This window comes from Neovison vison, chromosome 3, assembly GCF_020171115.1.
Source record: "Neovison vison isolate M4711 chromosome 3, ASM_NN_V1, whole genome shotgun sequence".
Classification (NCBI taxonomy): domain Eukaryota; kingdom Metazoa; phylum Chordata; class Mammalia; order Carnivora; family Mustelidae; genus Neogale; species Neogale vison.
This window is the reverse complement of record NC_058093.1, coordinates 153,271,620-153,343,708: the sequence shown is the minus strand read 5'-3', so window position 1 is coordinate 153,343,708 and position 72,089 is coordinate 153,271,620.

Here is a 72,089-nt window from a genome sequence, read left to right as displayed (position 1 = left end):
ATAAACATAAACTTGTAGAAAAATGAAATACACACATAGCAAAGATATACAGAGTGCAACTGAGTCCCCCATTTTAAATTATTATATTCAACAGACATAAATTTAGCCTACACATGGACCCAACACTTCCATTACTCATTGCCACCTGGTATCAAACAGTGCCTGAATGGATGTAGGTCCACAGACCCTACTCTGAGTAGCATTGCTCTAGGCCGAGATCAAACTATGATGCATTTGGAAAACAAATTGAGTCCATGAGCACAGGGGCTGTTACTGTTCTTGCTCAGGCTTAAAGCTTATGTATTTAGCACAGTCCCCTTTCAATTTCAAAATCAATAAAAGACTGTAATTTCAGACATACAGAATAAAGCCTGGAATGGGTGAGGGATTCCATCTCATATTATCAGTCAAATCATACTCTCATATTAATCCAGATTTGTATTTGCACATTTGGCCTCAGATCTGTTATAATCAGAATAGGATGTGAGTCCAAAAGCCCTCCTTCTAGCAGGCCAGGAGGCAACTGTGTACCACACAAAGTGATTCATGTGACAGTTCTAAGGTAGGAGAAGGAAAGCAATCTTTTTGGACTCCTAGGAAATAATAGCACACCCTGCTGAGCACTCCTTTATCTCCAAAACCTTAACATCTGACCTTCCAGCATTCACTTTCAGGTTTTCATTGTTCTGGCCCCCTGCCCTTAACTCCCACTCTAACTGCTCTGCAATCTTCCCAATACCCTGGGGCCTTTACCACACCTTCCTCTTCCCTGTGAAGGCTGCTTTAGATTGTGATTTTCATGCCTTTTTCCCCTTTTCTTGTTCTTCTTGTTTAGCCCAGACTAAGATGGAGATATTTTTCTATCAACCAGCCTTTCTCTTCAGAAGCTTCAATTTTTTTCTCCTTGGTGGCACTCTCCCACAAAATATGTATAAACGGCTACCATATTTAAAAGTCTCACATCAATCTTATAGTTGACTTTATTTTCCCACCTAAGTTTGTTCTTTATTTACTGTATAAAGCTCCTCCGGACAAAAAGCCTCCCTCTCTCTTCTCCGTCTCTCATTGTATGTCTTGACCCACCTCAATGTGACTTCTGTCTCTAACTTTAAACCAAAGCTGTAAGATCACCAGTGACTTCATCCGTGTTTTCATGGAACAAAGCCACATTACCTTTCTTGATGCCTATGTTTTGTCTATTTGTTGTGATGTCTGCACTTTTTTGTGTGATATCAGTGTCAAGGGATTGACTTTATACCTTCGCCAGGTAGAGCCTGACTCCATCCTAGAGCGTGTCACCTGTACACAAAAAAAAAATAAGCTTTTTTTTTTTTTTTTTTAAATCCTGGAAGCTTCTATTTAGATAATTTTCTTTTTTTAAAACATATTTTTTCTAATGTCATATTTCTAAAGATGACATATCCTACATGAAAGAATCCAGACACAAGTTTCAAAGTTGCGGTTTACCTCTCCCGCAGGTCTGGTGTCTGCTTGTTCCACTAAACTCTTTCTGTTTTTCTCCTCATTTTCCATATTTTGGATCCATGGGTCTTGTGATGCAGGCACATACCAGGAACCTTATTTCCTTTCCTCTGTTGGAATTTTTTTCCTCCGGAAAAAACATTACTCATTTTACTGGAGTACTTATTGCTGTCAGAAATTATATGTTTTTTAAAAACACATTTATTGTCTTGTATAACCAGGATATAAGCACTGAGGGCAGGGGTTTGTTTTCCTCATGACTGGGTTGTCTGAGCCCTGGCTAGGTTCTCTGAGGACAATTAATCCAGCCTTTTCCTTCAGTATGTGAGGAAGCTGAAGTCAAGGGAAGACAAATGATGTAAGCCAGGTTTTACTCTTGGTAGCAGAGCCAGAACCGACACCCGGACTTCTTCCTCCGACCAGTAGTTTTCCATATTCCCACTGAAATGTTCTTAATGGCAGAAGGGAGTCAGTGTATATTCCAGGGGATCAAGCATTAGAATCCAACGTGACTCATTTGAATTTGTTCTAAGAATTTAAGCATATTTTGTATTTTAGTTTATGATATTTCTGTGTTGCATTTAATGGATACATAAATCATGGAGTAATGATTTCTTTCTACTATGATGCATCATATACATTCTGAGAACTTCAGCATTAGACAAATTAGGGTTCAAATCCTGGTTCTACTACTCACTTACTGTGAACTGAAAAAAATCAAATAACCCTTTTATGAATCAGTTTTCCTGTGTTTAAAATGAAGACACTTGTGCTTTCTATTTAAAAAGTTTTTTTTTTTTTTAATTAAAAGAAGTAACACTTAAAATACTTATAGGAGAGCTACCTGACACATAGAAAATGGCCAATAACTATTAGGAATGTTATGATCTTCACTGTTTGGGACACATAATGTTGGTGACACCTAAATTTAAGGCTCGGTATGTGCTGCCTTGGTATTGATAACCAGGAGAACCTGAAATGGTGTAACCACAGTATCCCTTCTAACTCTGCTCCCATGGATAAAGTCCCCTAGCCAAATAAACTCCTTGTAAAGGGGGCCAGACACAGTTCCTGCTCACCCCTAAGGAGATGGTTTCAGTTCCGGGCCAGTTCGTAGAATTATTTTAACAAGGCAATCACACACTTCCACAAGAAGTAAGGGCCAGCACACTGTCTTGATGCTACCGACTCTGCTCCCCACAGCCCCTGGTGGTTCACTCTGTTGCCCAGTGCAAACTCTGTGTGGCCATGAGTGGCCGGCTGAGTCCTCCTCCCTGGATTTCACAGTCCATGTGACTACGATCCTTCTTCACAGCATGTTTGACTAAGAAACTGCTGGGTTTGTTTGTTTGTTTGTTTAAATTTATTTATTTGACAGAGAGAGATCACAAGTAGGCAGAGAAGCAGGCAGAGAGAGAGGAGGAGGCAGGCTCCCTGCTGAGCAGAGAGATGGATGTGGGGCTCGAACCCAGGACCCTGAGATCATGACCTGAGCTGAAGGCAGAGGCTTAACCCACTGAGCCACCCAGGCATCCCGAAACTGCTTATCTTATGTGTTCAGTGTCAGTCATACATATGGCCATCCTCATAACCACAGCATAAGAACCCTCCCCCACCGACTACATAGAAGATGATTAAAATAAGAATAACATACCTTAATTTTATTTTAAGAACAATGCAAGCTGGTCCTCAAATGCTGTGATGAAATATTCTTTCTTTCCAATCTCACTTCAACCTATATCCAAGACACAAAACATGTGTTCTGGTTGAGATATTCTGCTTTGCTTCATAGGAGACTTCATCATGAACGTTATGATACGCAAAACTAAAATTGAACCTTGTTTCTGCCCTGCTTCAAGCCCCTCTGCAGATTCTTATCAAGCAAAACTCTGCATATAAAGCAGGCTTTGACCCATTTTCCCAGCCACATCTCTCCTACACCTTGTGTTTAAATACTGTTAAGTTAAACCTGTATTTTTATTTCATGCTTCAGATATTTGGTGGTTTCATTTCATCTACTTAGAACAATGTTCTTGCTTTTCTTCAATTGGATAACTTCAATGGAACATTCCCCAGGAGTAAGAACACACATCTTCCCTTCTAAGAAACATTTCCTGAATTAAAAACTTGGACCTATTTCCCTCATTGCTAACCCATAAGCAACATCATGGATTGACATGTTCTTCCTCTTTATCTTCTGAGAGGGAGAAGCGATGTCTTAATTATCTCTGGACTCCTAGGGCCTAGAACTGTCCTGTGAATGACAAGCACTAAATAATTGTGGTAAAACTGACCAGATCCACCGCTTTTTTTTTTTTTTTTCTTGGTCATAGGAGCACATATCCTCATGCACACTCTCTAACAACCTACATATTCCAAATACTTCTGTATTTAACCCAAAATTAATCTCACATTGGACTTTTATTCAATCTGTGGCCATATTCTCTGTTCACAAAAATAATCAAATCTTTTTTTAAATATTTTAAAAAATTTTTAAATTTTTAAATTATTTTATGTTATAGTCTTTTTTTTTTTTAAGATTTTATTTATTTGACAGAGATCACAAGTAGGCAGAGAGGCAGGCAGAGAGAGAGAGGAAGGGAAGCAGGCGCCCCGCTAAGCAGAGAGCCCGATGTGGGGCTCGATCCCAGGACCCTGAGATCATGACCTAGCCCAAGGCAGAGGCTTTAACCATTGAGCCACCCAGGCACCCTGTTATAGTCTTTTTAAAAATAAAATGGCACAAGTACAAATACAAAGAGTATGATGCATATTATACTCTGTCATAGAATGAAGAGTTAATTTTAAGACTATTTGTATCAAGACAACTTGATATGTATCAAGGTTACTTTGAATTTAGAATTTTTCCAATAGCTTTAAAATTGGATTTCATATATGAATGTAATCTGTGTAGATGTGACATAAGGTATACTGAGAGCCACTTAAGTAATATTCTGATTGACTGACTTCATCCATTCTCACCGCCTCTCTATTGGTTTTCCCTGGCCTTGGTCAAACTATTTGGAAAGAAAATTAAACTCCTAGGAAAAAAAAAAAATGGAAAATTGATTTTTAGTTAAGTTTTATTTATTAAATGACACAAGATTGGAGAACTGAATATTGTTGATATTTTGTCTGAGAATATTACCCCCTATAATTATTTATGTATTATACACACAAATATATAATACATATAATATGTATATCAAAGATCCACTGTAAAAATCATGATTCTTTAAGATAAGTGATGGCTTGAAATAGCTACAAATACAAAATAAAATTGTTAATGCAAACATTTTTACTTTCTGGACCATCCCGATATCTTAGAAAAACAAAAGTTTTGGAGACAAATTGGTTTGCTGAAGAACAAGCACTGGGTGGTAAGAAATGCCCAGGCATTTCATTTTAGCAATATTTTCCTCTGTTTCATTTTCCTACATGACCATGGGAAGTCAGGCATGCCTGATGGGAGTCTTTTACAATCTTACAGAAAACTCCATCTCATTTCCTCAATCCATCACTTCTAAATGTCCTGCTTTTTCTGTATTCAGATCGTTTGTGTGCTTCATTAGAATTAGACATTCATTCTCCCTGTTTGAAGAAATATTTGTAAATGACTGCATTTAAAATAACATGATTTACTATACACAGAAGAAACTGTATTTGATGAAAAATAGAAGCAAAACTAAGGGATGGCCTACATGTCCATTTTTTTCTTGAAACTTCTGAATGTTGATGTATTCTTATGAGAATATGAGTCATTGTTCAAATTCTAGGATATCTAGTTATTTCCCGGAAGAGTTTCATTTCCCATATTCTTTCCAAATAGAAATATTCCTCTGCTCTAGAGAATTCAGTTGTATCAAGACTACTTGTTTCCCTTGAGAAGACATCTGGAGAGTGACTGTCTTTCACCTTTTGACTCCTTTGATAGAGACATGAGTCTAAACTCTATTTACACAAATTCATTTTGCATGATAGTTCCTTTCTTTCCTTTTTTTTTTTTTTCCAAGGTTTAATTTATTTGAGAGAAAGAAAGAGCGAGCATGAGAGGGGAGAGGGACAGAGGGAGAAGCAGCTGAGCAGGGAGCCTAGGACTCAATCCTAGGACTCCGGGTTCGTCACCTGAGCCAATGGCAGTTGCTTAACCAACAGAGTCATCCAGGCTTCCTGCATGACGGTTTCTGATTATCCTTCTTGGAGCATCAGGTTATCATACTTAAACAATAAAATAAATTAACAAACAATGCAAGGCTGGATAAATTAAGGTTCTGAAAGATAGTGTGGGCAGCAGAGTGGGGCTGTGGAAGTTCAGAGTAGGAAGAGTAGATGTTCACTGCTGATGAAGCAAGGCTGCACAGAAGAGGAGACTTTATATTGGCATGTATGAAAAAAGCAAACAAACAAAAACCAAAAGAGTAAGGAGAGGGTGACAAGACTCCAGAAGAAAATACAGAGTTAACAAAAAATGCCATGGAGGACAGAAAACTATAACTTGACAACAGGAAGTAGAAATTTGGTGCTCCAATGAATTTATTTTCATCTTTATTGAGGTATAAAATTGACATTCAGCAAATTGCACATGCTTGAAGTACAGAATTTGTTGAGCTTTGATATAAGCACACACCTACAAAACCATCAACACATGAAAATAATGAACATATCCATTGACTCCAAGGGTTTCCTTATGCTCCTCAGTCATCTATCCCTCCCTTAATCCCCAGGTAACCAGGGACATATTTTTCAGAACTATACATTACTTCCCATTTTCTAGAATTTTATACAAATAGAATCATACTTTTTATGGTCTTGTTTCTTGCATTCATCATAATGACTTTTACTTCCATCAGTGCTTTAGCATGCCTCCCATGACATGCTGGTAAATATTTAACAATCAGCTCTCTGGTGGCAGTGAACAGAGTGGGTTTGGGTGGGGCTGCTGATTTGTAGTATTTGCTGATCCATGTAATATCAATACTCCCACCATGATTGATTTCAAGCTACCAATGTGATGTCACTGAACTTCAAGTTGGCAAGAGATGCACACAATCAGATCTTGTGAACTAGTACTAGCCAAATCCAGCTTATCACTGCTTATATCAATGTTTCATTCCTAATTATTAATATTCCACTGTAGGGATATTTGTCAATCCATTCACCCATTGATGAATATTTGGGCTGCTTCCAGTTTAGGGATATTACAAATAGAGCCCCTATGAATATTTTTGAATTAGTCTTTTTTTGGACACAGACTTTCTTGTCTCCTAGGCAAATACCTTGAAATGAGATGGCTGGGTATATTGTAAACATACACCTTTTTTTTTTTTTTTAAGACTTTACTTATTTGACAGAGAGAGATCACAAGTAGGCAGAGAAGCAGGCAGAGAGAGGGGGGAAGCAGGCTCCCTGCTGAGCAGAGAGCCCGATGAGGGGCTTGATCCCAGCATCCTGGGATCATCACCTGAGCCGAAGGCAGAGGCTTTAACCCTCTGAGCCACTCAGGCACCCCTAAACATATACCTTTTTAAGAAACTGCAAAACTTTTCCAAAGTGGTTTGAACCACATTACATTCTCACCAAATAGTATAGGAATGTTCCATTCGATCCACATTTTCCCCAACACTTAGTATCACCAAAATTTTTCATTTTTACCATTGTTTTGAGATTGTGTATACCATATTGTCATTTTAATGAGCATATACCTAATGACTAATGATACTGAATGTCTTTTAACATACATATCCGTTACCCATGTATCCCTTTTGGAAAGTATTCAAATTTGGGGGGATTTTTAAGAATTTTTTATTGGGTTCATTTTTATTATTTTTGAATTATAAAATTTATTTACATATTCCATTAGAAATCCTTTGCCAGATATACATTTTGTAAATATTATCTTGATTTGTGGTTTTGCTTCTCATTTTCATAAGTGACTTTTGAAGAGAAAATCTTTTTTTTTCTTTTATTATTTTTTTCATCATAACAAGTGTACTTTTTATTTTTTTTTTTTTTTTTTTTTTTTTTTTTTAAAGATTTTATTTATTTATTTGACAGAGAGAGATCACAAGTAGGCAGAGAGGCAGGCAGAGAGAGAGAGAGATGGGGAAGCAGGCTCCCTGCTGAGCAGAGAGCCCGATGTGGGACTCGATCCCAGGACCCCGAGATCATGACCTGAGCCGAAGGCAGCGGCTTAACCCACTGAGCCACCCAGGCGCCCAACAAGTGTACTTTTTAATCTCCATCATTTATTTCACCCATCCTCCCACTTACCACCCCTCTGGCAACCACCAGTTAGCTCTCTATAGTTAAGAGTCTGGTTATCTCTCTTTCTTCTTCCTTTGTTTAATTTCTTATATTCCACATGAGTGAGATCATATGGTATTTGTCTTTCTCTAACTTATTTCACTGTATCCATGTTGTTGCAAATGGCAAGGTTTCATTCTTTTTCATGGCTGAATAATATCATGCTATACATAGATCTGTCTATATCTATGTCTATATCTATCTCGCATCTTCTTTATCCATTCATCTATTGATGGGCACTTGGGCTACATAGTTCCTTTGTAAATAATGCAATATTATCCTGATTTGCAGCTTAGTTCAGTTGTAAACGCTGCTGCAATAAATTCAGGAATGGATGTATCCCTTTGAATTAGGGTTTTTGTAATTTTGGGGTAAATACCCAGTAGTGCAATTCCTGGATCATAGGGTAGTTCTATTTTTAATTTTTTGAGGACCCTCCATACTGTTTTCCACAGTGCTGTACCAGTTTGCATTTCTACCAACAGCACATGAAGGTTCTTTTTGCTCCACATCCTTGCCAACATTTGTTGTTTCTGGTGTTTTGATTTTAGCCATTCTGACAGGTGTGAGGTAATATCTCATTGTTTTGATTTGTATTTCCCTGATCATGAGTGGTGTTGAGCACCTCTTCATGTGTCTGTTAGACATCTGAATGTTTTCTTTGGAAAATGTCTGTCCTTGTCTTTTGCCCATTTTTAAATTGGATTATTTGTTTTCTAGGTGTTGAGTTGTATTAGTATTTTTATATATTTTGGATACTAACTCTTTATCAGATAGGTCATTTTCAAGTATCTTCTTGCATTCAGTGGGTTGCCTTTTAGCTTTATTGTTCCTCTGCTATATAGAAGCATTTTATTTTGATGTAGTCCCAAAGTTTTTGTTTGCTTGTTTGTTTGTTTTTGTTTACCTTGCCTCAGGAAATATATTTAGAAAAATGCTCCTATGGCCAATGTCAGAGAAGTTACTGATTCTGATCTCTTCTAGGATTTTCATGATTTCTGTCTCAGATTTATGTGTTTAGCCCATTTGAGTTTATTTTTGTGTATGGTGAAAGAAAGTGGTACAGTTTCATTCTTTTGCATGGAGCTGTCCAGTTTTCCCACCATTCCTTGAAGAGACTGTCTTTTTTTCCACTGGATATTCATTCCTTCTTTGTTGAAGATTAACTGATCATATAATTGTGGGTTTATTTCTGGGTTTTCTATTCTATTCCAATACCTATGTATCTATTTGTATGCCAGTACCATACTGTTTTAATTACTACTGCTTTTTAAAACAAGTTGATTTATGTAATTGTGATACCTCCAGTTTTATACTTCTTTTTTCTTTTTAAAGATTCTTTTTTATTTATTTGAGAGACAGAGCATGCAAGAGCTAGAGAGAGGGGCGGAGGGAGAGGGAGAAGCAAGCTTCCTGTGAGCAGGGATCCCAGCCTGGGCTTGATCCCAGGACCCTGGAATCATGACCTAAGCCAAAGGCAGATGCTTAACCAACTAAGCCACCCAGGTGCTCCTTGTCTTTCTTTTTCAACAGTGCTTTAGCTATTCAAGGCCTTTTGTGGTTCCACACAAATTTTAGGACTGTTTTTTTCTGTGAAAAATGCTATTGATACTTTGATAGGGATTGCATTAAGTGTGTATATTTTAAAAAGTGTAGTACAGACACTTTAGCAATATTTTTCTTCCAATCCATGAGTATAGAATGTCTTTCCAATTCTTTTTGTCATCTTTAATTTCTTTCATCATCGTTTTGTAGTTTTCAGAGTACAAGTCTTTCACCTCTTTGGTTAAGTTTATTCCTAGATATTTTATTGTTTCTAGTACAACTATAAATGGGTTTTTCTTAATTTCAGTTTCAGCTGTTTTATTATTAGCATATAGGAATGCAACAGATTTTCATACATTGATTATGTATCTTGCAGTTTTACTGAATTCATTTATCAGCTCTAGTAGTCAATCCTTTTTAGTTTTTTTTTTTTTTTAAGATTTTATTTATTTATTTGGCAGATTGAGATCATAAGTAGGCAGAGATGCAGGCAGAGAGAGAGAGGAAGCAGGCTCCCCACTGAGCAGAGAGCCTGATGCGGGGCTCAATTCCAGGACCACGGGATCATGACCTGAGCTGAAGGCAGAGACTTTAACCCTCTGAGCCACCAAGGCACCCCAAATATTTTTAGTTTTGATGAAGTCCAGTTCCTTGACATTTTTTTAATAGTTTGTGCTTTTATGTTCTATTTAAGAAATCAGGTCAAAACACAAGGTCGCCAAAATATTCTCCTTTGATCTGCCTAGAAATTTTAGAATTTTAGCTCTCAAACCTTGGTCAATATCTTATTTTGAGTTAATTTTTGCATATGATAGGAGTTAATGGTTAAGTTTCACTTATTTGGACATGGCTAACAAAATGATTTAGCACCATTTGTTGAAAGATGATTATTTCCCCATTGCTTAATCAATTAAAAGATTATGGATAATCATATATGACTCTAATAAGTTAACACATGCTAACACTTCAAGGGCTTTGAATTTCAGCTTAAAGATTTTGAATTTGTGAGGTGTTCCAGAAAGAAGACAGAGAAAATTCTGTGTAAAGAAAAATGATCTTATAAAGAACAAGTTACATTAATGATTAAAAAATAAACCCAAGGCTCATAACAGAGTGATTTGTAATTTTCTGAGTGGTCTTCAGAGAATTTATTAGAAGTTAACAAATCTCCTCTCAGAAAAATGCCTGAAAGTATACTGACCCAAAATTCTACATATAATACCAATATTCCCTGAATTGCATCTGTGCTCTACCTAAAGGTTTATAGAACTAGTTAAGAAATACAGAAAAATATTAAAAAAAAAAACAAGAAAATCCAAATATGGAAAGAAGGACCAAGACATCTCCCAAGAAGTCAGTGTACTTAACTCATTTCACTACTGTATAAAGGACAAGGGACTCTAAGGAAAATCCATGGCTGGGAAAATGATAGTTTATTTCATCATCATCATCATCATCATCAACATCAACATCAACATCAACATATAAAGGGTGTAAGAAAGAATGGGTGCTGTATTCCAGACAAGCACAAAGAGAGCTCAAAATGTGACCTAGTATGTCTTAGTATGTCTTGCTAGACTTCCACACCCGAAAATTACACATACAACCTCCATCATTCTACACTTCCCCCAAATCCACAACCTGGTTGTTGAAAAGCATCCAAGGTAATTGGGTAGCAAAAGCTTCCTATGAAGTATTAAAGACCACATAAACTAGTATAAAAAGCCAAATAAAATAGTTAATATGATTAGCTTTTCAAAATGTTTTGTTGTTTAACTAACCAGACATCTGTCTGACTAGATAGTTTCATACCAACAGAAATGCAAAACAGTTTCATTTGCTAACCTAAAGCAAGTTAGCTTCAAAATTAAAAGAAAACAAACCAAAAAGCAATAAAGTGGTTATAATTTACTGCTGAAATCATTGCTAATCTGCTTATCTCCTTCCTGTAAAGAACCTGAGGGCATTTTCAAATAACCATTTTCAAATATCTGTACCTTTTTTCCTCATATACCATAGAAATACCCTGAAAATTCCAATATGATAACTAGAGTCATCATACTGAATCGTTTCTCTTAAAAAACACTTATTGTGCAAACCGACTTTTCAACAGCCATTATCAAACCAGGGACTGATTAAAATAATCTTTTGTATTTGGTTTTATCTATTTTTATTTATTTTCAAATTCCAGGACAATTAATATACAGTGTTAGTTTCAGATGTACAGGATAATGATTCAACAATTCTACATATTACTCTGTGCTCATGTCAGTAAGTGGACTCTTAATCCCCTCCCTTTACCTGTTTCACCCACCCCCTTTCCTCCCCCTTGTGGAAACCATTTTTTTTTTAAAATATTTTATTTATTTATTTGACAGAGAGAGATCACAAGTAGGCAGAGAGGCAAGCAGAGAGAGGGGGGGAAGCAGGCTCCCTGCTGAGCAGAGAGCCTGATGCGGGGCTCCATCCCAGGACCCCGGGATCATGACCTGAGCCAAAGGCAGAGGCTTAACCCACTGAGCCACCCAGGTGCCCCTGTGGAAACCATTTTAATGATTACTGTATAACATAACTACATTAATACTTAATAATGTGGCTATATGAGGAAATGTGAATTTATTTTTTATAAGGGTGTTTTCAGGGACACCTGGGTGGCTCAGTCAGTTAAATGTCTGCCTTCAGCTCAGGTCATGATCCCAGGGTCCTGTGACGGAGTCTGCATCAGGCTCCTTGCTCAGTGAGAAGCCTGCTTCTCCCTCTGCCTGCCACTCCCCTTGCTTGTTCTCTTTCTCTCTTTCTCTCTCTGACAAAAAAATAAATAAATATATATATTTTTTAAAAAGAGTGTTTTCAGATAAATGCATCACTTAATGTATTGGGAAAAGTCTCTTTGTTAGTCCCTATGTTTTGGTGCAAATTACAGTTACTGTATCTGAACAGGTGAAGGCAAACTGTTATAAACCTCTTGTACTGATCCTAATGGAATGACTGCCAAGCAGAGAATAAACTACAGGAAGCAACGTTAGCCTCTGAAATTACTAAAAGCAGGGTAAATCTATACGACACTGAGCTACAAAGGAAGAGGAACTGAAATAGTGGAGGAGATACATGGCAGTACACGGCAGGTGACATCAGATGTGATTTATTCTTTAGTGTATGCAAGCTACTTTCTGCACACTCCCCACATTCTCCAGGAAAGAGGAACGTGGCAAAGAGCTAGATTTTGCATCAGCATGTGAACACAGAGCAAAGAATTACAGTCTAGCTCCAAAGTAGGAATAACTACATAAGTGCTTCCAGTACTAGCTTTACACCTTGGATATGAACAGTCAAAGGATCCTAGCCAAGGGCCTGATGCCTGCTCTCTCTCCTCATTATACTCCTTGCACAAATATACTTTTCACCCATTGGATTATGCCTAAAATTATACTCCCAGAGTTTTATTTAGCCTCTCTCCCCCTGACGACCCTCTCTCCAGTTGTATCTCAGAGTGGATTGATGGGAAATCAGATCTGGAGATTATGAGGGGGGCGATGTTGGGGATGGCGGCAGCAAGAAGCAGTGGGGATCTGGTGAGGAAAGAGAATGCCAGCAGAGAATGAGGCCAGGAGAAAAGTGGGAGGCTCTAAACCAAAAAGCCAAAGGAGCCCTCCCTGAAAGCTTCCTCTTACCTATGTGTCTACACCTTCTGGAATAAAACCCACGACTGCATCCTCAATTCTGCTGTTTTCTTTGGTGTTTGTTTGCATATCTGTCTCATCTTGTAACCTGCAAGTTCTTCTAGAGCAAGAATTGTGGGACTCGGTGAGACCTTGGTTTAACAATAAGTAAATTAATTAAAAAAAAAAAAACCTCTAATTTTTTATTAGGATTTTATTGAGGGTTATTTTAGAATGCTCTTAGAAAACAGTCATAATTCTCCATGTTTAATGTTAGAGACTGTGTGTGTGTGTGGGGGGGTTGTCTCATGAATTTACTATCCCAAATCCATAGTGTTATCTCTTGGGTGTGTTTGTATGTGTGTTGCTGTGTGGGGTGTGGTTCCAGAGAAGAAAGGATAAGTGATGCTCAAAGAGATTTTTTTTTTACTCTGAAGAGTATCTAAAATATCCAAATTCCATTATTTCAGAGTATCACTTTCAGAGTATCACTTAGGGAAATGTTTTCCCTGAACATTTCTCATCTTGCCATGATGAAAACTGGTTCAGATTCAGAACACTTTCATCTGGAATCCATGTCTTTCTCTGTGGCTGTCTATGCAGCGCTCGGCTCAGAAGCAGACCTCTTCCGCTTTCTGTGAGACAGTCTGCTCTTCCTCATGGTGAATTATAGGCCACAAGTACCTCAGAGTTTCCAGGAGACTGGAACAAAAGCACACATTTGTTGTTTATCTGTACAACGCATCCAAGTGGTTTCTTCCCACTTTAATGGAAGGTATAATTTGGAGCTAAGAGTCTGTAATGTTCATGGCTTTTAAATAGATTATTTCTTTGTTTTGGTTATTTTGAGAGTACATATGTTTCAGCTCCTGGGTAAATTATAGGCTTTTAAGGCTGCACATAGCTATTTTGTTTTTAAGCAGACAGGATTTCCACCTTTATTCCTCCTGAGTTCACTCCCATATTTACAGATGAGAAACAGCAGAGGGTAGCATTTATTTACTTTCTGTGGAACATCAGCCACACATATGCCCAGAAGCCTGGTGGTGACTTACACAAGGCTGTCTTCTTGGATCTGCATGCCTCTGAGGCCCCTTTCCATAACATCGAAGCAAGTGGACGAGAAGCAAAGCCTGCAGAAGAAATGGCTGCGTGAGGTGAAGAGCTGCCCTGCCCTCTCAGTGGAGAAAAGTAAATGGATGAAAACCAAGGGAAACCAAACAGAAGGGCTGAGGAAGTTTCTACAGTGTCTTAGCCTAGTTTCCTCTGCTTCAAGATAATAAGAAATTAAGGAAGTGATAACGATATCTACTCCCCTATTCTTTAAATGGAACAAATTAGGGAAACTGCTCTTTGAAGCTGAAGAGTCATTTGCTGGAACAATCACAATGAATAAAGAGCAATTTTACCCATTTCTTTCCTATAATTCTAATTGATGACAGCAAATGAATGAGGTTAGTCAGAGGCCAGAAATCTCTGACGGTGGAGGTCAGAAAAGACTGGAGCTAGGTAACAAAGGAAGCACTAGAGGTTTTAAAGTTTTATGTTTACTCATGATTTTTCTGCATGTCATGCCCTCTCCCCCGGTGCTACGCAGCCGCAGCACACTGACCTGCTCACGGCCACCCTGACAGCTCCTCCAGTCTTGCCTCCAGGCCTCACACTGGCTGTTCCCTGGATCAAAAGTGCCCTTCCATCCCTTGCTGCTCCTTGAATCCCTGCTTGGTCTTCAAGGGCATGTTAAAACCCTGGTTTCTCAGCAAAGCCTCAGTTTAGTTCTACCACAAAGAAACTATAGCAGTGTGGAGAAGTCACTTTTCTGACATTCCATTTCCCACCTTCTAAAATGAGCCAATTGGAAGTGATCTTTAATGTCACTTCTGTTTCTGTTTCTGGTCCTTGAGTTGATTCCACAGGTACAACAATGTCTGTGTACCTAGGAAATCTCAACTTCTCCTTACATTTTAGGCACATTCCTTTAATTATGTTCATAAACTGCACTACCTTATATTGTGGTTAAATAGGAGTTTTGCAAGTGCCTAGTTCCCTAACTTTTCTTTCTACTGGATTATGAATTTATTATGATAATACCATTTATAAATTTACTTTTCTGTTCTCTGATGCTATGCACTTTTAAGTTTTCAAATGTATGTGGAATGAATGAATAACCTAGTAAAAGTTGAGATTAAAGATATTTTTTTAAAAGATTTTGTTTATTTTATTTGAGAAAGAGAGAGAGAGAGAACACAAGGAGGAGGAGGGCAGAGAGAGAAGCAGAATCCCTGATGAGCAAAGAGCCTGATGAGGGACTCTATTCCAGGACCCTGAGAGGCTTAACCAACTGAGCCAGCCAGGCATCCCAAGATTGTGTGTGTGTGTGTGTGTGTGTGTTTAATAGAGGGGGTGGGGCCAAGCGAGAGGGAGAGAGAGAATCTTAAGTAAACTCCCCACTGAGCACAGAGCTCAACACTGGGCTCAATTTCATGATCCCAAGACCATGACCTGAGCTGAAATAAGGAGTTTGATGTTTAACCAACTGATCCACCCAGGTGCCCTGAGATTAAAGATTTTTAGTAGATACAATGATGCAAAAATGTGTCAGTGTATGGTTTTATGTTTTATGTTCATAAGGAAAGAAGAACAGGTAGTTAGACAATGGCTGCCTCACTTATCTTCAGATTATGTTTTTGAGTAGATGAACATTAAGTTTCTGTCTTCAGAGGTGCTTCATCAGGGTTTTTATGGCCATTTGGTCAGAAGAAGTCACACATGGAATAAAGGGTTATTCTAGTGGGCTTTCTAGTGGGCACAAGAGTGAGTTGATGAATCCAGAACCCCCAGAAGTGACTGCTCACGCTAAGGGCATGGAAGTCTAAGGCCACAATGTCTGTGACCTCGTTTTGGCAACAGAAACATGAGCTCATGCTCAGGCTCTGCTAATAAAAGGCTGTAGCTTTCTAGAGTTTCAGATTATCTTCCAGAAAAAGAAAAGAGGTTAGGCAAGATAATTTCAAATATTCTTACAAGCCTTAAATGATTGTATACTTTTAAAAAAAATGACTGTATATCAATAGGAACTGAGATATACTTCATTTCTGAAAATCCCAATAGATGATTATCCAAAGCCACACAGCTATGAACCAATCCTCTATTTCATAAAATTAACTTACTTTACAAAGGACTTGCTTGAGAAAGTATGCTCATGAATGTTTATTTATACCAATTTCCCACTTACACACAGTTTTACTATCATGAAACAAAATTGGTAAGCATTGCATGAGTAGGGGTGAGGGGATATAAACATTATCATCATTTACCATTATTGTACAATTTCCTATATATAAACTACAGTGACTAAAAATGATGATTTTACAACTCTCCTATTAATCACAGAACTATTAATCCATTACTGAGTTTATGCTTGCTCCATGAAAAATCCTGATGACTGAGAAAAAGATGAAAACATTGGGGATGCTGAGAATGAGCTCTAATTGAAAGGGCTGGCTTCAGTGAAGTTTATGGTTTAAAGAGGGCTTTCATTTTATGGCTGGCTTTATTTCTTTAAGAGCTAAATTTTACTTCATTCCTCTCATGAATTGCATTTCAGGAAACTTAAGGAGGAAAATAAAATTCTTTATCAAGAAATAGTGAGAGATGATGGATTTGGGACAGAGATGAGGTACCAAGTCAGGGCTCAATGGCAGGAAAATTGAAAGTCAGAAGTTTACCTTTTCCACCCTAACACTGATTTTTATACTCGTACAAATTTCCAGCATCTTTTCCTCTTGTTCAAGTGTTGAATGCCTTAGATCATCCTAGATTTCCATGTCATTGTAAAAAGGGGTCTTATAAATTTACATGCTCGGAGCTGTTAATGGTTAAACTTCTTCAAAATACCAAATCCATTATCTAACTAAGACTGAAGGAATTGTAACCAGATTACTAAGGTGTGTATAAATCTTTATACAAAGCACCTTTTCCCATAAATTATCTGATTATAACCTTACAATATTCCTTTGAGATACATATGTTAGATATTATTCGGAGCTCTTATAAACGGTATGGAAAATGGTTCCGAGGGCATACATGGCCTACCCAGAGCCACTCAGCTAATCTGTGGAAGAAGATGAATACCAGTTCAGATTTCTGTATCATAAGAGGCTTCAAAATATGCCTCTACTCCAGCTATTCATGCTAAACATAAATGTGTTACCTCAGCTTTTCTTCTCAGTGTTGTTTCCTTTTCTATTTTGTCTTTATTCATTTATCATGGAAGTCTTCAATTTTATTATCAGAAAACTCCCAAATTAGAAAAAAGAAACAAAACAAAAGAAAGCCACTAACCCTTAGGGGCAGATATCTAGTTTTCAGTGATCATGGCCCAAATCCCTGCTTGTCACCACCTGTGTTCCTACAGATTTCATAAAATAGTGCAATCAAAGTGACATCTCATCCCGACCCCTTAACAGATTAAAAAACAGGATCCCTTGAACAATGTCACACATCTAATTAGTAGTAGAACATAGTTGTCAATACTGACCCCCGTACATATTTTTTTATTAAAAGTATTATTTTTCCCCTAAAATATTATTTTTCTCTACAATATTCTCTAGGAAAAGAAGTTCCACAAAGTTCCTCAGTACCCTATTCTATTATCCTTCTTACTAGAATCCTTTCTCTCTGTCCAACCAAACTATAAAAATTCCCAAATCATCTATGTCTGTCCTGATCAGAAACCAATCAAGAATTGCAATACGGCTTCCTGAGTAAAACATGCCAGTGGTAAAATGACACTTCTGTCTTCTATAATTAGTTTAGTGGCGAGACAGCATGTGCATGAAGCTCAGCTGCTGTGGAACGTCCATACATCCTCGAGGATAAGGAAATCAGGTGTGGTAGACATGGCAATGTGTCCCTCAGATCCCCTGCAAGGAAAGGCCTGCTACAGTTGTGGGAAGAGAGGTCAGGAACTTAGCTGCAGTGGTCCCTGCTTAGCTTCATGGAGTTGGGGCCCTCTTTTCTTGAGTCATGTCCTTACTACCCCTTCCAGGGCAGCCTGACTTCATGCCTGAGCAAGAGGGTGTATGATGGTGCCTCCCTTCATCCTGACAGACGACAGCCCTGATGGGTAATACTTGCTCCAGAGCTGCCCGCCAGGAGAGCAGTAGGTGCCGCGATTTGACTTTTTCCTCTGGCCAACTCTGTCTCCTCCCCCTTTCCTTCACTGCGATTACTAATAAACATCTTGTATCCCAACTACTTCAGTGTCTGCCTCCCAGAAACCGAGTCTGCAGCAGAGAGCTGCGGTGCCGGGAGAGCTTCGAGAGCAAACAGGCAGGGAGGGGCAGAAATAAGGGTCAAAAGGAGAGCTAGGATAGCTTTGCATTTTTCTGCTCTTACTTTCCTGAACCCAGCTGTAATTCTGTCCTTCCATTCTGTGCGCCAACCTTGCAGATTAAAATAAATCACTCTCATTATTTTTGCTATTAGTTTATTTCTTAATTTAATTCAAATCGGTTTTTTGTCTCTAGAAACCACAGTCATAACTACATAACTGAATACGACCCCGTGATGTATTTGTGGTACTGATTCAAAGCACAATAAAAGCTAAAGAATGAACATATTAGTGTGTGAGCTTCTAAAGACAAGGAAATAAACAAGAATGCCAAGATTTCAACCATTTGTTCCCCAGACCCACTGTTTCTTTTTTCTTTGCTTGCATTTATTTATTTATTTATTTATTTATTTATTTAATTTATGCCATCATTCTTCCTCTCTGTATTTTCTGGTCTCTGCGACCAACTGTTCCTCTTCAACAGCCTGGGAAGATTCCTGTGGTGCCAGAACACCAAATGGGTTTTCTAAGAGTGGTATGTTATCTAGTCTGGGATATTACAAAAAAGACAGCTAGAGCCCAAATCACAGCAGATCTTAGAGGGCAAGGGCTGGACCCATATCAGAAAAAAGAAATAGATCACAAACAAGAAAGCTCAGGTCCTGCTGCCTTTTATCCCACGTAGAAGAAATTATACTCTATAGCTCAGTTAAGATAACCAATCCTTTCATGCTTTTAAGTCTAGCATCCTTGGTGTTCCTCCTTTTTCTTCCCAGTTCAATGACATTTTTCTCATCTTTCAAATCCTTAATTTGCTAGTCTGGAAGCTCTGTTGGAGGGAGAAACATAACTATTTTTACCTTGATGTCCCTAGTGCTAATAAGCATGGATCGTAGAGGATATTTCAGGGTTTGTTTGCCTGAAGAGGTAAGTCTATCTACTAATAAACAAATATTTGGCCTTTTGTCACTATGATATATTTTATATGAGCTCTTTTGATTTAACCCAGATGACAGGGGTTTGCTCTCAGATAAACTAAGACCCCAAAAGAGTTGACCTCAGGCAGATTTGGAGCACGAGTCCAGTGGGGTCTTTTGCAGAAAGAGCCATTTAGCTTTCCAGCTACACCCTCCTTAGCAAGAAGAGCAGCAGGCTGAGGAGACAGTTCTGTCCTCAGTCAGCAGCTTCTAACGGTGACGGATAAAAGGAATACAGAAAAACTTCCTGGGATGCAAGCAGATGAAAATTACATGTCCCTACTCCAAAGATTTAGTTTTGTTTTACCAACATAAAAATGAATGAAAAACAAAAGAGGTTCTTCCAAGTCCCATTTTGCTTGCTGAAGTATTAAGACAGAAGACTCAGTCAGAAGCCCCACTGAAGCCCAACCAAAATGCTCCAGGAAGATTCGCAGTCTCGTGGAAACCAGCGAGGCTGACAGAGCCCCAGGGTCTGGGGCAGCTGAGTGCAAGAAGTGATGAGTGAATGATTAGTGCAGACTAGGTGAGACTTCAAGCATCCTGGAAAGCGCAAAATGGGAAATAGTTCTTAAAAGAAGCCCCCGTCTTGGAAAGGAGCACAGGATTCATCAGTGCATGAAAAAGCAACGTGGAGTCTTTGACCTAATCAGTGCCTGCAGTTACATTCTCAGCACAATGGTGTCTCCTGATTGGCATGATCATTTTACGGTTCTCCTTTAATCTTTCAAGTTCTCCCTAGGTATCCGTTCATACTCCCTCACTGCTTCTTTCTATCTCTCCTTGAGTGGTTCCAACGGACAGCTGCCCCACGCTACATTCCATGCCTTCCTTCATTTTTTCCCCTACAGATGACCACTCATTCTATCTTATTCAGTTTCCTTAATTATTATACCTACATTTCTTTTTTTTTTTAAATGATTTTATTAATTTATTTGACAGAGACAGAGACAGGGAGAGAGGGAACACAGCAGGGGGAGTAGGAGAGGGAGAAGGAGGCCCCCTGCTGAGCAGGGATTCCGGATGGGATGCGAGGCTTGATCCCAGAACCCTGGGATCATGACCTGAGCCGAAGGCAGACACTTAAAGTCTGAGCCACCCAAGCGCCCCTACTCCCATATTTCTAAGACTCACAAATATAATCTGAATGACACATAGTTCAGCCTTTTAATTTGTACTGTTCTTCTCCGACATTTTTTCAGGAATGGGGTCTACGACGTAGGTTTTTGCAGGTCAGGGGCTGTGCTTTGTAATTCTTCCAGGTGAGTTAGCATGTTACAAGGTCACTAAACATGCTTGCTATAAAGTGACAGATTCATGTATTATCAAGCATTATATATGTATAAACAATTTGTTCCCTCACCCTATAGAAACATCTGTTCCCTACCCTTTCACAAATATCTTTTGGCATTCTCAAGATGCTTCTGGAAATGAAAAAGGATTTTCTCTAAACATGAACAAACATAAATGTCATCAATAAAAAGACACTATAAATTATACACAAAGCTTCTTCTGGTGAACCCAACCATATCTAAATCTTTTTGTATGTTTGGTATGATGACAAAACTTTTTTTAACCATCCTGTTCATATTTTAGCAGCAAACTTAAAGCAAATCTTATCCATTGTTATAAATGCATTTTTTGTTTAGATTTTTTTTAAACTTATTTCTTTGCCAGAGATAGAGCAAAAGTGAGAGAGAGAGAGCGATCACAAAAGCAGGGGGAGTGGCAGGCAGAGGGAGAAGCAGACTCCCTACTGAGCAAGAACCCTAATGCAAGACTCAATTCCAGGACCCCAGCATCATGACCTGAGCCAAAGGCAGATGCTTAACTGACTGAGCCACCCAGGTGTCCCATATACCCATTTTTTTTAATAGATAAACTTACTGAATATTACTTCATTTCTTTCTTAAATTTGCACTCGGATTGGTAAGGTTTAAAAATTTTTTATATGGAACGCTTTGAGTTGCCTTAATAAAAAGGAGCCTTATGAATCACCAGGTAAGTCTGAGCTGGAGTTCAGCAAGCTATTTATCTCCTGTTGCCATGCCAATGACGTCTGACCACAATATGACGTAATGAGTGCTGTCTAGTTTAATAAAAGATGAGTTCCCCTCCAGTGCTTCAAGACAGAGATTTCAATCAGCTCACAGTCTGAGACTCAATCTATCCGCAGGTTGAAATCATGCTGTCGGCAGCATCTCAGCTTGCCATGAAGAGTGCTATCAGAAGCACATTTGCTTGGACCAGCTCCAGACTGAGAAAGCCCGCAGTAAAAGATAAACAAACAAGCAAGGACAAGAACATTTTCCAAGTAGTGATGACTCCTGATCGTAATCCTACATTCTCCAATCCCTCTTTGGATGTGGCACATGTAGACTCTGATCTAAAACCAGTCAAACTCCCAGAAGACTGGTGTCTGAGGAGAAGGCTCTATGCTGGGATAAACAGCAAATGTCCATCAATCCACTGCAACTCAGAATCCTCTATAAAAGAAAAGAGTATGAAGAAAAAAGAAACTCGGTACAAAAAGGATTCTCTCTTCTTGGCTGAGGGTCTTGTTGACTGCAAAGATGTGCATGGAGCTATGCGTCACACAGATCCAGGAACTAGGGCTGCCCTCTCATTGCCTCATCTCCTCAAAATTACAACCCTGTATGGGTTTCTTGCACCCAGTGAGAGCCCCAGCATTCGAATGAAGGAATCACTCTTCTTTGAGTCTGACACAGCTGGTCTTGGAACTCTGTGGTCACAGAGAAAAGAGATTATTGGCCTCCACAGTTACCCATTAAACCTTCTGGACAGATCAGGAGACCAAGGCAGTCATTTCCAGGATCCTGGCTTCTCCCTAAACCAGAGTAGGACAAGATCTTTGGAGCTGATGGGCCACAGTCCCTTTCCTCTCTGACACACTGCCCTGATGTGTCTGAAAACTATCATTCCAAGGAAGAGAAGTCTTTTCAAAGACTGACGATGAAGTACCTATCTAGCATTAAGCATGTAGGAGCAGAAGTCAGGTATGGCAGAATGATGTTTGGGCAATACAATGTTAACCTAGAGTTTCTGTTTTGGTCTGTCACAATGGGGTCCAGGCATGGAAGCAACTGCATTATCTTCCTCCCACACCTGGACCATGGCACAATTTCAGCCCTGTAAAGAGAGATCTGACAGCCTGCTCTTACTGATGGGCAAATTGGCAGTAAAATACGTAATTCTTACTGTGTTTAACTCAGTGTGGCCCCCTTTGGTACTGTCATTAAGATCAGTGATTTTTTTTTTTTTCCTGAATAGTGTAGAAATAATAACTGAATAGTGTAGGCTAGCAGAGTATTTCTAATTAGAATACTGAAAGCTCTGGCCCTGTATTAATGCAAAGTAACAACCAAAACCAGAAGGAAAAGTAAGCAAGGGTGGGCACAGTGAATATAATAATAATGATTTAACACATTTTTGAACGTTAGAAAGGTAATGTAAGAAACTGGATCAAAAGAGCATTTCTATATTATGTTTTATTCATATGCTTTACTAAATGATTTTTATAGATCTAGATAATATGTAATTCATACTGCGACATAAAGTTCATGAGGTTCTCTAAGAGTATATTATACACATACTTATAAGCAATGAATATTCATTAGCTTATCAGATACTCTTTATTCATTTGGTATTTGAATAAAGGTTATCTTTATGGACATATCAGGTGCCTAATACATAGAAAACAAAGCATTGGTAATTGTTTTCATCATTTCATAAGTCTTGGAGGTTTGCATGCCTTTTTTGCTGGGCCACTATATTTTGTATAGTATGCTCAATCGGGAAGCCGTGCCACCCGTATTATGTGTAATTACTGAAACCAACAAGTCTTTTTTTTTTTTCTTTAGTCTTTTAAGTCTTTCAGGAATGTTGTTTTTCTCATGGATAATGATTAAAAAAATAGTGTTATGTTTAAATAAACAAGTATTTTCCAAAGTGTCTCCAAGACCAGCTCTCTATGGGATGCTATAGCTGGGGAGGGTAAATGAGGGTCAAGGTAGAATTAATGCCTTTAATGAATTAATGTTATTTTAGCAGTGACAGAACTCACACAGAAGAAGCCAGTAGAAATCAATGTAGGAGTGTTGACATTCAGCCACAGGAAAATTAGTGCTATCATGACATGGTAACTTACTTGCCTATACTTTTTGTTGAAATCCAATATAACAAAGCACCCAACACAAGAATGAGAAAGTTGAATATTATATATTTATCACCCATTCCCAGGAGTGACCAAGGAATGTGAGAGAATTTGTTTTAGGTCAACACTATAATAGAAATGTTAAATGGCATGCTAACTTTTTCGCTCCAAAACTACATACAAATGATCTAACTCAAACCATAGGGTGTATTGAGTTCAACTTTTACCTCTTTTTTCCTTGACAGTTTTTCTTTGGGTGGGGTGGGGGCAGTACCTCCTTGACTTAATATCATGCATAATTTTCTTCGTTTGCCAAAAAAATCAAGTGTAATTGATAGGTTTATTTGCATTTTTGCCTAAAACATCATTTTATAGAAATTTATAACCAGATTTACTCTAACATCAATTAAGAAGATTAAATAAAGAGAAATATTTACCCCAAATTTAATATACTAAACCTAGAGATATTCCAAAATTTAAAAAAGTTTAAGAAAAAACTCTAATAGGGACATCTTTGAAAATTAAGGAGAAAAGCATGACTGGCTCTAGTCTATGACTGAGAATAACAAACTTGATCTTAATAGAATGTCCTTTTCCCATCTCGATGAAAAAATGGGAGTCTGCTTCAGTGAGACTAAACAAATCATTCAGAATTACATGGCTGTTAATGTGACAGAGTCAACATTTTAAGTCAAGATATGTAACTTGCAAATCAATGCTGTTCCATTATTGGCATTTAATTTTAACAACAACAAAAAAGAACTCATCAATTGATTAACTAGTAAGCAAGATCATAAAATAGAAGATCATGTGGTAAATAAGTTGCTTCCATCAAATAGGGATGGAGGAAAGTTAGATTCAAGGCTCTGTGCTTTGCTCAGGAAAAGTGGGATTGGGGTAATCCTGTCATGGGGGCTCTAAGTATCCAAGGATTACCAGGAGCATGGCATCAAGACTAGGACGCAGCAGGGAAGTGATGCAGAGGGCACTGATGGCAGTAAAAGGCAAAGAATAAAAGCACAGGCCACGTTTATAACTTTTCTAAATACTGGATACAAAGTCCATGGTTCTCTAGTGTAAAAAGCAAAAGGCAGTGTGCCCTGTGCTGCTGACCCCAGTGCACACACTCTCACACCTAGCAGGTGGAGTAGTTAGCTTTATGTGTCAACTTGGCTAAGCTACCATGATATATGCAATTATGAATCAAACATTAGGTATTGCCATGAAGGTATTTTGTAGATGTGATTAATACCTACAATCAGTTGACCAAGTAAAGGAGATGGCACCCTATAATGTAGGTTGGCTTCATTCAACAGATTGAAGGGTTTTTTGTTTTTGTTTTTGTTTTAATTTGAGAGAGAGAAGTGAGAGGGAGCATGAGAGGCGAGAAGGTCAGAGGGAGAAGCAGACTCCCCATGGAGCCAGCCGGGAGCCCGATGCAGGACTCGATCTCAGGACCCCAGGACTGCGACCCAAGCCGAAGGCAGTTGCCCAACCAACTGAGCCACCCAGGCGCCCCCAAATTGAAGGTCTTAAGGGCAGAAACTGAGCTTACAAACATAAGAAGGGATTTTGCCTCAGGACTGCAACATCTACTCCTGCCCCAATACTTGGCCTGTTGGTCTGCCTTACAAATTTCGGACTTGCTAGGCAACATAGTCATGTAATACAATGCCTTCAAAATGAATACATATGTACTTTTAAAAGCCTGTGTATTGCCCCCTGCTTTCTCTCATAAAACCTGGTCTTAGTAAACAGAGAAGCAAATGTAAATCTTCTCATAAAATCAATTATAACTTGATTTGAATATGCTTAAATCACTATTACTTTTTCCAAAGAACTTTGCAATTTAAGCTTTATCTCTGATCTTGTAATAACAAAGTAGAGTGCTATTAAAGAATATCAGGAATCATCACACAAGCGGGAGGGTTGGGTCTCCCCTGCTGAAAGTCTGCTGTTATGCCCGCCTCCCCCTTAAGTATACTCTGATTAACCTGGGGAGGGTAAAGTGTGATCTACGACTGGGAATTTGTCACTTTTTTGGATCTGGCCTAAGCCAGAGTAGGCTTATGGAGAAAGTGCTTGGTAAACCAATGAAAACTGTTAAGAAGATTTTGGGGTGGGGGGTGGGGATGTGTGATCAAAGGTTTTGGTCCATGGCTTTTTTTGTTGTTGTTGTCTATAAATAGCCTGAACTTACAAATGAGTCTCATGGGGCCATAAAAGCTGGTCTCAGCAGGGCATTCACTTGGAAACACTGCTAGTGGTTATGGTTTTGAAAATCCTAAAAACACATTTTTAAAAATGTATAAATCAAGAAGAGCACCTGTCATGACGAGTACCAGGTGATGTATGGAAGGGGTGAATTACCATATTATACACCTGAAACTAATATCACACTGTATGTTAACTAACTGGAATTAAATAAAAACTTAGGAGAAAATAAAAAATAAAAATAAAAAATAAAACTAATGTTCATAGAAACAAGGACACTGTCCTATGGTATCTCTGCTTCCAGCATATCCATCGACTTAACTGTCCTCTCAATTCCATTATCTTTACCCATGAAAGACTGTCAGTAAGTCTTAATCCTGTATCTTTGAACATAATGTAAGATTAAATGTTAACAAGAACAGTGGTCAGTATACTTTGTTATCACTAAATTAATTTCATATACTATCTTATTGAACCTCATGATAACTTGTGAAGTATATGTTATTATTGTTTCTATTTTATGAATGCTGACATTGTTAATTTGGTTCCTAAGGATTGAACTTGGGTTTTCTCTCATCAAAGTTCAAGTCCTTTCTAAATCTAAGAGACTTGCTACTATCTATTGGTAAATCCAGATTCTTAAGACTTTCACAGAAATATTTTTTGTGGTACTGACAGAAAGTTCACAAGTTTTATATTTTGCTACATGATAGCAAAGATAATGAATATAATATAAACTTTATTTCCAAAAATGGCCAACCATCTCAACACAACAGAAAGAAGTGAATATTAGCGCATTTGGAAAATCAAATTAGCTTTTTATACTTAAACTTCAGTGAAAAGAATGAAAAATTTGTTGTGTATTATTATTAGACAGTATCATTTGAAGGTCAGCCTTTTTCAGTTTTATATTGTCTGCAGTGTAGTTCAACTGATCAGTAACTTATTGTTACCATCCTGTGTACCCAGCACCATTCTAACTGTTAGGGGGGTATGGAAAAAAAAAGTATAAATAAAAGTATTTGGCCTCAATATTAATGGTTAATATTAGGAAACAGTGGTTAATGGATGATCATTATGTACCTGGCACTCTGCTAAGTGCTTTGCAAGCATTATCTGCTTTACCCCTATGTCATGGGGTAACCGATTTCTATTCCTTGGAAGCTTACAGTGATAAACTTGTTCACTATCACACAACTAGAAAATAGCAAACAGAACCCAGACCCAGGCAATAAGACCATAAACCTTCAGCTTTTTATCTCTAAGCTCTATCAACTCCCCCAAGACAAACATACAAACAAACCAATTAGAGATGCATAATATAGCAAACAACACAACATGAGATGTGAAAATTTAGATACTCAAATGTCAATATCTGAGTGTGGCCAAGAAAGGAGAAACCTACAGAGATGTAACTTACCCTTCACTAGAATGGAGAGCAGGGGACACAACCATTTCTCTGTCTTTTGTTTATTGTTGAACTTCTAGACCCTAGTTCATACTGTGGCACATAATAGACATTAATAACAATTTTCTGAATTATTTAAAATGATTAGTAAATCAACATAGGAATGTACGGAGTAGAGAGAGGGGGTCATTACTAGCGGTGGAAAATGTGGCTTTGTATTTCATTCATTTATTCCACCAACAAACAATTGCTGACTTTCACTATTCTAGTGACCCATATGGAGAATGGTGAAATTAATGTGGGCATGCAATTATTCTCAGTCTGATGAAAGAAGCCATCCAAGCTTTTGGAGGAAGCGGACTAAAGCAAAGAAGTTTATTTGGACATGGCAGATGGTGGTCTGATCTTGCTTATGTCCTGGGCTAACTGCATTAACTCGGGGGAAGGTAAATTTATAAGGACAGTGTGCTTCGTGACTCCATTATATATATGCTGAAATAGACCATAACAAAGTATTAGCTAGAAATTATTTGAACACAGACCTATATTTGGCACAATTAGTGAAATCTGAAAATGGGTTAGATGCTCTTGTCAATCTTAAATCTCCTAATTTAGCTAATTCAAGTACAGTTTTGTAACGGAATATTCTTGTTTTTAGGAAATATAAGCTGAAATGTTCAGTGTAAAAGTGTACATTATCCTCAACTTAGAAATGCTTCAGAAAAACATACAGATATATGATAAATTCTAAAGCAAACGAAGCAGAATATAAATAATTAGTGAATCTGTGTAAAAGTATACATAGGAATTCCTTGTACCACTTTGCAACTTTTCTGTAAATTTGAAATTATATAAAACCATACAATTTGAAAACAAAACAGACCTTTGGGTTACCTCTTTAAGTTAGGTTACTTGTATCTCCATCTAGGACTTGGCTTAGAATGACCTGTTTGATGTTTGAACAAGAAATATATTAACAGATTATCATATGCATTATCATTTTTAAATGACCTGCAACCCACACAGTGATTTTTTAGTTCTGTTTGTAATTTCTGCTGAGGCAAGCAACCAGTTGATTAGGGGGAAATAAGGCATTGTGATAGATATATTGTACATATTATATTTTAAAATGTCAGCACTAAGTTTTGAAGGATGAATATTTAATTTTTTAAAAAACATCCAAGTAGGGATAGTTATTCCTATTTTTTGACAGGTAAAATCAAAACTAAAGAAGGTTAGCTACATTGGCATAAGCCAAGTAAGCCATAGAGCAAAGATTTTCTGTTTTGGCTACACAGTAGAATGATGGGGGAATTCTGAAAAACTACCATTACCTGGGCCCTGATCTAGAAATACTGGCATTGTTTTTCTAGTGTGCATACAGGGGATCAGTATTTTTTTGAAGTTCCTAAGTGATTTTAATGTTGTAAAACACAGCTATAAAGATAAAGTTGCAAATAAACCAGTAATCTAACTCCAGTTTACTCTGATCTTTCTGTAACAATATGTGTGATAAACTAAAGTAGTGATTAAAACTTATCCAAGTAGAGTTTGTTTGTTTTTTTTTAAGATTTTATTTATTTATTTGACAGACAGAGATCACAAGTAGGCAGAGAGGCAGGCAGAGAGAGAAGGGGAGGAAGCAGGCTCCCTGCTGAACAGAGAGCCTGATTGGGGGTGGGGGGGGAGCTGGATCCCAGGACCCTGGGATCATGACCTGAGGTGAAGGCAGAGGCTTTAACCCACTGAGCCACCCAGGCGCCCTGCCAAGTAGAATTTAATGGCTATTCATTCTTAATAGTTAAAATACTATCAAAACATAGAAAATTCAAAAGCAGCTTAAAATTTTCATAAAACTTGTGCATAATGATTATTGTAGATATTACTCTCAAGTTTTAGTTTTCTTATTTTCACACAGTTCTGTAAGTTTTTTTTTTCTGAATCAAAAGGTGCATTTTTTTTCAAGTTCCAAGATTCACTGTTTATCATCACACCCAGTGCTCCATGCAATATGTGCCCTCCTTAATCTATAAGCTTTAGTATAGTTTCTTATACCTTAGAATTATCAGAAGGCAAACTTATGTTTAAAAAAAAATTATCAGTGGTGCAATCCCAGGCCTCTCCAGAAACCTCCAAAGTATTCCAAAGAAATACTTTGAAGAAGAGGTCAAAAGTCAACCACTTTGCTAGAGAGATGAACACAACTAATTTCATGATACTTTACATCCCTCTCCTCCTCAGGTTCTAGAAGAAATCTAAAACCCCTGCATGATTAGTGATTTACCACACTATCCTTGCACTAGGGTTCTGAACATCTTCAAAGATGATCCACTGTCCTACCCTTCACCAGCCACAGGTTCATTCACTGCATCCTGTGATATTCACTCTCCACCAAATGCCTGCTTGTCCCTTGATCTTTTTGCTCAAAGGTAAACCAAACTATCCTCTGATCTGGGATTCCCCAGGAGCTCTCTTACCTGGTGCCTACTTCCTCCCTCACGTATTTTGAACCACTGAGCCCCTTATAGGCAAAATCTAAATATCAATGCCCTGTGATTGTTAAAGAAAAAGGATTATTCCAATACTTGTTAAAATGACAAATAAGACTTTATTCAGGACTACTGAAGTAGGTGCAAAACTAACAATAAGGGAGAAAGATCAGGCTCAACTCTGAATACAGCAAAGACAGATGGAAAGATTTATAGCCAACAGAACTAGGATGTCAGTGGAGGGAGCATACCAAGAGGCTTCAGAGATAGGGTAATTCTTGTTAATCTGATCTGACAGGATTCCTGCGGATGGCAGGCCAGAGTGATCTGATAGCAAGGGTGGGAGATTCTCACTAAACTAATTTACTAAGATTCTTGCTAAATCTTGACTCAGCAATGACAGCTGCCAAGTAAAGGCTTTGGGAAGAGCCTCAGGGGAGGCTGACTAAAGGCTGTTGTAGGACAGAATCTTTGTTATAAGAATTATAAAAAATAAGTCAGAGGAGTCATGGGTTGATATTTCCTGTGGAGGCCGAGAAAAATTAAGGCCATCCCACCTCAGGTTTAGCCTTAGCATAAGTACAGCCATCTTAGCTCCAGCAGCCATCTCAGACCCCTGTGCCCAAGGGCTGAACTTTCCCCTACTTTACTTTAGTTCTAAGGACCCCCATCCTGCTTTAGTTCCAGAGATCCCCTCCCTGCTTTAGTAAGAGGAAGCCCCACCCTGCTTTGGTTCCAGAAACCCCCACCCTGCTTTAGTAACAGGAATCCCCACCCTGCTTTAGTAACAGGAACCCATAAATACCTCTGCCTTAACTAAGCTCAGGGTCCAAGTCCCTACTCCGCTGTGTTGGGTGTACTTGGGCCTGAGTTTAAGCTTGTTAAATAAACCCTCGTGTGATTGCATCGGTGTTGGCTCCTTGGTGGTCTCTCCGACCCAAAAACTTAGGGTATAACATTTCCCAGCACTTGTTTTCCAACTCCTGATTTTCATCTTGTTGCAAGCAGGCACAGCAGGCTACTGAGTTAGGTGGAGGTAGATAGAATTTACAAGCATACTAAAATATATAATAGAGAATAGAATAGTCCTTCAGGGGAAAAGATCAATGTTTATTCCAGCTACCTCATGGCACCTTTATGCTGTCTTGGCACCTTACCTATGCTGTTCCATTTGAAACCCTTTGAGGGCTGGTATTAATCATTGTTGGGGGTGTTGCCCTTAGTATAGGAGAAATGGGTAGAAAACAAATCAGATGAGTCAGTCTAACACCTCTTCAGAATTATTCTCCCGGAATTTAACTTTCACACGCCAAAAGGTTGATATAGTTCAGGAGTTCAGTGAGTTGATCTTACTGTTTTGCTCCACATATTAAAACTCTTTGTTGAAATCTCATTTCCTAATTTATGAATTCCATAAAGAAGTGACTGATGAGCTGGTCCTGCCTCTTTCATGAGTCTTAGTTTTCACAACTCACTCTACACTCCAGTGAACTGTATTAGTCATCTCCTCAAACACCCTGGTTCTCCCGTTCACACTCTTTCACTTCAGCTACCTCTCTCTCTCTGGCTGAATTATTCTGTGGCTAATAATAATAACAACAACCCTAAAAACTCAGGGGGTTAAACCAACACAATTTCATTTCTAATGAACAATACATATTCACTGCATTTGGGCACAGGCAGGTGCTCACCAAACAGGGACCCAACGGGCAGAGTAGCTACCATCTAAAGCATTGCCAGTCACAGAGTCAGAGAGAAAAGGAAGAGCCCAGGTCACTGGAAAGAACTGCTCCATGCCTTGCCTCACCTAGTGGGGGAAAGGAAAATGTGCCCCAAAGGAGGAAGAGCCCAAATTCTTCAGCTAATAACACTAATGACTACCACACACTGGTCTCCTGGTGAGTGCACACAATTCTTTCAAAATTCAACTCAAATGTTTCTACCTTTTGTGATGACCACCTATGCATCCACATTTGAGTCCACTCTCATTTGCTTACTCTTCATTATCTTACTGAAATTATTAATTTACATGCTAGTTCCACAACTAAATTATTAGTTTGTTGAATATGGAAAGTATATCTTATTCTTGTATTTTTGGCACCCAGGCCATTTTGTGTTCTATTGTGGGGATTGTTGAATCAGTGAGAAATCAATAAAATCAGTCTGGCCAACCAACTCTTCACTGGTGTGTGACATTTCCCATTAGACATGCAGGCTTTTGGTATAAGGCTCCCTTTCCTAAAGAGGTCAAATTGTGCCATGAAAAAATAATGTATGTCTGCACCATTATAAATGAACCTACTAGATTTGTCATTTCTATAACCCTAAATCCAATACTAGGCATATTAACTCATTTAATCTGCATATAAACCCATTTTACAGACAAGTGAGATGCAGAGAAGTTAAGGAACTTGCCATGGCTAGAGAAATGCAATATACAAATGAAATTCCAGGTCATCTAGCTTCGGACTCCTACTCTTGACAATTAGATTGTGGTGATATTTTTGAGCAATGTAACTTCTTAAAAGGGTGATTGAGTACTTTGGGGAATACTAATTAGAGGAGTTTACATCGATCATATCAGTGGTACCTAAACTCTTGTTTGTTCATAGATTAATATTGGGATTACTGTGTAAGACTCTCTCAAGGAATCAGAAATTCCATATGGTATATCTGAAATTTAGAAATAAACAAAACTCACACATTATTTTGATACAGTCATACTTGTAAATCACAGTTTTAAGTTATTTTATTTTCCTATAAAGCAATAGGAGGCTATTCATTAACCACCATACTAATAATGGCAGATAAGGAAATAGTTTATCACAATGGGTAACAGTCACAGTAGGATGGGGTCTTAGTTCTTTCCAAAGAAATTTGGTTCAGTCATGTGATGAAAGTTGAAAAGTCCCAGGGATATTAGCTTCCCTGTTGCTAGGTTATGGAAATGTTAATATCCATACTTAAGGGCATATGATAATTCTAAGAATTATCTGTTATAATAATAATGTAATTATATTAAAATTCTTGAGATAAAATAAAAAAAACTTATAAATGTGTATTTTTATTTGCCATGAATTTTTCTTTTCACCAGCTAGTATATAAAATATTTTTAAAGAACCCTAATGTATTAAGTGAATCAAATAAAGATTAAGCAGGTGCATCAAAAAATCATAGCATTGTTTAAGCAATGGGATAATTTAGCCCAACTGATGAAATTAATCTCCGCATAAAGGTTTCATGCTAGCCTGAACTAACATTACAGGTTATTCAGATGGGGTACTAAGCTTAAAGTGATCACATAGTATTATAACAATAAAGCATACTGACAGCTTAAAAACGATAAGCTAGGAAAGTTTACCTAAAGATCAAATAATAAAATATATGATATCAAAAGTCCTTTTTACATTTCAGTCCTGAGACTGATACACATTTCTGAAAAATAAAAAACACACGCACACACCTGGAGCCTGCATTTCTGCATATGCATTTCCAAAATGCCACCAATTAGCTCTAAGATGATAATACAACCAGTCTACAGGGCTGTATAATGGATGGCGTTGTTTTAATTAGTAATAATTGATGTATTTATATGCATTCGAGACATAGGAGAGTCCCACTAAAGAGTCATTGACTCCATATGACATCCCCCAAATCATACTCCAATGAAAGCTAATGACACTCATTAAAATAAAATAGCATTCATAGAAAGACATTGGGAATTCAAATGATCTCCCATAATATAGGATGTTGTTACTAGGTTGCTTTAGCTGTAGTGTGGGAGAGCATATATGAATATTTGGAAGAAGAAAAAGTAACATTTGCTTCTTAGTTGTTTCTCACATCTATCACATCAAACCTAACCTTATTACCTACTTCTGCTATGTCCAAATGCTTTGAAGCTCTAGAAAACCACCATCTCCCTTTGGGCTGGTTCCAAATTTATGTCACCTCCAGTAATCATAAACATGAACCCTTAAACTTGTCCACATTGAAGTCTCATTTTAGATTCTGTGCCTTTCCCTATATCCAGAGAGTCCTGTGTCTTCAGTTCCCCTGCTGTGTCTCCCGTTCAGGTTCTCATTGTCCCTCACCTGGGTAATCGTGGCAATGGACTCCTTACTGTTCTACTGTCCTTCCTCTACAATCTTTCCTTCGCACTGTAGCTCAATTTATCTTCCTAAGTTACCAGTCAGATAATGTCTTCTCCCTTTAAGAACACTTGAGACTCCTTGTTTTCTACAGAATAAAGTCCAAAATACTCCACTTCTCATTAGATTTCCTTTGTGCTTTTAATGTCTTTATAGTTTTATTTCTTCCTACAGTCTTCATTTCTTCCTACACACTCTATCTACTCTACACTCAAAAAAGAACAGATTTTTAGATATTTCTTCAAATCCAATGTTAGACAATTTTAGTAATAGGGACATTCAAACACTATAATCAGTTATCAGTTTATAGTTTGCTGTGGCTACATACTAATCATTTATTTCAAACAGACATATACACCAATCATGCTTTTATAAGAGAAATAAATTCTGACTGCCTGTAAGGAGAAATTTTTTATGGTTGGTTGGAAAAGGAAGTGGTGAGTTTTGGTTATACAGTCTGAAATGTGGGTGGTTTCTGTTGACCAAGACCTAAGCAAGTCATAAAATGATCATGACAGAGAACACACTTATGACCACAGGTAGATGAAATAAGGAGCCAGAGATGAAGGGATGTGGGGAAAGTGGTACATGCATATATTCTGCCATCCTCCACCTTTTGTCATTTATGAGAAAATCATATCCCTAGGGCAAATGTACTTAACCTAAAATTATACCATTTTAGTGGCCAAGAGGTTCCATAGAGTGCAAAGAAGACAAGAATGTGCCTATGACAAGAAGAATTTGAATATATAATGCTTCTGTCAGAACATAACAGCACATAAAACTCTCTGGATTTGAGAATTCCATGGTAGCTTCCAGAAGCAGAGGCAATAAGTAGAAGTAATAGAGGGCCCAATTCCATGAGATAAAACCCAACTCTAGAGGCCTCTGAATAGGGAAAATATTGAGTACATTCATTATTCATTTGAACATCCTAATAAATGCTCTGACACCAATTCTCTGATGACAACTGGGTGACATCTAATTCAATTCTGTTCTGACCACTAATTACCCAGATTTAGTGTCAAACCCCACAGGTTAAGTTCTCAGTCCCACAAAACTGCTCTCACTTCAGATGTCAACCTAATTCTTAGGAGCCAGCTGGACTTAGGACAAACCTGCTGTAAGTTGAAGGGTTCCCACAAGTCTTTCAAGTTCAAGAATTTACTACAATGACTCACAGAACTCACTCAAAGCGTGATATTACTCTTGCAGTTTTCTTAAAAGGCCTATACATAGGACAAGGTCTGGAACTTGCCATGCCTCCTCTTTATGAAGTTACAGAACATCCCACCATCAACCAACCAGGAAGTTCTACCATGTCTTGGTGTCCAGATTTTTTGTGTGCATTAGGCATGACTGATTAAGTCATTGGCCAAGTGATTGAATTTGATCTCTGATACTCCCTCTACTTCTTAGATGTTAGGCTGGCTCAAAGTTCTAAACTTCTAATCTTATTGTTGGTATTTATCATCCTGAAACTGTATTTCAGGGGCCCACCTCATCACCTTATTTGCGATAAGAAAGATACCCCTATTTCTCAGGAAATTCTAAGGTTCTAGGGGCTTTGTGCCAGGAACTCCATGGACAAAGACCAGTTATGGTTTCCAGCATATCACACCATTGTTCCATCATGGAACAAATTTTGTAGCCTACCAAAATTCTGCATTATTTAAAAATATTTCTTACGTTTTAAACGTACACAGTATGCCTGAAATAAAAATAGTACAAGAGACATCCATATACCCTTTATTTAGTTTCATCTTTCCACATTTAACCTCACGTGGTTACTTAATCATTCTCTCTTCCTCCATTATTCCCTGCCTTTCTCCATATACACATACACGTTATACACATTTTCCCCCTCAACCATTTCAGGATACATTACATGTACCATCTGCACTACTCTTAAGGTGGTGATAAAAGTTTTCTCTGTTGAAAGACTTATCTTTACCCATGAAAATGTGGTTATATTTATTAAAGCAACTTATTTTTCTGTTTCGTAGTGTGTATAGGTATTTACATTTCCAACTTCACTAATTATGGCAAAGGCCTCTTAACGTCCAGCCATCGTTACTTTTAAGAACTTTCTCCACATTATCCTAACTCAGGCTATCTTTAAAAAAAAAAAAAAAAACTGCTTTGAGGAAGTGTTTTTATTTTTTATTATTTATTTAGAGAGTCATGTTTTAAATCAACTCTACATCTGCCATCGAGTCTAACTAGTGCTCAGTAAATGTTTTTGAAAGGGAAATACTTTATAAAGGAAGTTATTTAATAAAGTTCTCTTGGTCTTTCATTATGAAAATATTGATGAATTAGATCAAAACACAAAGAATTTTCCCTTATAATGAAAAATGGCAGACTGAATACTAGTTGGTCACTGTATATTCTCTATAGTCAGAAATACTATACTCAAGTATTTTTAATTCCATTCAATCTGTCTCTAAGGCTAGATTCCCTAGAAGAAAAACCTGACAAAGATTCAAGTCCATGTGAGTTTTAAGGCAGTGCCTTCAAGAGAAAGAGCATGAAGGAAGCAACAGGGCAAGGAAAAGAACAAAGCGAATATGGGTCTCAGCTAGAGTCTAGCTTTAGCCTGATCTCATGGAAACTCTAGAATATCAATTGTACTACATGGAGGAAAAACCCCAAGTCAGGAAGCTGGCAATTTATATTTTCATGTTGGTCAGTCATTTGATACAACCAGTTATGGGGATAAGGAACATAACCTCCCAGACAAGACAGCTCCCATTTGGCTGAGGATAATTCTCTCTAGACAGTAGTGCAATTGTGACCATTAACAACCAACACTCACAGAAGCTGGGGGCCTTGTGCACCAGGCTGGTGAAAGGGATCTGGGAACTGGTACCAATAGTGTCCACTATAGCCCAGCATCTAACAATTACTTATTAATATTTAGCAGGGATCTACAGTGTTCTCAACACTGCAAGGTCTCTTTAGATGCCCAGATAAATTTTAAAATTTAACATAATATTAAATGTTACTCACTTTCATGACTCTTACTAATAATTAAGCTTTACAATGTTACCAGGAAGCTTTTAAAATAAGGATTTTCAGGGGCATCTGTGTGGCTCAGTCAGTTAAGTATCTGCCTTCAGTTCAAAGCATGATCCTGGGGTCCTTGAATCCAGCCCTGCCCTGGGCTCCCTGCTCAGTGAGGAACCTACTTCTCTCCCCTCATTGCTTGTCCCCCGCTTGTACTCTCTCTTCTCTGCCAAATAAATAAATAAAATATATATATTTAAAAAAAAAAGATTTTCAAGTGGTATATACATGATTCTCCAGGATGGAATCTTGGGGATAATTATCTACATCCTTCCTTTCACTCTCGTATCTTTAATTGAAGGTGTTTATTCAACTATCCCTCCTCCACTTAAATGCATCCTCTCTGTAGGCAATATCTGCATTTTATTCAGATATACACTACTGTTGCTTTCCTATTCAGTAAGTGTTCAATTCATGACTAATGAGTAACTAAACATATGTATGAATGTATACAATTATGACGTGGGTCTTGGACTGAAAATTATTTTAGTGCATCTGAGAAGGAAGACAAACATATGGAATAGTAATTAGCTTAAATAAGATATAATTTACTTCTAAAATTGGTTAGAAGAGCTGTGACTAGGAAACTAATGAAATGATAAGATGGTTAATCTTGGTGAAATATTTTTTCAGGCTGAAAATCAACAAAGATGAATAATCTGGTTGTTGAATCATCTAAATAGAACAATAAGGCCCTGCTTATAGGGAAAAATAGGAATGAACTGAAATAGCTCATTCTTAAATTCTGTGTAAATACATATTTTCAGGTGCTGGATTAAATATGGAACTGGGAGAGGAAATTGGTTTACTTCTAAGCTTGCACATTTACACATCATTTATTTTTCAATTTGTCAGATTCTTGGTACAGATGGTGTACCAGGTGGTTTAAAAATCTGTCTAACAACAACAAAAATCTAAAGTCATCACTCCTTTCCTACAGATGTTGATTTTTGTTCTCAGGGAAGCTACCAAGATCAAAAATGTCTTTCCCCCTTAATAACACATGTTTTATTTTTAGTTTATTTATGTTCAAACTTTAATCCAAAAATGATTTTAAGTTGCTTATAATTGTATTTCAAAACAAACATATTGTTCACTTAGTTGTTCTGAGTGTTTGGTTTTCATTTTCTGAATATTTTAGCAGTTGCCTTAATATTGATTATTGAAGGTGGGCTCTAGCTTTTATGTCTGAACCTAAGGTGAATCCTCATTTTCTATCTCACATCATTAATGGCCAGAGCTTAAGATTCAGGACTCATTATTCACAACAAAAACTGTAATACACAGATGGCATATTGTAGAAATGATGTTGGGTCTTTGCCAACACTGATACCTTGGGTAGCAGAGGAGGGACATTGGGATAAGCATGGAAGATAGAAACAAGACAGCCCAGGTAAGCATTAGATTGGATGTCCAGATAAGCTGCTGAGACAATGACCCGGTAGTAGACATAATTGGAGGGTTACAGAAAATTATTTGCAGTGATCAGACAACACAGTACCACATTCAACTCAATTACTCCTTTTTCTTTAAATTTTACAACTATTTTTATTATCTTTTATAGAAAATAGGACCTTACAAATTATTCCTAATTTAATAAATGCCATTGAACATTGAACAATAATCATGGACTAAATATTTGAAGCATTAGAAGTGGATTTTTAATAAGCTGGATATTGCGTATGTCCATTTGAGCTGCACTGGTATATAAACCTTGATGTTTAAAATAGTTTGGAATTTAGAGGCTATGAAGGGAAGGGCAGTTAGTTTCCTTAGGTCTTGTTTCATGGAAACCTAAAGGACGTGGGTTGTAAGATTCAAGAAGGAATGAACCAATGGCGGTGACCTCTGTGAATATTTGCTAAATAAGGAGTATATCCCTTGAACTCACTCTGATTTGTATTAAAAATGCCTAGGGGTATATCATGCTATAAAGATCAAACTAATGCCAAGAGAAATCCTGCTTTAAGCAAAGAGCTCCTTCTCTATGGCAGATACTATGTTGGGTACAAGGGACTCAATAATGAAATAGACATGGTCTCCTGGTTTCATGGGGCTTATAGTCATATGGGTCTCCACCAGGAGTGTTTAATCTCCTTAGGAAGGGTGTGAAAAAGTGTCAAGTGGTCAAATGTACGTGTATGTAGTGGGGGAGGAGAGGGCTTGGGTGCTACTGATTGACACAATGATTGGGCAGTGCTCTGGATCTTTAGTGTTTTTAAGACCTAGGTATGGTAAACATCCTGTGGTGCCTTGGTGAGACCCATATAAGGAAGAATGCTTGCTCAAAGTGTATAGGGCCTCCCTGAAGAAACACTACAGGAAAGAAAGATAAATACACGCACCTAAAATATAGCATAACTCATATAAAATTAAAATACAGCATCACAGCTCATCTGAGGGACATTAAAACACATATTTGAGATGTCTAGCCCAACTTTAGAGCTTTAGATTTAGTGATTATCATATTGGACAGCACAGGCTTGATATTTGTTACTGAAGAAAGGAAAAATAATTAAAAAAATTGATTAGTTTCTATATAGTTGAATAGGACCTAGATTTTTCACAGCAAGTTTGCTTAGGAAACTGAGCAAAAGCAGAATCCCTACTTGTATAAATTGTTTAAAAAAAGGAAAACATCATGACCCATTTTCTTTCTGTATATGGATAATTCTATTAGGTTAACTTCATAAAACAAATTGATGATTGTTTTCGTCATAAATCATGACCCATAGTTTCAATGATTTTACTAACTGGCTATTGTAAAACTAAATAATAAGCAAAAATTCCTATTTACTTTAGTGCTTCACTTGTGTGAAAGTTCAGTTTCTGAGGTAGGTGTAAATAGACTTAGAAAACTATTCATTCAAAGTCCTAAAAAAACAAAACAAAACAAAACAAAACCCAAAGTCCTGGAATACAGTTAATTTTCACTACCATTACATTTTCACTTCCATTTCCATTTAAAATAATATATACTATTTAAAGTCATTGTGAGGACTCAAGGAGTTAAGTATATGTAATGCATTAGACCTGTACCTGGGACACAAAAATACTATGTAAAATATAGGTGTCTTTGTTTTTGAATTAAACTGTTGGGATAAAAGTAGTCTCCTTTATGCAGAGATCTTCCTGCCATGCCCTTTTCTTATGCATAGGGTTCTCTAGACTTCACTTTAAGTGTATTATATTTTTAATCTATTGTTATTCTTTTTCCCTTGTGAAGGCTCTAATTAAATCAATAAAATTATGTACCTTTAATACAGGTGTTACTCTCTCCTATAAGCACTTTATAATAAATAATTTGTATATGTTGCTTGTGTTTTCTTTCATTAGTATGGGGTAATACAGAGTTTCTGTATCCCATCCCTATAGGGAAGGTTTGGCATGTTTTCTCCTTGAATACCAAGAAAACTTTGATCTTCTTTACTGCTAATGTTTGTTAAGGGTAATAAAACCTCAGATATACTCAAAAATCTATCAGCCAGAGCAAGCACAGGTAAAGTTGGGATGAGAGTCTCTCCTGGGACCACTAGAAGACTAATTCTGAAGCAGATGTTTTGCTGGCTCACTGGGATGTCACCTATGGGATGACTGCCTCTGTAAGTCTCTTCAGATAAAATATATTTTCATATACCCCATCCCAAACAAACATTAAAATCTGGTTAAAAGAAGCCTATGGAATACTACATACAATTGTTAAATATAGTTCCTTGTGCTTATTTGTGCTTTTACATTTGAGAGTTCTTCTGTGTGTATAATGTGTTTGGACATTTGGGCAAGCCCTATCCACCCTTATCCAAATATACCTTTGCATACGTAGATTCCAGACTCAGCCCAGGCTCAGTTTGCCCTTTTTTTTTTTTTTTTTTAATTTGACATAATTTTGTGTGTGTGTGTGTTCCAAAATTAATTGTTTATGCACCACACCCAGTACTCCATGCAATATGTGCTCTCCTTAATACCCACCACCAGGCTCATCCAACCCCCTAACCCCATCCCCTCCAAAACCCTCTGTTTCTCAGAGTCCACAGTCTCTCATGGTTTGTCTCCCCCTCCTATTTCCCCCAACTCACTTCTCCTCTCTATCTCCCAATGTCCTCTGTGTTACTCCTTAAGCTCCACAAGTAAGTGAAAACATATGATAATTGACTCTCTCTGCTTGACTTATTTCACTCAACATAATATCCTACAGTCCCTTCCATGTTGATACAAAAGTTGGGTATTCATCTTTTCTGATGGAGGCATAGTATGCCATTGTATAAAAGCTTCTGCACAGCAAAGGAAACAGTCAACAAAACAAAGAGACAACCCACAGAATGGGAGAAGATATTTGCAAATGACAGTACAGACAAAGGGCTGATATCCAAGATCTATAAAGAACTCTTCAAACTCAACACACACAAAACAGATAATCATGTCAAAAAATGGGCAGAAGACATGAACAGACACTTCTCCAAAGAAGACATACAAATGGCAACAGACACAGGAAAAAATGTTCACCATCATTAGCCATCAGGGAGATTCAAATCAAAATCACATTGAGATACCAATGTACACCAGTTAGAATGGCCAAAAATCAACAAGACAGTAAACAACAAGTGTTGGTGAGGGTGTGGAGAAAGGGGAACTCTCTTACACTGTTGGTGGGAATGCAAGTTGGTACAGCCAGTTTGGAAAACAGTGTGGAGATTCCTCAAGAAATTAAAAATACAGCTACCCTATGACCCTGCAATTGCACCACTGGATATTTACCCCAAAGATACAGATATAGTGAAAAGAAGGGCCATGTGTACCCCAATGTTTATAGCAGGAATGGCCACAGTCACCAAACTGTGAAAAGAACTAAGATGCCCTTCAACAGATGAATGGATAAAGAAGATATGGTCCATACATACAATGGAGTATTATGCCTCCCTTTGCCTTTGAACTAACCAGCCTTGCCTTGGCTCTGTGATAGCCACCTGAAGTCCTCTACTTCCATGTGCATGGATATTTGGTATTAGGTCAGTAAGACTTTAAACTCTTTGAGGTAGCTTTCCATTTCACAGATTTCTACTCTGGCACCATGTTTTTTATGTAGTTTTTAATAAATTTTTCCTATAAAACTTCTGAAAAGCTGAAAGGTTTTGTAACCTTTTTAAAACTTAAGCTAAAGGAATTGACATGACGTTACAAAGAATTCTGCATTTGGAACAATTATTGATAATTGCCTCCAAATAAAACTAAAGAGTGACAGAGATTTGGAAACCCTGAAGGGATATTTAAAAACATTTTTTTTTTTTTTTGAGTGGTGAGGTATTTTAAATGAAAGCTTCATAGAAACATTGTTTATTGGCACAGTGTTTTCTGCTACAAGTACTGGCTGCTTAACTTCTCCTGTGTTTCTGACAGTTTGCAGACAACAGACAAAAATCCCCAAATGGACTTATGTTTCACATGAAAATGTGAATGGGTGAAGTTTCACAAAGAATATATTTACCTGATGTGAGTGTATTGGCACTGGGCTGCCATGTAAAGGAGAACCCAATGCCACAGGCATTCTGCTTCTGTAACAGTACAATTGTAAACTGAAAAAGGTAATAGACATCTAGGGAAGCTGAGAGTCTAAATTTGTGCCTTTTTTTTTTTCCTGTGTGGAAATCCATGTAATTCCCATTCTCTATGATCTCATGTTTCATTTGCTTAAAATTGTACAGTCAGAATAAAAATGTACAGGGCTTAAAACTGTTTCAGTCCCTGGGATTCACTGGTTGGTGAACTTGAACAGGTCAGTAGACCTACTGGATTTCAGTGTCCTTACCTGTAAAGTGAGGGTAAGTTTCATAAAGACAACTCTCAGGTTGTCCTCCTCATTCCTTAAACATGGTCAACCATTATAATCCCTCCCTTGCATGCATTCTCAGAAGTGATGCTGTGTCCATCTTAGTTCATCACCAAGGCACATGATGGCAGCTAGTCCCAGTTTTGGTGATATTAACTTTTAGCACTTGGTTAAGGTGGTGTTTACCAGGTATCTGCACAATAAAGCTAACATTTTTCCTTTTAAGTTAATTATGGAGATACTCTGAGAAAATGTTAGCATCACTCTTCCTATCAAACAATCACCCAGTAGGTTTTGAATCCCTTGATGATTCTTTAACTCAATCATGCATTCTGTATCTAAAAGAGTTTTTCCTTCTTTCCATTAACTTATTTATTCATTTGTTTATATTGATACAGTTTCATGGATTCTTACTTTATTCATTGATTTCATTATTTATTTTGATATTGTCTCAAGTTTGGCAAGTGAGAGCACATTTAATCTGGTCTCTGTGTGTCTTTGATAAGTACCATGAACACTTGGTTTCTGGAGCACAATCTAGGCTCAGCACTACTTTTACTGCCTTAGCACAGGGAGTCAGCCTTTCCTTCTAAGGACTTCTGTTTCTTTTAAAGGAGAAAGATATTAAAGATCTGGTGTAGTCACAATAGTTCATTTTTGCTTTTGTTTCCATTGCCTGAGGAGGCATATCTAAAAAAGTGTTTCTATACCTGATGCCAAAGAAATTAATGCCCATGTTTTATTCTAGGATTTTTACAATTTTAGGTTATGTATTTAGGTCTTTAATTCATTTTGAGTTTATTTTTGTGTATGGTATATGAAAGTTTCATTCTTTCACATGTAACTATCCAGTTTTCTCAAAACTATTTGTTGAAGAGACTCTCTTTTTTCCCATTGCATATTCTTGCCTACTTTGTCATAGTTTACTTGACTATAAAGTGTGGGTTTACTTCTGGACTCTAATCTGTTCCATTGATCTACATGCCTATTTTTGTGCCTGTACCATACTGTTTTGGTTACTAAAACTTTGTAGTATATCTTGAGGTCTGGGATTGTGATACCTCTAGCATTGTTCTTCTTTTACAAGATTACTTTGGCTATTCATGGTCTTTATTGTAGTTCATTACAAATTTTAGGATTATTTGTTCTAGTTTTGTGAAAAATGTTTTTGGTAGTTTGACAAGGATTGCATTAAATTTATAGATTGCTTTGTGTACTATGGACATTTTAACAATACTGGTTCTTCCAATCCATGAACATGGAATATCTTTCCATTCGTGTGTGTCATCTTCAATATATTTCATCAATGTTTTTAAAAATATTTTACTTATATATTTAAGAGAGAAAGAGAGCATGCAAGGGAGAAACAGAGGGAGAGAGACAAGCAGACTCCCCACTGAGCTTGGAGCTCAACATGGGGCTTCTGTTTTTCTAAAAGGAGACATACAGATGACCAACAAGCACATGAGAAGATGCTTAACATCACTAATCATCAGGGAAATGCAAATTAAAATGACAATGAGCTATTACTTTATACCTGTCAGAATGACTAAAATAAAAAACACAAGAAATAATTAGTATCAGGGAGAATGTGGTAAAAAGGGTATGCTTGTACACTGTTGGTGAGAATGAAGCCACTGTAGAAAGCAGTATGGAGGTTCCTCAAAAAATTAAAAAGAGAACTACCCTATGACTCAATAATTCCAACACTAGGCATTTATTCAAAGAAAATGAAAATGCCAATTTGGAAAGATATATGCAACCCTATGTTTACTGTAGTCAAGATATGAAAGCAATCCAAATGTCCATTGATAAATGAGTGGATGAAAAAAAAAGATGTGGTGTGTATATACAATGGAATATTACTCAACCATAAAATGTATGAAATCTTCCCACTTGAAACAATGTTGATGGACCTAGAGGGTATAATGTTAAGCTAAATAAGTCATTGATAGGAAGACAAATACCATATGATTTCACTCATATGTGGAACTTAAGAAAAAAAAAAAAACAAAGAAAAGGAGAAAAAGGAGCCAAAAAACAGATATCTGAATACAGAGAACACACTGATGGTCGCCAGAGGGGAGGTAAGAGGGAGATGGATAAAAAAGATAAAGGGGAATAAGCGCTAATTTATTTCAATGAGCACTGAGAAATGTATAGAACTGCTTAATCATACTGTACACCTAAAACTAACCTAATGCTGTGTGCTAATTATGCTTGAATAAAAAAAAATTCTTAAAATAAGAAAAAAGAAGGCAGCATGGAAATCTGGGTGCTAAGTGTAATCCTTGGTATAGATGCTTCATTGTTTCTTGGTTTTCTCTGGATGAAAGTTTTTTTTTTTTTAATTTTTTTTTTATGAATGGATATTTCGGTCTCCAAGCAGAGCAGACTTAATCATGGAACTCACATACAAATTTTAACAAATATTTGTTCTAATTCAAGTTTGCTCATGGGAAACAAAGCAAACAAAGGTGACATTAATAGAATAATTATTGTATAAACATGGCAAATTTATCATTAGCTAGTATCCCGACATATACTATATGACATATACTATATGGTCAGCATTTTGCTGTGCCCAAAGTTGGACCTCTGAAGGACACCAAGTAAAGATGATGTATTTACCTCAATCAACCTTGCCTTTTTTATTTGGTTTATTTTTGCAAAGTCCTATTCTCCAAATTCAGTCAGAGAAGTAAAGGAGATGGAGAAGAATGGAGGTTTGTACATTTCACAGCTTGTCATTTGTTTCCTCTCCATAAACACATCAGAAGTAGAACAGTTCATGTTTTTTATGGTACCTTAAGACTAAAGAGAAGCAGACTAAGAAGGTATGACATATTTTGTCAGGAACATCAAGCCCTACCTCCCAAATAAGTAATTAATACAGAGTAAATCTGTTTAAACTATGTTAACTTCTTTCTCAAAGATATTGGAAAGTTGTATTATTTTACTCTACCAGACCACCTAGTTGATGTTCACTATTCAAATGGCCCTGGGTGATAGGCCATTTGATGAAGGTGGCAGAGATTAATTTCTCTGCCTACCTATTATATCTCCAATAAGGTTAACAGCTGAGAGTATAAAATTCTACCTATAAATCTTGGTTATGTTATTACTATGATAGTTATTTAGTTTGGTAAAATGATTTACTTATTACCATAATATAATCAGAATGATTCATTTCTAATATTTCATTACATCATTATTGGCCTAATAGGAGAACTTGCAGCCAAAGCCAATCCAAGAGAAAAAAAAATGTAGAAAAATGAAAACCTTATATTAATACTTTATGTTACCCTGTATGTCAACTTTAGTTGTAGGTATTAATTCTATTTTCATTCACTGTTCACGCTTTAGTTTACAGATGAAATTTGCAATAGGGTGGGGGAATACATCAGCCTACTGTACCACTTTCAAAGAAAAGTGGGAGCTGAAGTTATATTTATTCAGCAAATACTTATTATTTATATGATGCATAAATCACAGTTTTGTTGGAAAGTATACACACACACACACAACACACACACACAAGGGATCACTCTGGACCTTATTATTATATTGAAAGTCAAATTAAACCTTGGAAAAGTACTGCAAAGTACCTTCAGAAATATTATTCTTCCTTCTTATTATTAAGTATTATTAATATTATCCAATTTCATATTGAAATATTAATGATAGACAGTAACAACTACAAATACCCAAATGTAAGAATGTTAAGTAGCCTTTTAAAAGCTCGATGGCTTGTATGATGAAAGCTGAAGGCTAGTTCAAGTCTTCTGATTTAAAAACTATATATTTTAAAACCCCTACACCAGTTGAGAAACTATTACTTTAGTCAAATGATTGTTGGTATCTATGAGTCTTACAGGTGGTTTCCAGAAGTCAGCCTTAAAGAGGTGATGAGAGCTGGGCTAGAACCTGAATAATGAATGGACTTTCATAGGGAATAGAGGATGAGGAGATCCTCGGCAAAGGGGTAAATGATGGGCGAAGGACTCAGGAGCATGCCAGCTACTATGTTCATGAATAGTCTAATGAGAGAAAAAAAGCAAGAAGATTAAAGGTCCAGAAATCCAGAAGTGTCAGGGCTGGCTATAGTCTGAAGCATGTGCCAATCATATAAGAAAAATCAATGAAGTTGATTTTATTGCCACTGACCTTCCTCCCTACTCACACATCTCTAAGAAAAAGTCTAAATTTCTTATCCTTGGCATAACACACAGGACATGCTATGATCTGTCCTCTTAAAGTCTTCCGGACAACACATAAAGACTAAAGTAGACAGTAAAATCTAGCAGTTAAATATGGGTTTTCTTACTCCTAGTTCAGGACTTTTTTTTTTGGTCTGAATTATGTGGGTAAGATTTAACCCATGAAGAAAATGTTACTCTACAAGTAACTATATTAACATCAACAGCACTGCTAACATTTCAACATTTCTACCTAAGAAAAACATATAAGTGGAAAGTAATACATATTATCCATATTCATCAAAATATCATAAATGTAGGGATGCCTAGATGGCTCAGTAAGTTAAAACATCCAACTCTTAATTTTGGCTTGGGTCATGATTTCAGGGTTGTGGGATTGAGCCCCATGGTGGGCTCCATGCTCAGCGTGGAGTCTGCTTGTCCTCTCCCTCTGCTCCCTCCACTGCTTGCACTCTCTCTCTTACTCTCAAATACAATAAGATAAATAAAATAAAATAAAATAATCCTAAATATAATTAATCAATACATACTACTGCCAGGCATGATGAGAAAAACTGATGAAGAATAAAAGCGAAAAATGTCCACCTTTTCCCAGAAGGCCTGCATCCTTTCAATAAGGATCGAACATATGCTGGTTGCTATATTCTTACAGGGTCTCATGACTGCCTGTGAATCTCAATAGTAGTTAAAATCCAACTGAGTAATAAGCACCAGAGAAATCTTGTGAAAGTAGTTTTATGAGTAAAAATTCAAAGAAAACATTTATGAGCTAATACTGCCTGCATGTCTCCCCCACCCCTTTGAGCACTAAGCATATAACTACCAGCTTCACACAGTTAAAGTGTTGCTCTATCTATCCACAGGTCCCAAACCCATGCTACTTAAATAAAATTACTAAGTTGAACCATATGATCTCTCAGGAATTCTTTCTTGACCATCGTGCTCAAACATACTGCAACAGGACTTTGCACACATCTAATATACTTCTCATTTTAAGCAGATAGCAGGTACCACTTTATCCTTATTTTATAGATGAAGAAACAGAGAGATTACATTGCTTTTTCAAATTCAAACAACTAATGAATAAGGAGTGCATGCATCTGTGCTTTTCCCATCAAGATTTGTAGTTAACTGAGGTAGCTACCTGACTTAGGGGATGCATGTGTGAAGAGGAAAAAATTTAACATCTGGTAGAATATAAAAGAAACTGCATGTTTAAAATTAGAGGTAATCAGTCACAAAAACAAAACAAAACAAAACAAAATGAAACATAGACATATTATTTTCCTTGTTTCCTAAGTAGACTTGTTCACATTTCTAATTTTCTTTTTTAAATTTTTTTAAGATTTATTTATTTTAGAGAGAACGAGAGAGAGAGAACGTTGGGGGAGGGGCACATACTCTTCAAGCAGATTCCCCACTGAGTGTGGAGCCCAAGGGTAAGGGACTAGATCTCAAAACCCATGAGATCATGGCCTGAGCCAAAACCACAAGTCAGAGTCAAGATGGCAGAGAAGTAGCAGGCAGGGACTACATCAGGTAGCAGGAGATCAGCTAGATAGCTTTTCTAAACATTGCAAACACCTACAAATCCAACGGGAGATTGAAGAGAAGTACAGCAATTCTAGAAACAGAAAATCAACCACTTTCTGAAAAGTAGGACTGGCGGAGAAGTGAATCCAAAGCAACGGGAAGATGGGCCGCAGGGGGAGGGGCAGGCTCCCGGCAAGCGGTGGAGCAATGGAGCACTAAATTAGGACTTTTATAAGTCTGTTCCACTGAGGGACATCGTTCCAGAGGCTAAACCGGGGTGAAGCCCACACGGGGTCAGTGTAGCCCCAGGTCCCGCAGGGTCACAGAAGGATCAGGGGTGTCTGAGTGTCACAGAGCTCACAGGTATTAGAACGGGGAAGCCGGCTATAGAGACAGAGCCGAGGAGTGAGCTCTCAGCTTGGGGTTACCTTGAACTGGTCGCAGGCTGGGTGAGCTCGGAGCGCAGCCGGAGGCCAGGGAGACGGGAGTGTTTGGGTGCTATTTTCTGAGGGTGCTCGGAGGAGTGGGGCCCCGAGCTCTTGGCTCCTCTGGGCCGGAGACTGGGAGGTCGCCATTTTGATTCCCGTCCTCTGGAACTCTACGGAAAGCGTTCAGGGAACAAAAGCTCCCGAAAGCAAACCCGAGCGGATTACTCAGCCTGGCCCCTGGTAAGGGTGGTGCAATTCTGCCTGGGGCAAAGACACTTGAGAATCATTACAACAGGCCCCTCCCCCAGAAGATCAACAAGAAGTCTAGCCAGGACCAAGTTCACCTACCAAGGACTGCAGCTTCAATACCAAGGAGAGCAGTGGAATTCCAGAGGAGGGAAAAGCAAAGCACAGAACTCATGGCTTTCTCCTCATGATTCTTTAGTCTTGCAGTTAATTTAATTTTTTTTCAATTTTTTTTCTTCTTCTGCTAATTTTTTTTTTAACTTTTACCCTTTTCTTGTTAAACCTTTTTTAACGAGTTTATCTAATATATATATATATATATATATATATACATATATATATATATATTTCTTTTATATATTTTTTCTTCATTTGTTTTCTTTTTTTAATTTTTTTTTTTCCTGAATCTCTTTTTATCTGCTTTCTCCCCCCAACAATTTGGGGTCTCTTCTGATTTGGTTAAAGCGTATTTTCCTGGGGTCTCTGCCACCCTTTTAGCATTTTACTTGCTCTTTCATATACTCTTATCTGGACAAAATGACAAGGCGGAAAAATTTACCACAAAAAAAAGAACGAGAGGCAGTACCGAAAGCTAGGGACCTAATCAATACAGACATTGGTAATATGTCAGATCTAGAGTTCAAAATGACGATTCTTAAGGTTCTAGCCAGGCTCGAAAAAGGCATGGAAGATATTAGAGAAACCCTCTTGGGAGATATAAAAGCCCTTTCTGGAGAAATAAAAGAACTAAAATCTAACCAAGTTGAAATAAAAAAAGCTATTAATGAGGTGCAATAAAAAATGGAGGCTCTCACTGCTAGAATAAATGAGGCAGAAGAAAGAATTATGATACAGAAGACCAAATGACAGAGAATAAAGAAGCTGAGCAAAAGAGGGACAACCAGCTACTGGAACACGAGGGGAGAATTCAAGAGATAAGTGACACCATAAGACAAAACAACATTAGAAAAATTGGGATTCCAGAAGAAGAAGAAAGAGGGGAGCAGAAGGTATACTGGAGAGAATTATTGGAGAGAATTTCCCCAATATGGCAAAGGGAACAAGCATCAAAATCCAGGAGGTGCAGAGAACGTCCCTCAAAATCAACAAAAATAGGTCCACACCCCATCACTTAATATTAAAAGTTACAAGTCTTACTGACAAAGAGAAAATCCTGAAAGCAGCCCAGGAAAAGAAGTCTGTAACATACAATGGTAAAAATATTAGATTGGCAGCAGACTTATCCACAGAGACCTGGTAGGCCAGAAAGAGCTGGCATGATATATTCAGAGCACTAAAAGAGAAAAACATGCAGCGATGTTCTTCTATATCCAGCTAGGCTATTATTGAAAATAGAAAAAGAGATAAAAAGCTTCCAGGACAAACAAAAACTGGAAGAATTTGCAAACAACAAACCAGCTCTACAGGAAATATTGAAAGGGGTCCTCTAAGCAAAGAGAGAGCCTAAAAGTAGTAGATCAGAAAGGAACAGAGACAATATACAGTAACAGTCAACTTACAGGCAATACAATGGCACTAAATTCATATCTCTCAATAGTTACCCTGAATGTTAATAGGCTAAAGGCCCCAATCAAAAGACATAGGGTATCTGAAAATCTGAATGGATAAAAAAACAAAACCCATCTATATGTTGCCTATAAAATACTCATTTTAGACCCGAAGACACCTCCAGATTTAAAGTGAGAGGGTGGAAAACAATTTACCATGCTAATGGACATCAGAAGAAAGCAGGGGTGGCAATCCTTATATCAGATCAAATATATTTTAAGCCAAAGACTATAATAAGAGATGAGGAAGGACACTATATCATACTCAAAGGGTGTGTCCAACAAGAAGATCCAACAATTTTAAATATCTATGCCCCTAACGTGGGAGCAGGCAATTATATAAACCAATTAATAACAATATCAAAGAAACACATCAATAATAATACAATAATAGTAGGGGACTTCAACACTCCACTCACTGAAATGGACAGATCATCCAAGCAAAAGACCAACAAGGAAATAAAGGCCTTAAATGACACACTGGACCAAATGGACATCACAGATATATTCAGAACATTTCTTCCTAAAGCAACAGAATACACATTCTTCTCTAGTGCACATGGAACATTCTCCAGAATAGATCACATCCTGGGTCCTAAATCAGGTCTCAACCAGTATCAAAAGATTGGGATCATTCCCTGCATATTTTCAGACCACAACGCTCTGAAGCTAGAACTCAATGACAAGAGGAAATTTGGAAAGAACCCAAATACATGGAGACTAAACATCATCCTTCTAAAGAATGAATGGGTCAACGAGAAAATTAAAGAAGAATTTAAAAAAATTTATGGAAACAAACGATAATGAAAACACAATGGTTCAACATCTGTGGGACACAGCAAAGGCAGTTGTGAGAGGAATACACATAGTGGTACAAGCCTTTCTCCAGAAACAAGAAAAGTCTCAAGTACACAACCTAACCCTACACCTAAAGGAGCTGGAGAAGAACAAGAAAGAAACCCTAAACCCAGCAGGAGAAGAGAAATCATAAAGATCAGAGCAGAAATCAATGAGATAGAAACCAAAAAAAAAAAAAAAACAATAGAACAAATCAACGGAACTAGAAGCTGGTTCTTTGAAAGAATTAATAAGATTGATAAACCCCTGGCCAGACTTATCAAAAAGAAAAGAGAAAGGACCCAAATATATAAAATCATGAATGAAAGAGGAGAGATCACAACTAACACCAAAGAAATACAAACTATTATAAGAACATACTATGAGCAACTCTACGCAAACAAATTTGACAATCTGGAAAAAATGGAGGCATTCCTAGAGACCCAGAAACTACCACAACTGAACCAGGAAGAAATAGAAAACCTGAACAGACCCATAATCAGTAAGGAGATTGAAACAGTCATCAAAAATCTCCAAACAAACAAAAGCCCAGAGCCAGATGGCTTCCCAGGGGAATTCTACCAAACATTTAAAGAAGAACTAATTCCTATTCTCCTGAAACTGTTCCAAAAAATAGAAATGGAAGGAAAACTTCAAAACTCATTTTATGAGGCCAGCATCACCTTGATCCCAAAACCAGACAAGGATCCCATCAAAAATGAGAACTATAGACCAATATCCTTGATGAATACAGATGAGAAAATTCTCACCAAAATACTAGCCAATAGGATTTAACAGTACAGTAAAAGGATTATACACCACGACCAAGTGGGATTTATTCCAGGGCTGCAAGGTTGGTTCAACATCCACAAATCAATCAATGTGATACATCACATTAATAAAAGAAGAACAAGAACCATATGATACTCTCAATAGATGCTGAAAAAGTATTTGACAAAGTACAGTATCCCTTCCTGATCAAAACTCTTCAAAGTGTAGGGATAGAGGGCACATACCTCAATATTATCAAAGCCATCTATGAAAAACCCACCGGAAATATCATTCTCTGTGGAGAAAAACTGAAAGCTTTTCCGCTAAGGTCAGGAACATGGCAGGGATGTCCATTATCACCACTGCTATTCAACATAGTACTAGAAGTCCTAGCCTCAGCAATCAGACAACAAAAGGAAATTAAAGGCATCCAAATCGGCAAAGAAGAAGTCAAACTATCACTCTTTGCAGATGATATGATACTATATGTGGAAAACCCAAAAGACTCCACTCCAAAACTGCTAGAACTTGTACAGGAATTCAGTAAAGTGTCAGGATATAAAATCAATGCACAGAAATCAGTTGCATTTCTCTACACCAAAAACAAGACAGAAGAAAGAGAAATTAAGGAGCCAATGCCATTTACAATTTCACCCAAAACTATAAGATACCTAGGAATAAACCTAACCAAAGAGGCTAAGAATCTATACTCAGAAAACTATTGAGGAAGACATGAAGAAATGGAAAAATGTCCCATGCTCCTGGATTGGAAGAACAAATATTATGAAAATGTCTATGTTACCTAAAGCAATCTACACATTTAATGCAATTCCTATCAAAATACCATCCTTTTTTTTCCCAAAGAAATGGAACAAATAATTCTAAAATTTATATGGAACCAGAAAAGACCTCGAATAGCCAAAGGAATATTGAAAAAGAAAGCCAAAGTTGGTGGCATCACAATTCCAGACTTCAAGCTCTATTACAAAGCTGTCATCATCAAGACAGCATGGTACTGGCACAGAAATAGACACATAGATCAATGGAACAGAATAGAGAGCCCAAAAATAGTCCCTCAACTCTATGGTCAACTAATCTTCGACAAAGCAGGAAAGAATGTCCAATGGAAAAAAGACAGCCTCTTCAACAGATGGTGTTGGGAAAATTGGACAGCCACATGCAGAAAAATGAAATTGGACCATTTCCTTACACCACACACAAAAATAGACTCAAAATGGATGAAGGGCCTCAATGTAAGAAAGGAATCCATCAAAATCCTTGAGGAGAACACAGGCAGCAACCTCTTCGACCTCAGCTGCAGCAATGTCTTCCAAAGCAAGGGCAAAAATGAACTATTGGGATTTCATCAAGATCAAAAGCTTTTGCATAGCAAAGGAAACAGTTAGCAAAACCAAAAGACAACTGAGAGAATGGGAGAAGATATTTGCAAGTGACATTATCAGATAAAGGGCTAGTGTCCAAAATCTATAAAGAACTTATCAAACTCAACACCCAAAGAACCAATAATCCAATCAAGAATTGGGCAGAAGACATGAACAGACATTTCTGCAAAGAAGACATCCAGATAGCTAACAGACACATGAAAAAGTGTTCCACATCACTCGGCATCAGGGAAATACAAATCAAAACCACAATGAGATACCTCCTCACACCAGTCAGAATGGCTAAAATTAACAAGTCAGGAAATGACAGATGCTCGCGAGGATGTGGAGAAAGGGGAACCCTCCTACACTGTTGGGAATGCAAGCTGGTGCAGCTACTCTGGAAAACAGCATGGAGGTTCCTCAAAATGTTGAAAATAGAACTACCCTATGACCCAGCAATTGCACTACTGGGTATTTACCCTAAAGATACAAACGTAGTGATCCGAAGGGGCACGTGCACCCAAATGTTTATAGCAGCAATGTCTACAATAGCCAAACTATGGAAAGAACCTAGATGTCCATCAACAGATGAATGGATAAAGAAGAAGTGGTATATATACACAATGGAATATTATGCAGCCATCAAAAGAAATGAAATCTTGCCATTTGTGATGACATGCAACTAGAGGGTATCATGCTTAGCGAAATAAGTCAAGCAGAGAAAGACAACTATCATATGATCTCCCTGATATGAGGAAGTGGAGATGCAACATAGGGTGGGTTAAGGGAGTAGGAGAAGAATAAATGAAACAAGATGGGATTGGGAGGGAAGCAAACCATAGTGACTCTTAATCTCACAAAACAAACTGAGGGTTGCTGGGGGGAAGGGGGATTGGGAGAGGGGGGTGGGGTTATGGACATTGGGGAGGGTATGTGCTATGGTGAGTGCTGTGAAGTGTGTAAACCTGGCAATTCACAGACTGTACTCCTGGGGGTAAAAATACATTATATGTTTATAAAAAATTTTTTTTAAAAAGTTAAAAAAAAAAAAAAACAAAAACCACAAGTCAAATGCTTAACCAACTGAGCCACTTAAGTGCCCCACACATTTCTAGATTGCTAAGGATCTGAAATTTTCCCAAAGTGTAACTGACAAAAGTATTGTTTATAATTTATTTTAAATATATATAAATATTTTTATTTTTGCATTTATTGAAATTATTAGGCATATTTTATGGCTATAGTTCTTCGTTAGTTATTTATCAAACATCTCTATGGTTTATTTTTTATAGATTATATTTTACTAAGATAATGTTAATTATGCCATTCATGAATCTAAGCAAGCAGTTCTTGACATATAACATTTTCCCACCTTAAATTCAATTGATATGTTCTAAAAAGAGATTTTAAATTAATCATCAACACATGGATTAAATTTTCACATTTTTAAAGGAAATGGTTCTGTATAGCCATGCTTCCTCCTGATACTTAATTATCTTCTCCCTCACCTGAGTGAAATTAATTGTCCTGGACACTTAAATTCAAATGATGTGTGCACTGTGTAAAAGAAAGGGAGGTAATAAATTTTTTTTCTCCACCTTCTAATTTATGGCTCTTGTCATTGATCAATCCCCCAGTATGTGGTAGTTTAAATTTCTACTTCGCATAATACTTAGAGGATATTTCCCAGTCAAAAATAGGTGCTGATGTATGCCTTGGGAACTCTGGATGTTAATCTCTTCACATTTATTTAAATCAAAAATACTTGTGAAAACCGGGGCACCTGGATGGCGCAGTGGGTTAAGCCTCTGCTTTCAGCTCAGGTCATGATCCCAGGCTGCTGGGATCAAGTCCCGCATCTGGCTTTCTGCTCAGCGGGGAGCCTGCTTCCCTTCCTCTCTCTCTCTCTGCCTGCCTCTCTGCCTACTTCTAATTTCTGTCTGTCAAATAAATCAAATCTTTTAAAATACTTGTGAAAACCCTCCCTTTCTAGATTGTTGAAGCCCAGGGACTGTTTGAGGAATCCTTTGGTGAACCTGATGAAAATACTTCTGAGAATCTTCTTTACCAAGCTAATGTCTAAAGACAACATTACAAACCACACATGGACATTTGGTTTGTGGAAGAAGTGCTTTGCTTTGCTTAAAGTACATACATGGTTCCTGCCCAGGAAGTTCCTAACTGTAGATAATTTTTCTGAAAGGAACTTATTCTAATGCAATAAATATTTCACATTTCTCTCTTCTGTTAAAAAAAAATGGTGTTCTATGATGACATCTTCTGGAATTTTGCTTCTTTGCGCAGAGGAAGGAGAATTCTATTGGGTGAAAGATGAAAACAATAATGTAGAATTCAGTCTCTTTGTGGAAGTGGGAGATGGCCTGGGAGAAAATGATTAGAACGTCAGAGGTTATGGTTTCTTTTATTTCTGCTTGATTTCCCTCTTTCACTTCCTCTGATCATTTTGTTATTTCCTTTTTAAAATTAAAAGTTAATTACAGAAATGTCTAAAGGCTGATACAAAATGTGTCCAGTACTCAGAACTATTAGATGTTAAATCTTTTATTTTTATTTATTTATTTATTTATTTATTTATATACTGGATAGACAGAGATCACAAGTAGGCAGAGAGCAGTCAGAGAGAGAGGAGGAAGCAGGCTCCCCGCTGAGCAGAGACCCCGATGTGGGGCTCGATCCCAGGACCCTGAGATCACGACCCGAGCTGAAGGCAGAGGCTTAACCCACTGAGCCACCCAGGTGCCCTTAGATGTTAAATCTTATAAAATGTTTTATATTACATATAAAATAACATATTACTTGAGATGGTGCCTGAGATTTGCTTCAAATATGCAAATAATGCTGAAACGGAAGTGAGTAGGTGTACAGATGTAACAAATTGATGGGACTTCACATCTTTGAATTTGGGGTGTTGGATACATGACTAGTCTCTGTATTTTGTTATGTTTGTATTTTTCATAACCAATGGTTTTTAAAAATCTTATTGTAAATAGGTTCATGTTTTTGCTCTTCCTAATAAATCTACCATAATGCCCTTTTAATAATATCCCATTAAACTGAATAATTTTGGAGAAAAATGCATGACAATGTTAAAGCCTACTTATTCTGCCCCATAGTCCCATCTTCCTCACCAGTTGTACAAAAAGGATTTTGGTTTTATTTCAGTTCATACATTTTTTTATATATATATATTTATATATATATAATATATATATATTTTAGGTTATATATATATAAAGTTAAAGTTTTACACTTTAAAATACAGACAGTAATAAACTATATATGTACATAATACATATGTATTATATGTAATAAGCCTACTTATTCTGCCCCATAGTCCCATCTTCCTCACCAGTTGTACAAAAAGAATTTTGGTTTTATTTCAGTTCATACATTTTTTATATATATATATTTTTATATATATAATATATATATATTTTAGGTTATATATATATAAAGTTAAAGTTTTATACTTTAAAATACAGACAGTAATAAACTATATATGTACATAATACACATACATATATATACATATATGTATATATACATATATATAACTATATATACATAACTATATATATACATAACTATATATATAAATACAGACAGTCTGTATTTTAAAGTATAAAACTTTAATGTTTAACATAATGTTATATGTTACCATATGCAACTTATCTTTTCCTATAAATAATTTAATTTTAGGTTTATACATGTCCATACAAATAAATCTCATTGTTTCATTTTACCTGATGTAGTATAGTCCATGGCTGAACATAGCCAAAATGCCAAAATGTTGAATTTTGCTGCTACAAACAATGCTACAATATAGCAGTTATATAACTACTTATACACACCATTGCAAGAATTCCTTTAGGGTATAAACCTAGAAATGAAAATCTTTAGCTATAGAGAATTTTCATGTTCACCTTCACTAGATATGGCTGGATTGTTCTGGGGAGTAATTGGGGAAGCTCAAAGAATGGGAGAACCCTGTTTTGTAGTCTATTTTGATCAAGTTTAGAATTGATTGGCTCTATTTTTTTTTTCCTAATCTGGTCGTATAAACCATATCTCATTGTCATTTTATTTTTATTTCTTGTATTACTTGTGAGATTGAACATTTTTTCAAATGTATATTAGCCTTTCTGATTCTCTCTTCTGTGCATTGCCAGCTTCATAAATATACATAAATATATGCATTTACATAAATAAATATATGTATATATTTAGAACATTTTATTTTTTCTTACTGATTTATAAGCATTCTTTCTACATCCGGGATACTAAGTTGAGGATAATTATAACATAAAGATTATGCCAATGAATCGAGATATATTTTATTAGCAGCCCAAGGTTGCTCAGATAATAACTATAACCATGAGACTTAGCTACAAACCCTTTTTCTCCTACACTATGCTGCCTTCTGAATACCAAATAATAAGGCTGAAGAAAAAGACTTCTAACACCTTTTCCATTTCTGACACATCATGGTTTTATCAATTGTCAAGTTCATGAAGAAGGTAATTTTTCTTCCATGTAAAGTTTTAGTTGGTTTGTATTGATGACTGTGTATAAGAACAGCAAGAAAATTCAACACCTTTCTTTTCAAGGACAGCCTTCTAGATTTGGAGGCTTCCTAAGAATTTAAAATATAGCAACACCAACAGGCACATGAAAAGATGCCAAACATCACTAATGATCAGAAAAATACAAATCCAAACCACATTGAAAAATCACCTCACACCTCTCAGATTGTCTAGTATTAAAGGAAAAAAGAATATATGTTGGCAAAAATGTAGAGAAAAAGGAACCCTCATACACTGTTGGTGAGAATGGAGATTGGTGCAGCTATTATGGAGAATAATGTGGAAGTTCCTCAAAAAAATTAAAAATAGAAGGATCATACAATCCAGCAATTCTACTTCTGTGTATTTATTTGAAGAAAACAAAAACACCAATTTGAATAGACATATGCACCCCTATGTTCATTGCAGCATTGTTTACAATAGCCCAGATATGAAAGCAACCTAAGTATCCATCAACAGAAGAATATAAACATGTGATACATATATACAGACACACACAGACATGCAAGGACACACACACACACACACACACTCTGGAATGTTAGTCAACCATAAAAGAGACTGAAACCTTGCCATTTGTGACAGGACAGATAGACCTAGAGGTTATTACACTAAGTGAAATAAGTCAGAGAAAGCCAAATACTATATGTTTTCACTTATACGTGGAACCTAAAAAAACAAACCAACAGAACAAGACAGAAACAGAGTCATAGACACAGGAAACCAACCGTTGGTTACCATTAGGAGGAGGAGTTGAGGGTGTGGGCAAAAGAGTTAAGGGAATTAAGAGGTACAAAATTCCATTTATAATAAATCATGGGGATGTAATGTACAGCATAGGGAATATAGTCAATAATATCGAAGCAATTTTGTATGGTGACAGATGGTAACTAGACTTACCATAAGGATTGTTCTTTAATGTATAAAAGTACTGAATCACTATGATGTACACCTGAAATTAATAGGATATTGTATGTCAATTATACTTCAATAAAAAATAAACAAACATAAAATATGAGAACACAGCACATCAATAGATTATGTCCCTGCAATGAATGCAGCTCTAGCAGTGTCACACAAAGGATTCATATATGGTGAACATTAATACAATTTATTAAATTATCTACAGGCTTGCTGAATATACAATAAACTCTTATTTATTTAAAAATACAATTATGAATGTGTTCCCACTAAAATATTTGTGTTTCTTGACATCACTTGGGAAACAAAGAGATAACATTAATTTGAATTAGCAGAAATTTGGTACTAGGTGCCAAGGAGAGAGAACTATTCCTGTTTGTCATCTTCTTGTCATAGAATTTTGCTATATTTGGGGTGCCTGGGTGGCTCAGTCCATTAAACGTCTGCCTTCGGTTGAGGTTATAAACCTAGAGTCCTGGGATCGAGCCCCATGTCCAGCTCCCTGCTCAATGGGAGTCTGCTTCTCCTTCTTCTCCCTGCTTGCACTCTATCTTGCTATCTCTGTCTCTATCTGCCTCTCTCAAATGAACAAATAAAACCTTTAAAAATATATTTAAAAAAAGATTCTTGCTGTATTTGTAAAATACCATGATTCCTGTGTTGCCTTAAAGGCTCTGAAGCACCATCATAGGGATAAATATTCTTTGTTCTCTGAACAACTCATAGAGACAGAGAACTCAGAAGCATGGCCGGCCTCATCTGGTTTTGCCCTTAGGCAGAAAAATGGATGCAAGTGCTTGAGCCAGGTTGTTGGTTTTGTTGTTGTTGTTTTATTTCTTCAGCATCTCACATGAACCTAAATTTATTGTTCTTTTTGTTCCTCAAAGGTCTGTGATGTACTAAGCAGCATGCACATCCCTAGGTTGCGTACAAAACCTAAATGACACACTTTAATGGTTAGTCAAGCATTGAAAAAGAAGGACCAAACAAAGGAAATTTTCAAAGGCAGTAAAGAACTTTGCCCTTACTAGTCCATCCTTTGTGTCCCTTCACACAAAAGCAGGTTACTAATCCCAATTAAAATAGGTGTTTCTTGCAGTTTTAGGCACATCCATATTAAAGAACATAAAAAATATATATTCTATAGGTCAATGAAATAAGCAGGAGTTTCCAGATGGTAAACTTTTCCTGGAATTCATCCACTTTATTTGCCATAAGTAACAAAACACTCATTGTTGATGGTGAGTTAATCTAAATAACCAAAACCTAACCAATGAAACCTTAGTTCAAACCTGCTACTCTCCTATTTCCTTGTTTGTGTCAGTGACTTTTACCATTACCAATCATCTAGGCTTAAAAGAAAGCATGGAGTTATTAGTAAATTCTCTTAGTCTTAAATTTCTAAAATGGATCAAGTGAAAATTTTTCTTAGAATAAGTAGTAGGATTCCAAATATAATCACACTGATATTTGGATGTATGGGGAAAATACATCTGATTGTTTATGGGAAAAAAAAAAATCTTTCCTCGCTGCTCTGCACCATTATTGTTATAAATAAGGTAGTCACATACATGCTGGTCTGCTTCTAAACCATCTATTCAATTTTATTGATCAGTTTGTCTATCTGGCCCCAGACTACATGATCTTATTTAATATAGTCTTATAAGAGGTCTTATATTTAATGTGATAGGTCCTTAGATTTGTTCTTCAAAATTGCCTAGGTTATTCTTCACCTTTTGCTTTTCCGGAAGAACTGCAGAATTAACTAGTTAAATTTGGGGGGAAAAAAAAAGGAACACTTACATTTTGGTTAGGATTGGTTAAATTTATAGATTAATTTTTGGAAAACTGACATCATTAGAATATTAAGCATTATGATATTGAGTATGATGCATTTCTTTATATATTTAGACTTTATTTCTCCCCCAAAATATTTTTCAAATTTCATTGCAGAGGTTTTCACATCTTTATTAAGTATTCTGATATAATATACTTTAGATAATACAGAATTCATTTAGTAACAGGATAAAGAAGAATTTGGAGACTAGCTAAATTCAGATAGGGAAAGAAGTAATAAAAAGCAGATATGTAAGTTTAAGAACTATAAAAGTAAAATAAATGTTTTTTGGTAACTGAACATGAACAAAGAAGTCAAAGGAGTCCATAAGGGCTGAGAAATTCTGGAGTGAGTTAAACTTTGTAGAAAGGTTGTGTTTTACACAGCTGTAGAAAGATATCAAGGGATAGTCTGCAAAGAGGGGTTTTGTCTGGTTGTATGAAGAGACCACTTAACTTAGAAACTTCATGAGATTGGATTGGTGATATTATCATGTCGACTGTGATATCTCCAGACACATGCACAATCCTCAATACACACTTGATGAATGGGAGAAAGACAACAAGAAGGGAGTAAGACAACAAGAAAGAAGAAAGAGAAAAGAAAAGAAAAAGAAGAAAGGAAAGAAAGAAGAAAGGAGGGGGGCGAGGAAGGAGATAGAGACAGACACATGCGGGGAGCAGAGGGAAGGAAATAAAAATAAAAGGGAAAAAGAACTCAGAAGATCTTGGAAGAGACAGGCCCTTTTCCAGTAATATAAGTCATTTCCTTTTCAACAGTTTTATTCTCACTACTCTGATCACATTGTTCATCTCATTTTCATCAGAGATGTTTAATATGAACATAATGTAAAAGGGAGACTTAGATGTCTTGATTGTTGTGAAAATCCTAATAAAAGGGAAATGTGATCATTCAATGAATATTTATTTGTTCAGGTTAGTAAGTATAATGATAATAATTTTTACATAGCAATAAAGCGAGGAATGAGAATGCGTTATTGCTTTTACAGCCCAACGTTTATTTCACTTGATTCAGATACTTTCACATTATTGCATTTAAGAGACAATTACTGTACTATCAAGTTGTCATTTTATTAAGGTAAAGCCATCTTAATACTATGACAGTAAGATGCAAATTTCAAGGTAGGAAATCTCAAATTTAAATGAGTCTATATCCTGAAAGTTGTAGGAGTTCAACTGGTTCCTACTATATGAAAATATTTTTGAGCTTTTTTTGCTGAAGTAGGAAACCAGAAATAGATTCTAAAAGGTTTCTTAGGTCAGCCTCTCACCTTCAAGCAAAATTAAATATATTTAATTGCAGAAAGGTAAAACCCTATTCTATTCTACTCTTCTATTCCATGATTTTCCCTCATGCTTATAAAACCATGAACAACAGGATTTAGGTATCTGGTAGACTTTTTTGTGTGTGAGGAGTTGAGTCCAAGAAACCTTGACATGCAACATTTGCCTCAGCCAATGACAGACTAGAGAAGCCAGCAGGCATGTAAGGTGGGAGAATAAAGACCTGAGTAAGCCCAGAGACAGTTTAATGACAAAGTCAAACATAGCTGTGGCTAGAAGTGATGAAGGGAATTCTTACTCTACTGGTAAATCATTCTAAGTAACATGGACTGTTGGGGAAGGTGATCCATAATAATAATAATAATAATAATAATAATAATAAAGCTAAAGAAAGTTTCTCACATTAACATGGTAGCCAAATCTTTCAGAAAAATAGACTCCAAAAATAGAGAATATTTAGCCTGAATTCAACGTCATTATATTTCCAAAGGAAATCTATGAGACATGGAATAAATTAGTGTCCAAAAACATGCTATATGGGGCACCTTGCTGGTTCAGTTGGTGAAGCATAAGACTCTTGACCTCAGGGTTGTGAGTTTGAACCCCACGATGGATATAGAGATTATGTAAAAATTTTTAAAAAATCTTTAAAAGATGTCACATCATGTACCACATATACAGACATACAAGTGACTGTAAAATATAGGGGCACCTGGGTAGCTCAGTGGGTTAAGTCTCTGCCTTCTGCTCAGGTCATGATCTCAAGATCAAGCCCTGCATCAGGATCTCTGCTCAGCGGAGAGCATGCTTCCCCCTCTCTTCCTCTGACTGCCTCTCTGCTTACTTGTGCTCTCTCTCTCTGTCAAATAATTAAAAAAAAATCTTTAAAAATATATTAGTATTATATGAGTGTTCAAAGCTTTCTGCTTTTTTTTTCCCCTGAATGCAAAGGAGTAGTCTCTTTGCTTTTCACTTTAGTTCCTACCTTACCCACTAAGAAGAATTTTGTTGACCATCTTAGTTTTTTAGGTGTCTTATTTTTTTATTTAAAATTTTTGTTGAGGTAGTTGTAGATTTGCATGCAGTTATAAGAAATAATACAGAAATATCTAGTATAATTTGACCAGTTTTCCTAAATAGTAACATTCTCCAAAATTATAACTCAATAGTGTTAAGATGCCACTTCTTCCTAATTTAGTCTATAGATTCAGTACATTCCTAATCAAAATCCTGACAAGTTATTTTGTGGATACTGACAAATTGATTCTAAAAAGTTTATATGAAGAAGTAAAAGACCCAGAATAGCCAACACACTACTGATGGAGAAGCACAAATTTGGAGGAATGACTGACATTACTTGGCTTCAGGATTTTAAGGCTCTAAAGTTGTAATAATCAAGACAGTGTGGTAATGACAAAAGGACAGACTAGATGACAAACTAGATAGCCCATAAATAAACTGACATAAATATACTTGAGTGATATGAAAGCCAAAGTTCCATGAAAGAAATAATTCATAGACGTGACTTAAACTAAAATGTCTGTTCTGTGAAAGACACTTTAGTTAAGAGAATGACAAACCAAGTCACACACTGAAAGAAAACATTTATAAAAGATATCTGATAAAAGCCTGGTATCTAAATTATACAAATAACTCTTAAATCCCAACAACAGAAAAACAAATGACCTAACTAAAAAATGGGCTAAAGACCTTAACAGATACCTTATCAAAAAAGATTTACAAATGGAAAAAAAGCATGTGAAAAGACATTCCACCTCATATGCCATCATGGAAATGCAAATTAAAATACCAATGAAATAGTACTACACACAATAGAGTGTCAAAATCCAGAATACTGACAACACCAAATGCTGATAAGAATGTGGGGTAACAAAAACTTTCATACATTGCTGGTGGAATGCCAAGTGGTATGGCCCCTTTGGAAGACAAATTGGCTATTTCTTACAAAACTAACATACACGTACCATATATTCTACCATATGTTCCTTGGTATTTACTTTAAGGAGGTGAAAACATGTCCACACAAAAACTTGTAAGCAACCAAGATATCCTTCAGTAAGTGAACAGATTTAAAAAAAAAACAAAAAACAAAAACTGGTATATCCAGACAATGGAATATTACTCAGCACTAATAAGATATGAACTACCTAGCCATGAAAAGGCACGGAGACATCCTAAATGCATGTTACTAAGTGGAAGATGCCAATCTGAAAAAGGCTACAGACTGTATTATTCCATTTATATGACATTCTAGAAAAGGCAAAACTCTGGAGACAGTAAAAGATAAGTGGTTATCCAGGGTTAAGAGGAGAGAGGGATGAATAGGTGGAGTACAGAGCATTCTTAGGATATAAAGCTACTCTGTATGATATATAATGAAACTACAGGTATGACACCTGTCCTTATAAATCTATCCAAGCATTTAGAATATACAACACCAAGAATGAAATCTAATGAAAACCATGGACTCTGGTTGATAATGGTGTGTCAATGTAGGTTCATCAGTTGTAGCAAATGTACCATCTAGTGGGGGGCTGTTGACAATGTAGGAGGCTAGGCCTATGTGAAAAATTTCTATACTTTCTACTCAGTTTTCCTGTGAACTTAATCTGCTCTACAAAATAAAATCTATTTAAAAATCAAAATAAAATATAGCCAGGATATTGATATTGATAAAAATCTATCAAACTCATTCAGAATTCTCCAGTTTTACTTAATAGGTATCTTTTGATTAAAATCTGAGCAAAAGTTGAAAAAGGAAACAGAGGAGAACCTATCACAGAAGATTTGCATCAGAAATGGCTGATATTTCAAAAGTTAGAAAAATTAAAGGAGAAGTAAGGAGAAGTTGGAAAGAAAGAACCTGTTAGTTTGAAATAATCTTTTAGCTGTGGGCAGAAAGTGAAGACAGAGTTTCAGGACTATGTGTGTATCTTGTGAAGAACATTAAGATTAACAGCAATGGGGGCACCTGGGTGGCTCAGTGGACTAAAACCTCTGCCTTCAGCTCAGGTCACGATCCCAGGGTCCTGGGATTGAGCCCTGCATCGGGCTCTCTGCTCTGCAGGGAGCCTGCTTCCCCCTCCTCTCTCTCTGCCTGCCCCTCTACCTACTGTGATCTCTGCCAAATAAATACATGAAATCTTAAAAAAAAAAAAAAAGAATAATAGCAAAGGACAGTGAAGATTTCAAAGATATTTATAGTACTCTCTCTCCCGTGTTACAGAAAGATTCTGGGTTTAAAAACTGGATTTTACTTCATTATTATTTTTCTGTTAGACTGATAGTCCTTCAAATGATCACTGACAAAGCCAGGGCTACAGAAAGGCCTAGAGAATTAAAACAGAGACCAAACAAGAGACCAAAGAAATGAGAACTACTATATATATATACATATACATATATATGTATATATATGTATAGGTATAAAATAATGGTTTTAATAGAAGTTTGAATAAATTTCTACAAAATACAAAGGGGAAGACTATAACTGATAACCAAATCAGATGGAATGGGCTTCACAGAAAGGGGATATGCAGGGCTTTCTAATGATGAGTTGGTTCTTGCTGAGTGGACAAGAGAAAGGGCAATCCTTATAGAAGGATGATATCTGCAAAAGTGTTGGTATATTAAGAATCTGGCAGACTTGAGGGATGATAAAAACTGCGATGTGGAAAAAGATTCCTCTGCATTAAAGCCTGGGTCAGAGTTTAAGAAGACAGAGCTTCATGCTTGGAAGATGATCTTTGCTCTTTTAGGCACCAAAGACACTTTTTTAAAGCAGAGAATTAATATGATTTGACATTTTTAACTGATAGTTCTAGTGGTACTGTGGGAAGTATACTTGAAGGAGTAGATGTGTTGGCAGTGAGTTAGAAAAATGTGTAATACATCAGAAGAGGAATCCAAAGAGACTGAACCAAGACATTCCAAAGGTGAGTCATGGAAAGGTGGAATCATACATAGATGGAATGTGAGTCATACATACACCAAGAAAATTTGTTGTGAGATCTGGTAATCAAGTAGATGCAGGAAGAAAGAGGGATTAAATGTTACTAGTTTATGAGTTCTGATGAATGATGACCAGTAATTAAAACAGGAAATTCTAACAGAGAGTAAACAGATTTTATGTTGAGGGTAGGCACTGGGGAGGGGGATGAATAATATATTTACTAATTTTGTTTGGATTATGTTTGTGGGGCCTTGGGGCATCAGTCTGGAAATGCAGATTGGATATCTGAAAAATACACAGGAACTAGATAATAAATATTTGGATCTTGTGTCATATATTTTGGAGTCCGAGACTGCAAATAAAATTTTTGGATTTATAATATCATCATCGATGACATTATCAGTGTTCCCAGTGGGAGTTGGCTGTGTGATCAGGGTTAACAAAAGTACAAAAATGGGATTAGAAAGCATTTTATCATGAAAGACATAATTAAATAACCCTATGTTTTGGTTATCTAAAATTAAAAGCAAAAAAAGACTGCCATTCACATTTCCATTATCTGCTCATTTGGAATCAGAAACTTAATGCTCTCAGACTTAAGTGAAGGCTGAGCTACATTTTATCTTATTTTTGGCAATTGTCATTTTCCCCCTCAAATATTAAGAAAAGGCACATACGCTTGTGTATTAATTCCCCAATTCATAAATTATCCTTTTGTATACTCTTTCTATTAGTTCCTTAATTCATAAATTACCTTTTGTTTCTAGCGCTCAGTTTATAAAAGTTTTCTAGTAAAAATAACATTCTTGTAATTCCAAAAGAATTATCCTGCAAGTATTCTTAAAAAGTGACATTCTGAAAGTGCTTGACAAGAAATTTGGCAGTAGACTCTTTGAGACTGCCTCAGGTAAACGCATAATAATTGAATAATAACTTGTCTGCTTCTTGCAAATGGAAGAAAGATACATGCAATCATTTTTAATACCTTCCATGTGTCCGATAAGAATCCGTGGCTATTTTATTTTCTAAGCACTCTAATTATCAGTAGGTGGAAAAAGCCAAGAGACACAAGAGCATCAATATGCTTTTTTTTTCTCTCTCCTCAGAAATAAAAGTAAATTCTGTGTGATAACAACAGCTAGTAATGCCCTTCTCACTTTTATATTAATGACTAGCAATGTAAATGCCTGGGGCATTGCCTTCAGGTTTTGATAGTTGTGAAACCCAGTGAAGACTTAACAATGGATGAAATGGCTTCTCTTGCTCTGTAAAGATTAGTGATATTCTTTAAGATAATGCTGCAGGTACATAGCCAATAGCTTTCCCCAATCTGGATGGATTTTGAAAGAGCCTTTCTCTTGGGACTCATCAATAAAACATTCGATTCAGCTTCATCTTAGAACAATCTTTTAAAGGACATAGGTTTAATACAGAATGAAGATTATAATATGAAAGCCAGCAGAAGTACATTTTGCAAATGAAAATGAACAGAACGGGGCGGCACAGGGAAGGAAGGTTTCCAGTGATAAATTAAAGTTAGGAAATTACAGCTTTAATTTAGCAGATGCATTTTTTTCCAAGGGAGATATCAAAACATTTCGATGAGAACACATTTTTTTTGAAGTCAAACTTTTGAAATAAATGGCTTTCTTTAAACAAACAGACCTAGCCACATACTTAAAACCACAGATCATAAACGTAGACATTAATTGGGTCTAGCTGGATCTAGAAAAAGATAAATATTGACTTATGAAGTGAATAAATGAATAAATTGGTTTTGGGTGGTGAGTGAGTTATATATTGAGTTTTTGTTCTAAAATGTTGAGCCCTTTGGGTGCAAACATCTATGTACACACACACACACACACACACACACACACTTAAATTTAGAACTTTTCTTCTAGAAAGAGTGACTAATATTCTTTCCCTTCTTGCAAGAAACTCTACATAACTTGGTTTCACAATAGGAAGCTGTATTATGTGGGACATACCTATGTGTCTAGAGATCTAAACGTAAGCTTGTAGTCAGAATACTTGGCAGAATGGGTTTGTCCAGTAGCCAGCTAGCAAGCAAGCGAACAACAAAAATGACAATTATAAAACAAATTTAGGCCAAGAGAATAATCTATGGAGAAATGATGTTGTTGCTTGGGACGGGTGATAAAATTCCAAATGGGCACTATTAACAAGTAAAGTGAGTCCGGAGTGCTATAAAGATGGTTTTAGGCAAGGGAACAATAAATGCCAAATACTGCCTTGGTGCTCATTAATGCAAGACTGCTGTATTATTAATCAGGAAGTTAATAAGTTGTGCTGGACCAAAGGGGCCCTGCTTTTGCCAGCACTGCAGATCCAAATGGCTTTGGTCCTCTGAATCTTCAGTCTGAATTTTGGAACCTGTAGTTTCAATGAGATGCAAAACTAACGCTTCCCATGTCAGTGCAATAACTTTGGAACCAGCTGTCATCCTAAAGAATATGAGATGATTTGAAGAGAAAGGAGACCAGACTACCTCAAGCTCTGATCACTTTCACAACGGGGAATTCATCATTATTCCATTCACAAAAATTAAGCTCCTAAATGCTAAGTACTATTCTAGACACTGGGATTAGAGTTGTGGAAAACTAAAATAACAGCAACAAAAAGTTACCTCTTCTTATGGGACTCACATGCTAATTCCTAAAAAAAAGGAAAAGATACAAAGAAATCACCTCATCTGGTTAAACACCGGCATGTTACATGTGCTAGAGAGGACTGGGTGAGAGCATCCATTGCCCGTGACATGACAGATTTGGAATGCTGACCAGTATCTCAATTGTGTTGGGAAAAAAATGTAAAAGTATTTTAAAAAAATTTTTTATATAGTATAATTTTTTATTTTATTTTTCCCAATCTCCTCATAAAGGGTCCACTTTGAATTCAGTCTCAAAGACTTTTCATACTTATAGTACCAAAAACAGTGACCCTACAGTAAATAAGAAAACAAAAACAAAGCCCCCCAAAACTGAGAAAGTGATGTTTTATAGATAAAGGTAAGACACACACACACACACACACACACACACAGAACCAAACCTAGAAATTACTTAGATGTTAACACTGCAGACTCAAAAAACAAAATAATTATTTTTAACATATATTTTAAAAAGAAGCAATTGTGAATATGATTAAAGGTAAGAAAGCACACAAAATGACAAAGGTAATTTTTTAAAATAAAAAGGAACCACTAAAAAATTTATAGAACTTATAAAAAGCATATAATAATAAAATTTTTTAAAAAAATAGTAGATTGACAATAACAGTTTAAACCCATTTAATATGTCCACCTTCAGCTCACGTCATGATCCCAGGGTCCTAGGATCGAGCCTTGCGTCAGGCTCCCTCATGAGCAGGGGAGTCTGCTTCTCCTACGCCCTTTCCCTCTGCCCTTGCTCCTGTGCTCTCTCTCTTTCCCTTACCCACTCTCTCAACTAAATAAATAAAATATTTGAAAAACTCTTTAATAAGATAATAATTTGAATATAAAATTAAAGAAGTCATCCAGAATGCAACAAAGAGAGTATAACATGAATGAAAAATATGAACAACCAAGACAACATAGAATATATAAGGAGAACATTTAATGTATATCTAGAAGGAGAATGATATAAGAGAATAACTGAGTATTTAATGGCTGAGTTTTCAAACACGACAAATAAAAATAGTCAGTAGATTCAGAAAGTCCAAATAATCTCAAACATGATTAAAAATGTTATTAAAAAAAGTTGGCTAAACATTTGGTCAAATATCATAAAGGAAGTACCAACAAATCTCAGAGGATTGACAGCACATAGATTATATAGTGTTTGCACTATACAATTTAGTTAGGTGTTAACAGCAAAGAGCTAACCAGCCTAATATATATTTTGAAATTAAGCAATAATCTTCCAATGAACTCCTGTGTAAAAGAAAATAATCACAAAAGGGATTAGACAAGATTACTTTAAATGCACATACTAGTAGTAGTAATGGCTGGATATAATGAGTTAGGCATTCAAACTAAGAAATTAGGGGGAAAGAAAAACTAAATAGGATAAACTAAATAGGATAAACTGACAAAAAAGGCAAAAGAGACAACAAACACCTCATTAAGTTCCTCTAGCTGTATATGTAGTCTCTCAAAAGGTGTCAGTGACAACATTTGCACCATCAGCTATTTCTTCTATAATCCCTTTTATATTCTGAGTTCTGCAAAATTATTTGTACAGGATGATAAAACTTTTTGCCATACTGCATACATATTGCTCATTGGTTATTCCTGCCCTGAGGTTTGAGTATTTCCAATTGCATGCTTTTGTCATATTTCTTCCCAAATTCAACTAAACAACTGCATGATCTCTAGTTTCTCTGTAATTACTGTTTTCTTTCAATGTGGGAGGTAACTTCAGTTTTTTAACCTGAACAGGATCCATGACTGAGATTTTTTTTTTTTACTAAGCCTTCTGTCCATAGAAGGAAATGCTCTATTTTAATCATGAACACCTTTCTGTTTTTAGTAAAATTTAAGCTAAACAATGTTGAAATTACCTTCTCTGATTTTTTTTTAAAGGTTTTACTTATTCATTTGACAGAGATCACAAACAGGCAGAGAGGCAGGCAGAGAGAGAGGGGAAGTAGGCTCCCCGCTGAGCAGAGAGTCCAACGAGGGACTTGATCCCAAGACCCTGAGATCATGACCTGGGCTGAAGGCAAAGGCTTAACCCTCTGAGCCACCCAGATGCCCCAACCTTCTCTGAATTTTAAAATTCACCTAGGGGTACCTGGGTGGTTCAATCAGTTAAGTCTCCAATTCTTGATTTTGGCTCAGGTCTTGATTTCTGGATAGTTAAGACTGAGCCCTGTGTTGGGCTTTGAGCTCTGAGCTCAGTGTGGAGTATGCTTGTCCCTCTCCCTCTCTCTTTTCTCCTCCCCCTGCTTGCTCATGTGTACTTGCTGTCTCTCAAATAAACAAATGAATGAATAAAATCTTTTAAAAAATTCACCAAACTTTTTCTGTCACAGGCCTAGATTTGGTCCTATCTTTGCTTTTGTCATTTTCAAATCTTACAGCCACTCCAATATCACTTGCAGTGACTTGTTTGTTTTTCACTCCCCTTTCATCTCTGTTGGCCAATCCTTTGATTATCTGTATCTGAAAACATCATGCTTACTGTGGAGGCAGGAGGTACTTTGCTGTCTGTTCACGAACTGAATAACAGATGCTCAGTGACTAATCACTAAGAGATTGAAAGAGAAGTGACACAATTATGAAATTATTTACAGTTAATATACTGTGATGACTGAAATTTTAGCTGTGTTGCTGGGAATTGTATTTCCTAACTAAACCATAAAAATTTTAATTTACGGATATCAGAATAGTGCAAAGCAAGACTGCTTGAATATCAACAGTTAATACTGAAAAGTTCAAAAGCTGGTACTCTTAGAAGACTAATAACACTGACAAAGCTCCAGTAATATTGGTAAAGTAGGAAAGAAGGGTCACACAAACATGAACACACATGGAATAATGGGGACATTATATGGCATAGGTGATAAAAAGATACTAAAAAGATGCTATAAAATATTGTGGTCAGAGGTTAATAAATTGCTATGAAATGATCAAATTCTTGGAAGCTTCTCTTCTCAAAAATGAAACCGAAAAGAAACAAAAAAATCCCTAAAGGGTCATGTAATCTTTTAAACATTGAAAAAGAAGCTTAGTATTTCCTCTAAGTAAAATACTAGACAGAGAATTATTCTAGAAAATTATAGTGACTATGCAGGGAACAAATTATAAATCTTCCACCAACTAAC